Source organism: Photinus pyralis, unplaced genomic scaffold (assembly GCF_008802855.1).
Source record: "Photinus pyralis isolate 1611_PpyrPB1 unplaced genomic scaffold, Ppyr1.3 Ppyr1.4_LG4, whole genome shotgun sequence".
Lineage (NCBI taxonomy): Eukaryota > Metazoa > Arthropoda > Insecta > Coleoptera > Lampyridae > Photinus > Photinus pyralis.
This window is the reverse complement of record NW_022170511.1, coordinates 27,256,704-27,312,979: the sequence shown is the minus strand read 5'-3', so window position 1 is coordinate 27,312,979 and position 56,276 is coordinate 27,256,704. Positions and strand designations below refer to the sequence as shown.

General features: G+C 36.6%; 5 protein-coding genes across 6 annotated transcripts in view; 3 read left to right on the top strand and 2 right to left on the bottom strand.

The window, feature by feature from the left end:
* Positions 1-2,379: 2,379 nt before the first annotated feature.
* LOC116169792 lies at positions 2,380-3,915 on the bottom strand. Its single transcript, XM_031485965.1, has 6 exons — positions 3,756-3,915; positions 3,571-3,702; positions 3,217-3,341; positions 3,005-3,166; positions 2,784-2,949; positions 2,380-2,643 (listed from the first exon to the last, which is right to left on the bottom strand). Exons 1-6 carry the CDS (start codon positions 3,817-3,819, stop codon positions 2,468-2,470), a joined length of 825 nt encoding a protein of 274 aa, XP_031341825.1. The 5' UTR covers positions 3,820-3,915; the 3' UTR covers positions 2,380-2,467.
* Positions 3,916-7,806: 3,891 nt separating this feature from the next.
* Positions 7,807-11,913, top strand: LOC116167839 (vam6/Vps39-like protein). The gene is made up of 11 exons (XM_031483389.1): positions 7,807-7,989; positions 8,041-8,214; positions 8,261-8,361; positions 8,411-8,614; positions 8,973-9,203; positions 9,249-9,446; positions 10,062-10,364; positions 10,416-10,796; positions 10,837-11,274; positions 11,320-11,702; positions 11,751-11,913. Exons 1-11 carry the CDS (start codon positions 7,920-7,922, stop codon positions 11,812-11,814), a joined length of 2,547 nt encoding a protein of 848 aa, XP_031339249.1. The 5' UTR covers positions 7,807-7,919; the 3' UTR covers positions 11,815-11,913.
* A 574-nt stretch (positions 11,914-12,487) lies between these two features.
* On the top strand, positions 12,488-23,125 carry LOC116167838 (T-complex protein 11-like protein 1). 2 transcript variants are annotated; one of them, XM_031483387.1, is made up of 10 exons: positions 12,488-12,592; positions 12,751-12,920; positions 12,964-13,237; positions 13,288-13,434; positions 13,485-13,604; positions 13,656-13,779; positions 22,026-22,192; positions 22,240-22,424; positions 22,470-22,636; positions 22,686-23,125. In XM_031483387.1, the coding sequence occupies exons 2-10, from the start codon at positions 12,796-12,798 to the stop codon at positions 22,886-22,888; spliced, it is 1,512 nt and encodes a 503-aa protein (XP_031339247.1). In that variant the 5' UTR covers positions 12,488-12,592; positions 12,751-12,795; the 3' UTR covers positions 22,889-23,125. The 2 variants fall into 2 exon arrangements, with proteins under 2 accessions (XP_031339247.1, XP_031339246.1); XM_031483386.1 differs by having other exon boundaries at positions 12,958-13,237.
* A 1,390-nt stretch (positions 23,126-24,515) lies between these two features.
* Positions 24,516-42,715, top strand: LOC116168860. The gene is made up of 9 exons (XM_031484854.1): positions 24,516-24,754; positions 24,807-25,108; positions 31,920-33,716; positions 37,020-37,156; positions 37,207-37,424; positions 37,519-37,772; positions 41,941-42,140; positions 42,188-42,321; positions 42,375-42,715. The coding sequence occupies exons 2-9, from the start codon at positions 24,813-24,815 to the stop codon at positions 42,639-42,641; spliced, it is 3,303 nt and encodes a 1,100-aa protein (XP_031340714.1). The 5' UTR covers positions 24,516-24,754; positions 24,807-24,812; the 3' UTR covers positions 42,642-42,715.
* A 5,131-nt stretch (positions 42,716-47,846) lies between these two features.
* The window catches only part of LOC116169044 (cilia- and flagella-associated protein 44-like), a 15,184-nt gene continuing 6,754 nt past the window's right edge, over positions 47,847-56,276 (bottom strand). The window contains exons 12-25 of the mRNA XM_031485073.1: positions 54,244-55,005; positions 54,005-54,191; positions 53,770-53,958; positions 53,474-53,722; positions 53,225-53,421; positions 52,756-53,177; positions 52,540-52,705; positions 49,989-50,127; positions 49,747-49,943; positions 49,418-49,703; positions 49,136-49,369; positions 48,890-49,086; positions 48,586-48,838; positions 47,847-48,535 (exon numbers count right to left, since the gene is read on the bottom strand). Coding sequence (XP_031340933.1) covers positions 48,197-48,535; positions 48,586-48,838; positions 48,890-49,086; positions 49,136-49,369; positions 49,418-49,703; positions 49,747-49,943; positions 49,989-50,127; positions 52,540-52,705; positions 52,756-53,177; positions 53,225-53,421; positions 53,474-53,722; positions 53,770-53,958; positions 54,005-54,191; positions 54,244-55,005 — 3,817 coding nt within the window. The 3' untranslated portion in view covers positions 47,847-48,196. The remainder of the gene's footprint in view (positions 48,536-48,585; positions 48,839-48,889; positions 49,087-49,135; positions 49,370-49,417; positions 49,704-49,746; positions 49,944-49,988; positions 50,128-52,539; positions 52,706-52,755; positions 53,178-53,224; positions 53,422-53,473; positions 53,723-53,769; positions 53,959-54,004; positions 54,192-54,243; positions 55,006-56,276) is intronic.

The window sequence follows — 56,276 nt, the reverse complement described above, 5'->3', positions numbered from 1 at the left end:
GTTACGAAAACATTTTCCCTTTAAGCGTTGAGTTTTCACTCAACGCTTTAAGAGACTGCGTTTAAAAAATACACAAAAGAGGGCGCGGGACTAAAATTCATACTTGGAAACTTAAAAACTAGCGCACCAGCACCAGTCATAATTCCATTTGAATAAATTTGCCGGGAACCTAAATTCTTAGCACCTGGCTATTTGACGGCAATTCACTTCAATCGAAGGAACGAATTTCAACCCTTCTAGAAGTTGCAAAAAAATACCGATCGAAGTACGTAGGTACAGGTGGTTGGTTACAGACTAATTTTCCTTCGACGTCACAGGCGTCTATGGGCATAATACTGAAGCATTGAACTCATTGAGTTAGAAAACTAATTCTAACTCAATGATTGAACTATATACTCTGTAACTGGAACGGCATCGTCCGTAATAAGCCGTTGCCAGGGGCCGTGGCGAATTTTTGTGAGAGAGAGAGATGGGTAGAGGTAGGTATCCCTTACCTTGTTCCACTCATGTGGGCTTATGGGATGGTTTATACTACGTCTTACATTTTGCTTATTTTTGTCTAAAATAAGTTATTAAGAGATTTGCAAGAATGGTCGTGAATTATGTTGCATATACGTGCAATCATTTTTATAATAAAAATTCAAATATTCAATTTCATGGGTACGTTTTGATAACATTTTTCAACCTCGACGCGCCCATTTAATATTTTTGCGCATGACGGCATTTGCATCGCTCAGATTTCTTTACTAATGTATACCTCACACTCATTTATACTGTCCTTATGAATGATAATTCTTCTTTCCCACTGTTTAATACTAATTCAATGATTCCACTCGCTAGAGAGGATCATATGAAGAAAAGCGTTAAAGCCACCAAAACATATAAAGCCGTTTTGACTTACTAATTTGAATATGCTTTATTATTTAATTTTTTACTCAACATTATTACCTATTGATACTGCTCACTAATGGGGCGAAAAATACCTTTAAGGATTGATTTTTTTATTTATTACCGATTCCTTCGGCCTACAATGAACGTACATTAGGAGGCGTCAAAGTGTAAAGATAAAATATAAAAGCATAGGTACACATATCACACAGGTATATCACAAAAGTTAGAGTAGAAAATATCACGGTTTGCATTTTCTACATCCATATCCATCCACATATGCTTTAATGGTGTAGAAGCAGTTACAGTTGAAAAACTTTTTTATTTCCATACGAAATATTCCGAAGGATTTGCAGGTCTTGAGTTTTTTTGGGGTCATGTTATAAAAGTGAGTTCCGGAAAATATGGGAGACCTTTTGTAGAAGGTGTAATTCTGACCAAATATAACTCGGCGTACGTTTCATCTTGGAAGAAACTTGGGTTACATAAGTAGCGCAATTAACCCTCTGGTCCAATTACCGTGGTTAGATGCGCCAGAAACCTTTCGCTGCTCATCAACGAAATTTGCACTTATGCACTACTCAAGCCGCTAACTGTGGATGTTCCAATGGGTATTTGTCCTGAATTCTTCTATACTGTCGATGGCACCACCAACACTACAACTTGTGTTTTTTTTTATAGTTACGTTGGATGTGTCAAGGTATAGTTCCGAAAACAAAGGATCCATCGGGCTGCGCTGCGGTGACCACTACGAGTAAATTGAATTTTTGCTCTTAAAGTAACCATGATTCTTTAAACTCATTTTATTCTGAAAAAAAGTGCTTTTTTAGATTTACTTTTACCTCGACGCCAATTGTAATATATTAGGTACCTCCTTGCTAATATATTATGTAAAGGGTACGTTACAAACGAACACAACCAATGTTTATAACTTTATTTTACGTTAATAAGTAAATGGAATGCGTCGAGCCACCATGAATGACATTAATTGACATTATACTTGTAACTTCAAGAATCAAGTATGTGAGTGTGTGAGTGAGAAATGGCGCAGTTTACCACATTATTAAGTATATATTTTAAGATATTCCATTAACAAATCGATATTGGCTCTTATAAAAGCATCGGCAAGCATTTATCTTTATCTTTCTAAGGCCCCAACCTCCCAGTTTATGTACTTATCTGTATTTTTAACCAAATACGAGTGATCGGTCCTGCATATGCAATACAAAACAACGTGCCAGACAAGGATGAGAATACCTACGTTATGCTGGTTGCCTAAAATCATTGCGGCACGCGATTTTGGCGCTCGATGCCGTTCCAGTTACAGAGTACCTATATAGTTCAATGTACTGAAGTATCTTTTTCCCAGCCTGAAATACTACGGCAGTTAATATTTTCCAACATTACATCAAAATCAGACATGGATGGCCTCACGTTCGGTTGATATTGAAGGTGCAACTTTGTTTTTGAATTGTACTTAATTAATAAAAATCACTGTTTAACCAAGATTTATTTGCAGTATTTTCAACAATATACAGTACTAACTAGTATCACAATTTTTGAAATTCAAAACAGACTGTTATAGATCTAAATAAGCAGAGTTTGAAATCCAATTCATATGAGACCGCAGTTTTGTATATGTTACATAGATGCCTGAATCTCCAGAAGTAATTTCACTGGTTATCCCGATTAAATACCATCTATCGTCTGATAACGCAAAGAGGCCACTACCAACGATGGGTGTCATACTGGTATCTACAAATGAATAAAATAAATTCGCAAGATTAGTACCACTGACTTCATCAGTAATGACCATCATCAACTGATAGTACAATGGTGACATGGTACCTATCTGCAGTGATGCAGTTGAGGTACTGTTTGCAAACCCAAAGTACCTTTTAATTTAATGCAGTGTTTATCATAGGTCAAAAATGCGCGGACATTTTTGGACTTTAGAAAGTATTCGCATACGTCATGGTCTACATAGAGGGCTTCCAGGAGTTTCATCGCCGGATTTAATCCCGGTGGCCATACCCCAATCTTCAACACGAGACTATTTTCCTGTAACAGACATTTTTAATCAAAAAGTAATTGTCTACATTATAGTAATATCCACTTCTAACACCGCATCGGTAATTGCATTATCCCAATCCAAACATGCTAGCGGGTACTTTTTTAGTTTCTTGCCATCACCTAATTTGACAATAGCAATGTTATCGATATATCGTCCGACGAAACCGTTGTACTTTTTGGGCTTCACCACTTCGTTCCCAAAAATCTGGAAGAGGTGCTATAAAATAAAATTTTGCATGATTTGTATTTGGGTACCTGTCTCATTTCGATAGAATTGTTGGTCTGATGCGATGCCCATTGTTTGTATTTATGGCCTATAGTTAAAAACAATTTTTCTTTTCTAAATTCGAGTGTAGTGTCATCGTAAAAGCAACTTGCGGCTGTAATTTGCTAAAATCATTACATATATTTGGAAATATAAGGCAAACTTTGATGATTGATGTGTGCAGGTACTGGAGGACGATTTCTGACCTCCAGATTATCCTATTATCACTCCATGATACCTATATGATTTTGATAAAAGGGAAGTAATTTTCATATTGTGATACGTTGGACAAATTTGGGGCATATGAATGTCTAATGATAAGCTTTCCAAGAGCATATACTTACATGAAAGTACGAGACCTTCGGATATTAAAGTTCCGGAACAAATCAGTTTGGGTTCTCCTCCCGCTTTCGATTGATAAATATTGATTGTCCATGGAAAAACTTCCTCTCGCGAAGATTTAATCCTTCCGCATTCTAACAACGCATACTAATTTTAAGGTGTAAATCAAACGTACATGCGCGTTTACCTTTTGTTGACGACGATAATACGAGCAAATTTAAACAAATATAGCACCAGATAAACACAAACATCTCTAACAATTTAAGATGCGCTTGTCAATGAAGTTAAAATGTGTAAAGATTAAAACTTACTAACACCGTAACTGGTTTGGTTTTGTAGGTCTATTTATTAACTGGTTTTTCCAAGGAAAGTGAAGTCAATCTACCTAATTTGATATTTATGAAAGAAAACGGTCATTGGCGGTCAATAAATTATGGCAGGGGACTAATACTATAAGAAATAAAAAATAGGAGTAATCAGGGACAATTCTTATGAAGTGTAGGTACCTACACTGTAATATAAAATATGATTTAATTTTGGAACGCAATACAACATAATTAAGCATTCTTGAAGTACCACACCTTAGCTAGTGCAATGGCATTATTAATGTATCTATTTAATGAATTAAAAAATTTTTCCTTGAGGCTGGAAACGCACCGGATGCAACATTTTGTTTCGCAACATACCGCAACTTTGCGAGCGACGCGCTTCCTTCAAAATCAACCGCAACACGGGCTTGAAACGTTGCGAAACAAAAAGGTGATGTTGCAATAATTTGCCTACAACATTCGGTGCGGAAAGACAATTCTGTTAATTTTCTTCTTTTTTTCGTGAAGTGAAGTGAACAAATAGTTATACATTATGGGCAAAAAAGCAGAGTCAATCCTATGATGTTCCTCTTTGCGTTTATTGGGTCAACTCAACACCTATGGCCTTTTTCTCCATCTACCATTTTACCTTTTAGAGGAATAACCATATTATATTAATAATCGAAAATGTACATTCAAACACACGTCTGTCTGTTTCAAAGAAACGCATATTGCACTGACTTCACGCGCAACAATATATATCGCAACGTTGCGAAACAAACTGTTGCAGCCGGTGCGTTTCCGGTCTTAGGAGAGTTGTTCTAACATCGTGAATTTCCTTCTAATAGATATGAATTATTTATCTAGAATGGGTATCCGTATCGATGGTGTTGTTGCGAATATTCGCATCCGCATCCGCAATTGCGGAACTTCCGATATTGGACATTCGCATCCTCAGCCGCATTCGCAGTTGACATTGTGGATGTTCAAGTTCATGCATCAGACGCAGATGTAGCGGCAGCGCAGGGCGCGTCGCGACAATCAGTTAAAATATGTGAGTGGGGCCGGCGAGTGACGCACGCTTGTTTCTTGTAAGGTCAGGCCGTAACTCAATGATAGCGTGTCATATATAACCATAACTTGATTCATATTTCATAATACTCAGCCATATAAACTTAAGAAAATTCCGCGTTCACATCCGCTTCCGCGGATGTCAAAATATCTGCATCCGCAACATCCTTGGTACCGAACGTCGTCTACATTTTTGTTTTAAGAACAAAAAAATGGATGGTTTACTATTTTGCCCAACATTCTGGGCAGAGTAGGTGCGCGTGTACTTTTGCACCACTTTCCTTTGTGAGAATAGGATATCGACAACCCTTGGAAAAAGTACTAAAATTTTAGTCTTGAAAAAGGTTAGTGGGTGTAATTGTAAAAAAATACGCAGTTAAAAATAATGGCATTGAGGTTTGGAAGCATATTCGCAATATAACAATAGTTATTTATATAACAAGAGCGCGAAGTTTAATTTCGCGCATTGAGACTGAAGGTATTTTGACGAGGCGAAGCCGAGTTAAAATATCAGTCAAATGCGCGAAATAACTTCGCGCTAGCGTTATATGCAATATTTTTTCTACAACTGAACCGATTGTTAATTAAATTTGCTGTTTAAGTTCAACTTTGTCACGTGCGCGAAATACTTTTTTTTCACTGTTGACGATTTTGCGCACGTTGTCAAGAGCAACGTTACTTATTAATTAACCGTTTAAAAATCTAGTACTTCGCGTTTCGAAATCCGTCAGAAAATGACAGGTTTTTTTGACAGTTGTAGAAAAAATTATTTATTCTTACGCGATCATATTTTGCACATTCCTTTGTGACGTTTTGGTAAAATGGTAAAAAAAGCAAAATGTTGTAGTCCGCTTTTTAGGTGAATTTTTGACAGAAAAAATTCCCTTGCGTGATGGTTTTGTCCGTCCGTCTGTTTCTCTCGTCTAACTTGAGAACGGAAAGAGCCAGCGGTGTCAAACCTGCTCCAAATGAGTTCTACTGTGCACGCAGGTATAATTTGCCGTTTTCATGGCGGGCCATAGCAAAACTATTATTTGAAAATAAGTACAATGGATTTAGGTATCATTTTTAATTAGGCATTACCTTTAAATTTGCATCCAAATACCTGTAATTAGTAAAAATAAGTAAAAAGGTAAGTAAGTAACGATGGTTTTATTCAATTATGATATGAACCATGGAATACACGACAAAATTCCATACCCAATGCCACATTACATAATTAGTCAACTCATTACGCAAATTAGACCCGCTCTTGTTTTGCACGCAGACCAATGGCGTATCAAACAGTGCCAAGTCAATAAGTAATATTACGTATGGATGGTTATTTAGGAATTTAGAAATTTTAATCACTGATCATACCTACCTCTACGCGCTAGAATGTGCATAAGCGTATTTTTATTGAATAAGTACCTACTTTGGGCCTTTGGGGCGTTCACTATAAGTGTACTTGTAACTACCTACTTACATGTATAGACTGTTAATATGTAAAGTACTATACGATCAAAAAAGAGTTACTGTCGAGTCACCTTTAAAATTTTTGTTTACAAGGGAAATCATACTTAACTTGAATTTCCAACGGCGACTCCACGTCAATTCTTTTTTGTTCGCCCGTTATGTTCTAAAAGCGTTGACTCAAAACACAGAAAGAAATAGGTAGGTATTTCTTGTTAATGATTAGTAGGCATTTATGATATATTTGATACATATAAGGAGTGAGGGGGTGCCACTGAGTTTTTAGTGACCCAATTTGAAGTTACGCCACTGGTTTTAACTACCTGCTAAATCCAAATCATTAATTTCGTTTTTAAATTTTAATACATGATGTTGAATGAAAACATAATTATAGCTATAAATCATAAGTGGTCATTTGCATGTTAACAAAGGAAATAATGGCAATTTCTACTTCTGAGTAATTAAGTTTCCGCCAAGGTAACATTCTGTACGAGACCAGTGGCGGATCTCCTAAAAAGGGGAACTTTTACATTGAAAGGACGGTCATAATTCATAAATGAATATTTTAGACAATTCCCATCTTTAAGCATATTTTATCTCAATATTGTATTTAAATGCTTACTTCATCCTGAAGATTTAAAATTAAGAAATATTTTGCCTGATTTTTTTATACCGACTTTATCTGAAATTTTCATAAAATTGCTTATTGATCAGTGTGACATCCGCAACATCAGTGGCGTAGTATTCACAATTGACGCCTTTAAAATTGTGCCCATTCGTAAAGTTAAAAGCGACTGTTTCGGTGAAATTATGGTCACTTTTAACTTTTAACAAGAATAAATTGTATTAGGAAGGTTTAGAGTTTCATTACTACAATCACAGATATTACGTAACGTATATCCACAGCTTACTTAGTAAGTAAGCTGTGGTATATCTGTGTTACAATATTCCATTCAACCCCATTTTGAGAAACGATAGATAAGAAGGTACAGTAAAAAAACATTTATGCAATCTTTCAAAAGTATGTCACTATATACACACCAAAACCGAAACCTCGCTACTATTTGCATTTGTGTACCGCGAGACACGAAAAAGAGCGCCATCTATACGGCCCGCTGTGGAATGACGAAAAATAGTAAGGAGTAAATTAATTACATTACAAAGGCTATTTAATATCTAAGATAGGTATGTAAATGTAATATTACTAAATTTAACATTATCATTTATCCAGAACAATAACAATAACAAAGCACGTAAAACCATTAATAAATTCAGCATTCCAAAACAATATGCTAAGGAACATTATAATTTAAGCTTCTGAACTGCGGTTGTTGTGGTTACACGAGTCATGCAAAGAATGACGCATGCTGTATATCACTTTCTCAATAAACGACATGATTCAACTAAGTGACTCACTCTGTAGCTAAGTTAACCTATACAAGTTCAAGGTTTATTTTGGTTGTTTAAATAATTACTGTGGTTTGTTATGAAAACCTGATCATAATTTATATTAAAGTACAATGCATGAAGCGTATCAAGTCTCCCAATTACTCAAATTAACTGTCCAAATTGAGTCTATAACGGCCTACGGTTAATTAAATTCATTACTACGAACAGCCTTACATTATGCCATATTTTTAGATGAAAATTTGCTTGTTGGAACACGACAAGGGCACCTGTTTATGTATAGAGTTGTCTCTACCTCTGATGACAAATACGACGTAGAATTAATGAGGTATAATAAAACCTTCAGCAAAAAGCCAATACAGCAGCTCGATGTTATTCCTGAACAACATTTGCTAGTCAGTTTAATTGGTAAAACTGAAGGCCCTAACTGTCGAATATTAACATGTTCTTGTAGATAACGTTATACAGGTTCACGACATCAATGGAAGTCAATTTCCAATTGTGCACCAAGCGACTGGCACCAAGGGTGCTAATATTTTTACAATTGATTCACAGGTTTGTCTTTCTTAAATCATTACATTTGTGTCATACTTTTTTGGTGTAGATCAAGACGTCTATGACTGGCGAGAAAAGCTTGTTCGCACGATTGTGTGTTGCAGTGAAAAGGAAGTTGCAACTTTACTACTGGAAAAATAACGAATTTTTGAAATTAATTGATGACATTTCTTTAAATGATGTTCCCCGTGCGCTTGGATGGTGTCAAGAGACTTTGTGTGTGGGGTTTCGTGGGGAGTACTCTCTTTTTGAGGTAACATCTGATGGCACTTTGATGTGTAGCAAAGCTTTATTGTAATGTGTTGCCTAACATCAAAGTAGCTGTGCCTCAAAAAATGCACATTGTCTACTTAAAACATTTTCATTGTACATTGTTGTGGAAAATGAGATGAAGTTTGGCAACATTGCTATGACATCCGTTTTGCTTCATCCAATTAAGTGGTGCCCCCTGTGCGGATTATTGCACAATAATACAAGAGGGCTCAATCTCTTTACATACAAAATAAGTTTATTGTACTTTTCTTCCCTTGTCGTTTATGCTAAGCTTTGTCTTCCATTCCTTTCTTCTTTATCTTGGTTTATTTAGTTAATAATTATTATTCATATGACAGTTATCGGGAGAAAAACAAGATCTCTTTCCAACAAGCAGCAGTAAATCCATCGATCCGTGCATAATGAAAGTATCTGATACTATTTTTGCATTGGGCCGAGAAACACAGACGGTTCTTGTTAATGTTAAAGGTGATGCCGAAAAGACGAAAGCGTTACGTTGGTCTGACATACCGATCGCGATGTCGTGGGATGAACCGTACACGATCGGAGTACTTCCTGAATCCATTGAGGTAAGGCTGGTCAGTGAATGGAGACTGTTTGTAATGTTTTGTTAGGTCCAAACTTTTGAACCGGGTGGATTGGTGCAAATCTTGGATAATTTACCGAAAGCTCGACTGGTGTCGCATTGCAAACAGGGGTTGGTTTATATTGCTTCAGTTAGTCAAGTGTGGTGTCTTCATGGCGTTGATATATCGAAACAACGTGAAATGCTTCTGAAGGATAAACAGTTTCAGTTAGCACTCACACTAACGGTAGGTTTTTTTCAGGTTGATCCTTGCGGCAGTGTTTTTTATTTCCTTTTTTATATAAGATTTTTTTGTGTCTGCAAGTATTTTTTCCCGGAATGGGTTTCTATTTGATATCTACATCTGTACATTATTAATGGTTTCTTGAAATATCTCTTAGTTTTTCTATGTGTGATCAACGTATGCCGTCTTAACACTCCCCCCCCCTCCCCCTCCATTATAAGTCAATTTAAACAAATATGCATATTTTTTCTTTTGTGATGCCTATCCAGCTCCAAATGTCTCTGTTATAACAAACAAACAAACGCACCTTTTCATTTTGCGTCACAATTAATACAATAATTGTTGTACCCTTAGATCATACATATTAACTTATATGATCTAACAAGATACGAAGAATCGTATACGATTTTCAATAGGGGAATTTTTTGCCATTCTGCTCGCATTCAGAAACCAGACATTAAATTCGGCTCATGTTCAATATCACGAATCCTTGAACTTGTGAAAATAGATTGGGAAAAATTCCCCTAAAAACTGTCCTATAATCCCCCCTATATTACGCAAAAGACCCCTCTCCCCTCGTTTAATTTGACCCCAATTATTAAACCCTTGTCATTATAGAAAGTTTCTAATGAAACGGAAGAGGATAAATGCGAAAAAATTCACCAAATTCAAACACTGTTAGCTTACGACTTGTTCGCGAATAAAGAGTTTACGAAGAGCATGAAGGAATTTCTAAAGCTCGACACGGATCCGTATGATGTAATTCGTTTGTTCCCCGATTTGCTGCCCCAACAAACTGGCGTTCCGGAAACGCAGGATGTGTCCGAAAAACTTACCGAGCGCGAATTGGAAGACGGTCTTTTAGCTCTAATTGAATACTTGACGGAAGTGCGTCATAAATTGCAGAACGAACCCAAAGTAGTAGTAGTTAAACTGAAGCGTTGAACAAACATTTCTCTATCCGTTTTTTAGCCGAACGTTAACGCCAGCGGTAATTTAAACGAGAAAGCGAACTGTAGTAAATCGACTCAGCAGCTATTGCAAATAATAGACACCACCCTACTGAAGTGTTACCTCCAAACGAATGACGCCTTGGTGGCGCCCTTACTGAGATTAAATCATTGCCATCTTGCTGAGACTGAGCGCACTTTAAAGAAGCATGGAAAATTGAACGAATTAATCATCCTTTACCAAACGAAAGGGCAACATCGACGTGCGCTCGAGCTGCTGCAACGGGAAAAAACTGTCGACAAAACCGTTACATACCTACAGCAACTCGGCGCCGACAATATGGGCCTAATATTGGAGTTTTCAGATTGGGTACTCAAAGAATCTCCGGAGGATGGGCTCAAAGTGAGTGTTTTGGTTTACAAGCAATAAATATTCGCCTTAGATCTTTACAGAGGACTTGGTGGAGGTGGAGACTTTGCCTCGGCCGCGTGTTTTGGATTGCCTATTAAGATCGCATCCGTCGTTAGTCATTCCGTATTTGGAACACGTAGTTTTAACGTGGTGCGATAAGAATCCCTTATTTCACAATGCCCTCGTGCATCAGTATCGCGAGCAAGCTATGGCTGATGATCCCATAGCACTCCGTGTACAAAAGAAATTGCTGGATTTTCTCGAAACCTCCCAGTATTATACGCCTGATACTGTTTTAATACATTTTCCTTTGGATAAGTTGCTGGAAGAAAGAGCTGTGATTTTAGGGAGGCTCGGTAAGCACGAGCAAGCGTTGTTTATTTATGTGCGTGTTTTGGGAGATGTTACACGTGCCGTTTCTTACTGTGGCAAAGTGTTTGAATCGTCCGCAAAGAATGTGGGAGAGGAGGTAGTATTCGAAGGAAATCTACCATTTTATGATTTTTCATTCTAGGTGTATGTTTCTTTAATAAAATTGATACTCGATCCTAATTCGGCACCCAACTCATTCCCCCAGACCTGCCTTTCACCGGTTACGGCTCAACCTAACTTAGAACAAGCATTACAGTTGCTCGAGGAGTTTGGTTCCAGAGTCAATCCGTTATCAGTGTTAGCTGTAATTCCTGATTCTGTGCATATTTCCAGGATATACAAGTTCCTACAAATGGCACTTCATAAGGCAGTCGAGGATCGTAGACATGTGCAATTACTGAAGGGATTACTCTACGCCGAATATTTACAATGTCTTGAGGCCAGGTTACATTTGCAAAGTCAAAGTGTACACATCACCGACTTGAATGTATGCCCAGTTTGTAAAAAGAGATTTGGTAATCAAAGGTATAGAAATGTGCAAATCTAGATTAATTTTTAATGATTTTGTTTTAGTGCATTTGTTCGTTATCCTAATGGTGAAGTTGTTCATTATTCTTGTCAAGACCGAAAATTGTGATGTCATTTTTTACCAAATATATCAACGCTTTTATCTGTCTAGCTAGATAATACCTAATTGTTATTACATATATTATACTGAATAATAGGGTGTCATTGATTTTCATTTTCATTCTCAACATTGAAATACTGAGTCCGTAGCCCTTATTTAAACTCGGTTATAATATATGAGCCAACGAGATAGACCTGTAAGTTTCCAGAATTTAACAACTGATAATTAATTATTCCAGTATTGAAACTACTCGGAAAGATGCCTCATTCAACAATATAGTATATCCCTCAATTCACAATAGCATAATTGGAGAGATTAGATTTTTCCAGGCCTTCGTAAGTAGGAATCGTCTCGCCGCGTGGATTAGGTGCTGGTATTAGGACTCGTTCTGCAAGTTTTACCTGCACAGGCCTTTCGATTACAATGAATAAATTCTTCGGTCTGCCTTAAATCGACTCATTCACATTTTTGTGCTTGCTGGTTTCAATCAATACCTGATCATAAGCGTCCGCAAAATGGAAGACGTGATCCGATATATAATAGGATTGTATCTACGTTATAAATTTACTTAAAGATAATGCTTTTATAACTTTTTGATTTATTCAGTATTCCTTTTAAACAGATCACCCTGTATCTTTCAAACTATTTTTTTGTTTAGTGAAGTTACAAACTATATGGTTGGCAGCGATTTTTTTGTTGGTAAACAAAAATCAGCTGCAATTATTTTGATTCGACGTTCGTAAATGTTTAATAACAGGAAAAATTTCCGTATATTTTTCCATTTAAGGTAAGTACAACTTTTTTAATTTATAAAAAAACAGCAGGGACGCTTGGACATTACTCATTCCAAAGAAATTTCTTTGTTATAAAATCTTGGGAAAGTCCCCTTCCTGTTAACCTCAGCGTTATTTTAATACAGCTGACCTGTTTTCTGTTATATTTTAGTACGCTCAGGGTTGTAACACAAAACAGTAGACAAATTGCTTCACAATGAATTCCGATGACAATGGTAGCGAGAATCCTGTTCCCAACGAAAGTGGCACATCGAGAGTAAGAACGCAAAGCGAATGTTCGGCGGCAAGTGACGATGGGGCTAATGCACATTCCGGAAAAAGGTAAGCAATGCTTTGGCAAGCAAACTGTAAGAAGTAGTGGTAGGCAACGAACAACATCCCAACAATTCATGGTGGCTAGTGGTTTAACGGCTGCGTCTCCTCCAAAATTTGTCTCGTTAGAAGACATAATGAAAGCGGCAAACGGAATGAAAGATATGGCTCTTGTACATCAAATAGCAGTCGATAAAGATTTTCGATTGGAACGTGCCGAACCTCCACCGAATACTGTGGAAAAAGTTGTCAGGGACACGATGCATCGGGCGTTTTGGGATATATTAAAAGAGGAATTAGCCGAAGATCCCCCCAATTACACACGGGTAACTAACCATATTTCGGGACAGTTCAGAAATTATCACCAATTTTCTAGGCGTTTACTTTGTTGGAAAATATCAAAGATGGTTTGTATGGGGTGCTGCTGTTACCTCAGCATATAAAAATTAAGCAGCAAATTCAGGAGATTTTGGATTCTGATCTTATTAAGCAACAGGCGGAAAATGGTGCTTTAGACTTTAATGCAAGTCATCCCTGTGTTTTTGCGTGTTTCATAATTTTTTACACTTTTAGCATTACGCCCAGTATGTTATATCCATAATGGAAAAGCTTTGCGCGCCGATTCGTGATGAAAAAATTAAACAACTTAAAGAAACAGTTGACGTTATTGAAATCTTTAAAGGAATTTTGGAAGTATTTGCAATGTGGATTTAATTATCTCTCATTATATTCGAATGATTTTAGACTTTAGATTTAATGGCGCTGGATATGGCAAACTTCACAATTGAAATGGTGCGACCTGACATTATAGCTCATAGTGTTGAATTAGAACGAAAAAAGTTTGCTGATTACCTTGCTGTGCAACCAGGTGAGGCCATTTAATTAGTTGTTTCTATTTGAATTGTATGAATTGAATGCAACCTGTGTACTATACTGCATAGATGGCGCTGTGCTTGAAGACAAGCACACACAGGAAAATATAAAACGGCACCAAATTATTGTAAAGTAGAATTTTTTCATAAAACTTCGCAAACCTATTATTAGATTCTCGTCCTGAATTAGAAGGATCAATCCAATATTGCCGATATATCTGCTTTCGCAATAACCCCTCCGCCTCAAGCGCACAAACCATCTTTAACAATAATTGAGACATGACACTACTTAGACAGCCAAAATATAGCAAAAACGCATCCCGTTAGACCGGAATAGTGTGACAAGTAGATCTCATCCTGTCAAACCGCATCCGTTTTAGCGGGAGCGGTAAAAACGCATAGTGTGACACCACACTTAATTAACCATATTTAGAGGCTGTCCAGAAATTATCACCAATTTTCTAGGCGTTCACCTTGCTGGAAAATATCAAAAATGGTTTGTTTGGCATACTGTTGTATGTGGATGTGCAAACCATCGTTAACAGCCGAATTGCCTGCTTAATATAAAGTGTGTCCCTCAATTGTTTAGTTGTTTGTTCCAAGACAAAAAATTTTCTTAATTGATTTTTGAGCTTTTGGGATCAGCCTTGTTTGGTTGGAAACTAAACTGTTACATACTAATTGTAGTTTTGAAAAATCATGGGTACCTTTGAAATTTTCAAAAAAGGTTTTTTAAAAATTCCAGTAAAGTGCTCTTTGGGGACAAGATACGCACAAATGTTATTAAGAAAAGTTGTTCAGAATGAAAAACTGAGTAAAAGTGCCTATTTTGATTTTTTAACTGGATTTTTTGAGAATTTAAATATCAAAGTGTTACTATGGGTTTCAAATTTGCTACATGATAGATAGATAGATAGATAGATACAGTCAAGTCCGTCTATAACGAACCCGTTTATAGCGAACTCCCGGCTATAACGAACTTTTTTGAGGATTTGTACTTTGGCCATCGAATTTGCGTCTTTTCTTATATTGCGAACCTTGGATATAGCGAACCTGTTTCTAAGACAAGTAAGGGTTCGTTATAGCCGGACTTGATTGTACTTTTATTTCCACGTTCATCATTGTATACACAAAAACAGACAAAAAATAACAATATGTTCTAAAAAAAAATAATAATAAACTAAAACAAGTAAATAAGACTAGATGAATCGCAGATAGGTACCTCATTAAACAATTACTGTTGTGTTGAGGTTACCATCACTTAAAAAAACCAAGTTAATATTAATTCCAAATGCACTACATAAATTAAACGGAGAAAAAAGAACTTAAAAATTGCAGTATAATAATGATATCAGTGGCGAGAGATTTATAGACTACTGTAACGGTGTAATGAAAGTTAAACTTTAGATAAGAAAATGATACGCCTATTAACCTATCTTCTTGTTATCATAGTAAAAATCAAGCAAGATGGAGACAAAGGCAAAGAGTTATACCTACAAAGAATACACTATTTAAAGATTAACAAAAAAGAAAGAGAAAAATAAACAAATAAATAAATGGTGTACCTATTGTAAAAAAACTGTTACTAACCACGATTTTAAATTATTTGTAAATTTCGTACATATTCTTATACTAGATATGTGGCTTGGTAATTTATTAAATAAATATGGTGCACAGTATGTATAAAAATGCTTATAGGCCGCAATGTTTGGCTTAGGAGTCCACACAAGGTTCTTAGATTTTAATCTGTTTGAGTGAACGTTATAATTGCCCTCTATGTGACCACTCCTAAGGTAGAACATTCTTAAAACACGAAACACATACATGTATCTTAATGGCAGTATTTTTAATGAAACAAATAAGGGAAATGACGAATGTAACATTGACACACCAGAAATCATTTGAATTATTTTTTTCTGAGCAACAAGTAATGGTTTTATGGACGACAAATATGTACCGCCCCACACGCATATACCGTACTGCAACTTAGAGTTTATCAGTGAGTAATAAACGTTCCTCAAGATAGGTTGCGGACAGATAAATTTTAACAAATAGAATTTTCTCATTGCCATATACATATAACGCTTTAACGCATTGATGTGAGGTTTCCAATTGCAACAGTTATCCAGGGTAATACCAAGATATTTTATAGTTTCAACTTGTTCAATTTTTACACACCTTTCGCAGTATGGCTGCTCATAAGATAAACAATTTTGACATTTAAAATAAATATTAATACTACTTTTTGAGTGACGTCTTAGAGAAAACTGTAGAAGCTTGGTTTTGGTGCTTAACACCATTTTGTTGTAATTGAACCACAACCTTAACTTATCTAAATCGGCCTGCATCGAATGTTGCAACTGTTCCGGGGCTTGTGCCGAGTAACACAGAGCAGTATCATCTGCAAAGCAAGTTAAACTTCCGCGGAGGTGCACACAGGTCATTGATGTAAATAAGGAATAAAATTGGACCAAGAACTGATCCTTGAGGAACACCAGAAACATTCCGCAATGATTTACTTACTGCTCCCTTATAGCGTACAGATTGTGTCCGATTTTGTAGATAGCTCTTAAACCATTCTAACGAAATACCCCGAATACCTACAGTCCATAATTTATGTAACAAAATATCGTGATCCACAGAATCAAACGCTTAGTGATATCAATGACAATCCTGCTAACATATTGTCGCTTATTAAGTCCATCAAAAACCATTGAACAAAAATTTAATAACGCATCTTCAGTATGTTGATCTTCCCTCTCGAAAACCATATTGATTTCCGACTACTAGTTTTAAAAAGTTTAGCAAACGTTTTTTCATGAGTTTTTCAAAAATTTTAGCAAATACAGAAAGAAATGAAATTGGCCTATAATTATTCATGTTTGTAACATCGCCCTTTTTGTGCAGTGGGATCACTAGTGCTTTTTTGAGTGGATCCGGAAATTTACCAGTTTCTACACTAGAATTAAAAAAATCAGAAATGATTGGCGAAATGATATCGCTGACATTTTTCACAGTATTCACCGATATACCATCAATTCCCGGACTTTTATTACATTTTAGGGCTTTTATGACACTTTCTACCTCCTGTCTACAAGTGGAGCTACAGAAGAAAGATTTCTCAACCGATGTAGTTGGAAATAGATGGTAGTACTCGGCACTGTTTGTAAATGACAAGTTGGAGGATTCGCGGATTTTTTCAACTACAGAAACAAAAAACCATTGAAAGCTTCTGAAGCATCTTCAGGTTCGGTGACTACAAGGCCATCAGTAGATACAATGTATTCCGTTTCGCATTTTACTTTATTATCCCCCAAAACATCGTTAAGAACGACCCACTGCTTTCTTACATCATTTTTATATTTTTCAAACAGATTAAAATAGTACACTCTTTTTTGTAATGCCATATCTTGCTTGAGTTTATTTGAATAAGATGTAAAAAAACGAGCAAGTTGTTCGTCATTATTTCTCCTGTTAAATTTTTTGTATAATAAGTTTCTAAATTTTTGTCGCTTGCAAAGGTCTACCGTCATCCAGTCTTTAATAAGTGTATGTTTTGAAGTTATTGCGTAAGTATAACATGCCCTATCTATATTCGATTTTAAAATACCTAAGAATAAGTCAAACGCTACGGACACTTCACCCTGATCATATACACAGGACCAGTCAATGACATGCAGAAAATTTCTTAGCAGTGTTTTATCAGTTTTCACCTTGTACCTAAACATTTCTTTGAAACCTCAAGCATTAATTCACATATTACAATATCATGATCACTTCTACCGGAATGAATAACATAACTTCTGTATTTGATATTATCCCTACTTCTTAAATAAATATGATCTAAACAACTATCTCCCCTAGTGGGCAAATTTATCAACTGACTAAACCCATGACTAGCCATTGTACTTTGATACTGCTCAACCTGAGGGGATGTCTTTAATATACATAAATTCATATCACCAATGATCACCAAATTCCTGTCTTTATTTACATTTAATAGGATATTTAACTCATCTAAGAACAGCGCAACGGTGTGTCTATGCGGGCGATAAAGTGCGATAACAGAAAGTGATAAACCACATTCTGTGTCAATGGTAATTTTAAGAGCATCTGCAGAAAGGACATTGGTAATAAAATTAATCCTCGCTTTAAACATAGATAAAACGTAAACAATTACACCGCCTGCTCTTTCGATTTCATTACACTTACTAAACGTAGTGTATCCGTTTATATATTTATATATTGGTCCTCTGTATATCGAAGGAAATTTAACTGGAGATACTTACCTAACATGCTACAAAATACCGTCGAGCCTCTCATCACTCATGAAATAGAGAATCAAATAAATCCAATTGACGGAAACATGAATTTGATGGAAGATTTCATACATTTTCAACAAGATGGGGCTCCTCCTCATTACTCTATGGCTGTTCGTGAATTTTTAGATGAGAAATTTCCGGGACAGTGGATAGGACGAAGAGGTCCTATAGAATGGCCAGCACGATCTCCAGATCTGACACCATTGGATTTCTTTCTTTGGGGTCATTTAAAATCGGTTGTGTACAAAACTGAACCAGCTTCCATAAATGATCTTCGCTACCGGATAGTCAGGGAGTGCCGTTCACTTTCCAGGGAAGTGTTTAAAATGTTAGAAATGAATTTGAAAACCGTTTGTGGTATTGTTTAGAACAAAACGGTGAACATTTTATTAAATAAAAGTTGTTTATTTGCGGAATTCAAATTTTAGTGTAATAAATTGTGAATGGGCAGTTTAAATGTACCAGTGTATGGTATTTCTGAAAAGCATTTTTTAAGAGCTTTCCAATGGTGTATCACAAGCAGTGGCGGCTCGTGTGTTACAAATACAGAGGTTCTGCAATTCCCGGATTCACGGAGACGCTCGTCTCATCATGTCCTCGCAGTGCCAATTCAAACATTCCACAAATTTATATGTAGTCAATCACTTTAGTGAGACAAAACCATAGAGGAAACAAAACACACCGATTTTGCCATTTCTTCCTTAATTTTTTTAAATATTTACCCAATAGACAGAATCTAGTTGTTCTCTTATATTTACTGTGCCTAGTAAAGCGTGTTATCTGTTATGTAAATAGGGTCGGCATGTTTCCTTATTTTTTGACTCAAATGTGTTAATTATCGGTGACTCCAATTTGTGTACTGTACACGATTTATTTCCGCCAAAAAGTGCGCACGGGAAAGAGAAGAGTGCATTTTTCTTATGGCTCCCACATATCGATTCGTTTCTTAAGTACATACAATTCGCGATTAAATTGCCTTTTATATACTGTTTATCACTCGAGCCTTTCTTTTTCAATGAAAATATAGGGGAAATGGACGTCCGTCTTGTTTTAATTTATTTTTTTTCGTAGGTGTTGTTTATAAACTTTTTAACATTTAATAAACTAGGAATGACATCAAATTCTAAAGGTAAGTTCATAGCTCTCCGTTCATACGTTTCCGTTTGTCCGTTAGCCAATCAGAAGACAGCAAATTTTTAAATCGTACGTCGTCCGTTTACGACGGAAAAGTTGGTTGAAGTTGAACATTTACGTTTCCGTTGGTCCGTTTTTAACAAGAGTGAGGTTATGTTTGGTATGTTAACAGCGTTCGCCTATTCGTTCTTCACGGTAATAATCAGATAGCAATGTGTTCTTACTTTCGTACCATTTTCACATACTGAAAATCACGAAGGGTACAGTACAAAATAAAATTTAGGTTATGGTTATACTTGCAAATGTACAATGTGGACGGATTGCTATGAACCTTAACAAAACGTACTATCCGTTTGACGGATCAACGCAACGGATGAACGGAGAGCTATGAACCCACCTTAATGCGAATATTAAAATAAACAAAAAAAATAGGTAGGTATAAACAAGTATAACAGTACGCGAAAACTTTAAACTTGATCCGCAAGTAACAATTCTCACCGAGAACCGAGCTGGGGCTGCATCAGATGCAGTTCAAAATCTCGTTAAAGCTACACACTAAAAACAACCTCCGCGTGTGTCGCGAGGTGAGGGGAAACCTTGAATTTGGAGCGCAGCACCTTCTCGTATCGCACTGCTAAGTTTATATAGTCTAGTGCGCGAAGACTCATCGTTTACTGTGCTGGGAAACTATGCCACCTTTTAACTTCGGCGCTTGTCGCGCTTTGTTTGATTATTATAGGTTTAACTATAAAGCTTATTTTTTTAATTATTCTGGTGGTTCTGCAGCTCTGCAGCCCTTATACACCAGCCGCCACTGACACAAGTGATACGTCACAATTCAAAATTTAGGCATGGGGGTGGCGGGGGGTATGAGGTTGAAGTTGGTTCCTTCTTTATATGACCATTTTGGTTCCCCCTCGATTCTACTGAAACGGTTTTGGCCATTTTGTGATACCTCTAATATAAAAAACGATATCGCCTTGAAAGTTTTAAAAGTGTCACCCTGTATGATAAAAGTCCACTTCAGAACCAAATATCCAAATTTCTGACAAAATGATTACATCAGGTAACTTACGTAGTGAGTGTAAGTGAACAAGGAACGAATTGAAGTTTTCACTCAGACTTCGAATATTTTGGTGTAATAAAACAAAATTATTATTATTACAATTTGAATTGAATTCAACAAAAGAGTCATTCATTTTTTAAACAATAATTCCCAAATACGAAACACATCCATAATTAATTAAAAAACCACACAAATTATTACGTGAAAATAGAAAGAAAATAGTTTTTACTAATATTACCAATCACAATTTTTCAATAACGTCCAACGAGCAAATTTTTATAGCTGGATCGCCTTGCTGTTTTCTTATAAATATATTTCCATTTCGGACCCAAAGATAGTTATAGTTTTTGTCCTTTTGTATTTGACGAGCCAATGAGAACACCTTTCTTCTTGTAGGAGAGAGACTTTCATTAATATACATCGGAGAAGATGGATGTTGAAATCCTAGATGCTCGGTTGAAAAATTTCTTTTAGTTCTTCTCTTCTGTAGCAAGTTCAGCTTATCTTCTCTACGTACAAACTTGACGATGATGGATGCAGGTTGATTGGAATCCTTTTTTTTGCCTAATCTGTGGCATACATCTATGTCTCTGCGCGTCAACGGTAGGTCCAGAGCTGCCCCATCTTTTGTTACCAGTGCATAAACGTCTTCATTTTTCTCTTCCGGTAGACCTTGTATTTCCACCGTATTAGCTCGGGTATATTGTTCCGGTTCTTGTACTCTCGTTTCGAGGTCCATTACCCGTTGTTTTAAATTAACATTTTCTTGGCGAAGACTGTCTATTATCTCCATGTTTTTGATAAGATTGTCCAAGATACTTTTTTGATCATCAATCTTACTATGTACAAAGTCAAACGCCCTACTTATCTCCTGCTCCATTCGCTTCCTGTCATCTTTAGCTTCTTCCAACATCACTATAATTTGTGATAAATCCGGGGTGACCGATTCTGTTGAGGGAACAGTCATGATACTTATACGTCTAGTTCGAGCGCAAGGTGGACATCGCCATATAAGGTTATCCTCGAGAATACATTTTATATCCTCCTTTGTCAGATCTACGCAATTTCCATGGCAGCTTTTTTTTACATTCGCAACAAGTGATTTTGATTTTACTCTGCGTTGTTGGTTCTTGACACACCGTACAATCTGACATGATAATACCGCAAAAGAAACAAGTTTTGGGTATCAAGAAAATTCCGGCACCAGAGATAACTAAACTTTCACTTTCACTTTTATTAAAATTGTAGAAACTGTTATGAATCTTATCACATTTACTAGATAGGTAAAATATTAAACACCTTAAATAATAACCGATTAGGAACACCGCGGATGAAACTTAAACGATTCGCCACAAACGTCTACTTTCTGCGAAGGCCCGTGCATTTCTGGTCATTTTTGAACAGTTTTTTTAAGTAACATTTTTTTGAATTTCCTGAAAAAATGCACTGAAAAAATACAAATAAAAAATCAAAGTAGGCTTAGAACTTTGAAATTTTGCAGGTTGTGCATATCTTGTCCCCAAAGAGTATTGGTACGCTAAAAAACTTTTTTTAAAAAGTTTTTTAACAAGAGACGACCAGCATACCATTGATAGCAGATAATACAATTAAATTTGCATAGTTAATAATCTAAAGCAACGTGTAATGCAAAATGCAGTGACCTATCTTCTCTTTTGTTCCCAATTTTATTTTTTAAAATGACAAAAAATGAAACTTCCAGATGGTTTACAACATACACGTACATGGCTATTAAAGCACTTGGCCAACCATGATGGGAATCCGAACGATCGAGATCCTACCGCTTTTGTCCGTAATCTAACCAAGCAAGTGTTCGCCGAAGCCTGTATTGAACTTTTAGAATGGAACGGTTTGAACCCCTATCCTGAGGTGAGTTGTCAGTGCAAGCAAAATAGGTTTTGACTTTTAATTAACAGACGTTTTTATTGGACGAAGGACGACTATCGGTTTTGGAGTTATCTCTGAACCGAGTGATTCTAATCGGTACCATTTTATTAGTAAGCTGCAGCAATGTGAGTTCCGACCTGCAGTCCCTCGCCTCCTTTAAAGACAATATTAAGCAACACGCTTCGATTTTACTGCAGTCTGTTAGTTCGGAAAAGTAAGTTCTTTTGAGACGACACTTTAACTGAAGCTTTCCGTGCAGAGAACTACCCGAGGCGCTTTCGAACATCGCAGTTCAGGTTGTGACGGATATTAAACAAGCGCAGGAAGCTCACGGCTTACTGGAGTTAAGCGACGAGTCAGAAAAATTATTGAAAGACCAGTTACTCGCGATTGCGAACAGTGATCATAGGATCCGGCAGTTAGTTCGTAAGTGGTTTTCAACCTTTACTTACCATAAAAAATTGCTTTTTTTAAGGGCAAAGAGTGAAGGATTTTCTCCTGCAGATCATTTTATCGTCTACTGCGGCTCTTCAGAAAGTGCCTTCCGGTTTAGCGTCTTTACAAAAGGAGTTAACTAACATCGCAGGACAGTTCCTAAGAATTGTTTCCCATAATAGCACAGTTTTTTGCATTTATTATACCGATATTGTCGCTAACGCATTGTCTATCACTGTGTAATGAATTTTTGTAACCGGTGATTGATATAATTATTGAACACATTCACATTTTGATACTAATGGTACTGTTTATAACATTTTATATTGTGGTAGGTGTAAAATTGTATTTAATTGTGATACTAATTACCAAAAAGGAGAAGCTAGCAAAACTTGTTAATTTTGGAATAAAAATTCTTTATCTTTGTAACATCACCAGCTTGTTAGCTTGTAATAAAGTTTAGAAAGGGTGTGACTCATTTGTTAGTGTAAGTACTGCTATCAAAGTTATTGATAGAATGGCGAATTGCAATCGAAACTGGTATTTGTGGGTAGTTAAATCTGAATTTCTGAAGGAAAGTATGAGTATGTCAACATTAAGTTCGAGAGCGGCATATTTTCAAAAACACCGCCAATCACAATTAGACTTGATAGCGCCAACTACGGTACGAAGGAACGCGTCGCCACTTATGCCGAAATATCGCGCAATTCTTCGGAACTCCCTGCTAAACGATACGAACACGTGGGTTAATTAAATTTTGTCCGAAAGAAACTCCTTATCGCAAACGATCAGATGTACCTACATTTTAACGCGCTATGTCATGTTTTACAATTAAATACACAAACCTAATTAATAATTTATAAAAGCGATAACATTTAAACAAGAACATAATACGCAATTACGAACAATTCTAAAAGGAAAAATAGACACTGAGGAAACAAATTCAAGAACAATAAACCAAATTTGTGCTTATTCGTAAATAATCCCCCGGCGTTCTGGCGATATAATCAGAGCATTGAATAGTGAAGCTTATTCAATGGTCAAAAGGACCCAGTATACAATTCACAGCAATCAAAACATAATAAAGACGATAATTTTTTTTTTCTGAAATGAACAATTAATGGACCGAAGCAGGAGTATCATATACAGACTGTTCCCCTAACGAATGGTACGTGGTATTGAACTTTCATTCATTCATATTGAAAGGTTGTATGTGATTTGAAAACACACTGTGCGGATCTGCTGGAACGTCTATAGCGCCGGAAAGTCGCAAAACCAGAAAGCGCAGCTCCGGAAAAAGCGGCACAGGAACTTCACATACCGGTAATGTGTCCTTTATGATAAATTGTAACGTCCGATTTGTTGGTCGATTGAATCGGCAATTTTTTTAAATTTTACTTGCCGTACGACAGTAGCAGAAAAATTCCATTGAAATTGTAATTGCTCTATGCATGCGCGAGAGTAGGACAGTGATCCCCCTTGTGGAGCGCGCGTTCCAGTATAATTATAGTTCAGTGTTAGCAGTCAATAGACTTTCCAACTATATTATTTTGTTATGTACCTAGGCATCTTAATTGTGTCGAAATACTCGTGGGCGAATATTAGTTTTCAAAGCCCCACGCAGTTCCCCATTATTTTCTGATGGATGATATTGGTAAAATGTACGGGGTTTGGTTTTCAATTTTTCACTTTGATATTGAAAAAAGTTTCTTCATAAGGCATCAAACATAGTTTTGGAGGAGGATTCCGAACTTCCAACATCAAGAATTTTGCATTCATAAGACACGCTGTACTTTGCACGCACCCTGTAGGTATGGTACATTCCCTTCCGGATACTGTTTAAAGCTTTGTTTATCTTTTGATAATGAATAAACAAAGGTTAGCACTTAGTTAACAAAAAATAATGTTCCATGTTTTGCATAAATTTCATAATAATAAAATAATAAAGTTCCTTTAGTATCGAAATTTGAAAAACCGCGCTAGTGATCCCAAGTTGACAACTTTGACAACATAACCCCATTTTTTTATGTATTGTACATAGCCTTGTTATTAATAATTATTTATCTATGAAACTACCCTGATAAATGATATCAAACATAAATTATACGAGTAAGGAGCGCCTGAAAAACATTTTCCAATATTTACCAAATTCTTATTGCAGTTTAAAATGGACAGTGCCGTTTACGATACAGACAAAATTCTGACTTCTTTTGAAGATGGAACGTTTCGTAGAGTTTACGGATCTACCAGGACGATTTCGCTGACGGAAATAATAACGCAGTTGCACGAATTCGTATCGTGGCTTAATACGACCGTAATTCCATATTGTAATTTGGAAATTGAAAGCTTCGATGCCGAACAACGAGCACAATTCTTTCAAATCGCAGACTTTGCCAGGGATAGACTGGCTAGAGTTAAGGACGTGAGGGATCCTGCGAAAAGATGTAATCCTTACATGATTAGGTGCAGTATATTTATCATAGTACTCGAACGCTTTTTATCATAAGTGTAAGGTATAGATTGAGGGGTCAATCACCTAGGGAAAAAAGTTGAGGGATTGCCATATTTGGGAATACTTTCCATGTATTCGCAGTCCCACATTATTCCCCGATTATTAGGTATAAGTTTTCCTAGGTAGATACTATGCGATCAAAAATGAGTTGCTGTCGAGTCACCTTTGGAATTTTTGTTTTCATGGTAAATCGAACTTAACTTGAATTTCCAAAGGCGACTTGACAGCAACTCATTTTTGATCGCCCGTTATTTACATTGTGTTCTCCCAAGTATTTGTGTTGTATTCCCATGTTATTTCTTTTATTAAACGAACCGAAAAACTTTCTAGCAAGATAAAGGCGTTTAAGAAATAGTTAATTTGGAAAATCAATTTTTGCAATCTAGGTACACTGTCGCAATTTGTGTAATATTTTCATTTAGTCAGCATTTATTATCAGCAAAACGTATTGTCTTAATGGCCCTGAGGAAGATCTGAAATACTTTCTATATTTCTCTGATTGTGCACAATATATGCTGCACAATGTACTCTACTACTGTGTGAACCACATGGTCGCCCAGGCCCAGTGTGTGACCCACACAAAAATACAAGATACAGAAAAGTCAAGCAGGACTAACACTCAAAAAATAAATGAGATTCGTCCCACTATTTGTCACCCAAAATAACTTGTGTTTTCACAGATAATTTACACATTCGGCTTATCCAGATTACAGGAGACTCTAAATTTACTGAGTTCGTAAACACATGTGACAACATTTAGAAACTTACGTTTTATACACTTGTATGATCTTCATGTTGTGCAGTTTTGGGGATTTCTTTTTTTTTAAATTTTAATTGTAAATAGGTCGACCTTCAATTTTATAAGGACGAATTCGACTGATCATACCCCTACAACGCAAACACTTCTTCAATTCACAAAACTACGACAACGTACAAAAACTACATAATGAAAAATGCTTCATCGTTAGTAGCAGATGTGTATATAGACTTTGTTTTTTTATTTATAGAATAGTGAATATCGCTCGGAATATCGACAGAAAAAAAGACCAACATCGCAAACGCGCATGTAACTACAATTTCTATCTATATTTGCGACGCCGAAAACCCTGTGCTTGGAAAACCATGAAATTCTGGCACTTGTTTCATTTTTTTCAAACAAACTGCCTTAATGGTATTGGTATACATTTATATTTGACATTTATACTTATGTTGTGTATTTTATGTTTATGTTCCTTATTTATTATTCAAACTTGGCGGGATGGAGAAAAAAGTGCTTGACTTTGGGCAATGCAAATTTTCATATCGTCAATTATGACAAGCGTTGGTGCATATCTCTACCGAAAATTTGGTTTAAAACACCTGGCAGTTGTGCAGCTCTGGGTTTTTCGTGCAGCTATAGCAAGGCATTGAGGGAGGTTCAACATTTTTTGAGAGATTTTGTTATTAAAAAACGATAAAAAAATTTGAGGGCAAATTCGAGAGCAAAATATTGATATTTGCGTCAGCTGTGAGCAGCGTGAAGAAAAAAACGTATCTGTGAGCGAGACTAGGCCTCGTGACGTAAGTAGCAAACACATTTGCCGCCGCGCTAGCAGAGTATACGAATTCACGTAAACTGGGATCGATTTGTTTATTTTATTTATTGTCTGCACAATGGTGCAAGGTTATCAAAAAGCTGATTCGCGAAATTTTTTTTACTTGCATTGGTATACTCTACCAGCGCGACCGCAAATGTCTTGGCTACTGACGTCATGTGGTGTAGGCTCGCGCACGGGTGCATTTTCTTGCTTCGCGCCGACCCTTGATTTTAAAATGCTTACAGTGGACGTATAGGTAAAATAATAAGTTTTCCGTTGCACGTCATTAATTTTCTGACGTCGTTCTTATGCAGCGTTGACAAACATTTAGTATACTATAGAATTATTTTCAAATCATTGTATCTACTGCTAGCACATTTGACCTACTAAGCATGTAGTATCAACAATTTTAGAATCGCTTTTACGTGCCTTAAATTACCTTTAAATTGGCGCCATAAAACCACACTTTTTTTATAGTACCCCACCCAGTACCTACTCATAATTAATATATCCCTACAAACTTCAAAACTTGAATCAAATAAACATTAACACAAGAAAATTATACAAAAATAAACCCACCAGACAACCTATATAGGTTACAAATCTTAACTCTATATTCAGTTGTCATGAAGTACAAGATATCTACGTGTACAGGAATGTAACGATTATCAATTGCTTACAGGCGATCGACTTTTTAATGGTGGAGCTTTATGTAAGGATTAACACTTTGCAGTACATACTGGGAAGTTAAGTACCGACAGCAATTTCGATAAATTCATTAATTAACTTTTCTACATGGTTTAAAGGCTTCACAATTTACATGTCATACTTTACCATCAAAGCCAGGGGATAGTATTTTGCAGTAATAAGTCACTTTTATGTAATTATTTTATAATCTTACAATGTAAATAAGTACAAATTACTTAATTTGCAAATTAACAAGAATCTTCTGTGTCACTCTCACTATCTTCCCCTAAATTTATTATAATTGGCAGTATATCTTGCATATCTAACATTTTTTCTCTTTCATACCATTTCATTATTTCACCTTCAGTGTGTTTGATTGAATTTTTCCACATATCTGGTGTGACGACATTAATTGCTTCTTGCCACATATTTAAACAATCAGCCTCTGTTCTCCCATCTCTGCCAATATGTTTATTATAATAAGTTTTTGTTATACCCCATATTAACTCTATAGGGTTAAAAATACAATGGTAGGGTGGGAGGCGCAACACTTTATGACCATATTGTTCCGCTAATTGGTCCACAAAATATGTTTTTTCTGGTTTAATTCTGGAAATTAATGACAGAGAGTTCACTTAAATTTGGAAACAATTGATTTTGAAACCAATGTAAGAAATTCGTCTGGTTCATTTCCGTGATAATCACCACTTGAAGCTATGAATCCATTCTCATTTCCAGCATGCAGAATTATTTGTAACATATTTTTTGCTATAATTATTGTTACCACTATTAATAATAAACCAACCACTTTCCATCAGTTTTGATAGTTTTCACACTTCTTCCATTACTATCTTACCATGAGCGTTGTATAGTGCCATTTTGGAATATCCACGTTTCATCAAGAAAAACAAATTGGTACAAATCTTTTTAATTGAAATCTTTGTATTGGCGCAGAAAACGAATTCTTTTACTTGCCACATGGGGTAGTTCCATTAGACCTCGCCTGGGCTCGTTTTTTTCCATTTAAATTCAATTTCTTTTAGCACTGTTCGCAATGATGCCAATGAACCATGAAAAATAATAATAATAATAATAATGATTTATTGTCCAACAGATGTTTGTACATCCAATTACAGAACAATTACAGAAATTAAATATGGCATGATTGAAAAATAAACATAATATACTATAAATTGATTATCAAAAAAAATAAAAAAATAAAGATATTTAAATGTAAGGAGACATATATATCTACGAAATGACAAACCAATTAAAGAATAATGAAATAGATTAATTACATCTAATAATGAGCAGATATTTAAATCACATTGTGTGCAGTATTGATTACAATTTTGTGACATCAAACACATTGGCGATTTTAACAGCAAGTTCGTTTTGGGTGTCGGATTAAGAAAAACTAACGGATAGCGACTAGTACGAGGCGGAACATGAAAGTTAAATAGGGACAGGACGCTAGGACAATCAATACGGTTATGTAATAGACCATGGGTAAATTTAAGACTATTGCAAATACGTCTTTTCTCCAATGATTGCAGATTAAACCGGCTAAGCAGTTCATCATAGGGACAACCTCTAGCCGGATAGACACCATCTTGCTTAAACGAAACGTACTTCATAAATCTTCTTTGAATTTTCTCAATTGAGATAATGTGGGTCCAATAGATCGGATACCAGATAAGATCACAGTACTCCAATTTGGGCCTTATTAAAACACAATACAAGGACAACAACGTATCAGTATTTTTAAACGGTTTACTATTACGAATTATGAAACCCAATGTTTGTATAGCTGACGCAGAAAAAGAAAAAAAGAAAAGAAAAGAAAAATGACTTTTTCACGAAGCTGTTCATGCACAGATGCCAGTGTAACATGCACTTCTGCAACTCTGATTATACAAATTGTGAAACAAAGTGTGATCAACTTACTGTTTTCGTACATTTTATAAATTATGTTTCTAATACCATCGACGTTCAAATTAGATACATTTATCACAGGCGATGACGATTCTTTGAAGGCGATTTCAACACTTCATTCTTCTTCACTGCAGCTGATATGGTATTGACCGTGGAGATACTGATACTTAAAGCTTGTGCCACTCTCTACGATAATTACTTAGTAGAATAGGTACCTAATGTAAAAATTATGCTCTTGTTACCTCTCTTACTGACTGCAAAGGTAACCAGGGGCTACCATTTTTTTAGCAGTGCTATCCAAATTCTTCGTCATCGTAATAAATAACGCTTCACAGTACGACAAAAAGTTGCTCTGAAAAGAACAGTTTGGTTTGTGGAATTGAGAAGCTTGATAAAAAGGCACGAAACTACGATAAACTAGACGATTCGAAGCACACGCAAGGTGACAGAATGGGTGACAGATAGCAACATAACCTTAAATGCATAGTACAGAGTCGCGCCAACGTCGCATTTCTGTACCAACCGTATAATTTCAAATAAACTGTTTTTAACTTATAACAATACATCCCATTTAAATATTTAGGTTGGTATGTGAAATTATTCCAGTAATGACGTGCAACGGAAAACTTGTTATTTTACCTATAAGTATCAATATTTTGTGCCCAAATTTTTTTTGGTCGTTTTAAAAGAACAAAATCTCTCGATTACAGTTACAATAAAAAAATGTCAAACTTGCCTATTGCGCGAACAGACTAGGAATTGAAAAAGGCGCACTTATTCAGATTGTCTTTGACAACGCAGATGTTAATGTGAGCACTTTGGACTGAGAAAATACGTTCCATGAGATAGGAGGTATCATTCCATACTCTGCCATACTTCCTGGATAAAGAAATCCCTCGTCTGAAAACTTACATGCCTGCTGACACTGTCAGTTCTTCTGAAACCATGTATAGTGCACAAAAATCCTGGATTATATACAATACCAATAACTGAACTACTATAGGTGCTGCTCAGCTAGTCGGTGATGTACTGCCCTCAGCACCAGATCTCACGCATAAAATTTCCTATACTGGCAAATTTGTAAAATCAATACCAACATTTTTTAAGCCTAAAGCGACCACCTGTTACAAACTGCGGGCATCTGTACGTCGTCTAGTCTAGTATAAAAACAGGCGCAGGTAGCCGCCCACTTCAAAACTTTTCAGGGGCTAGATAGAGATGAAAATATGATACCCTAATTTGTGCACTCATGGCAGACGACCAGTTTTGCAGTAACATCATATCATTTGATCAACCCCTCTTTTGGAAAGCTCGAGATATTGTTGCTGTGACCAGCTCCCTCATTTGCAGAATGTATAGTGGTGAGACTTCACCAATAAATATGTCTCGTCCAGACGATTCTTTTTTCCTTTGTCAGGACTTTCTTCCGACAAACAGTTTTCAAGATATTCGCTCTTAAAGTATTGGCATTATAAATGGATATAATTATTCCAGGATTCCTTTCCTTGAGACCTTTAATTTACATAACCTTGAAAGGTAAAATTAATTTTTACCCCCCTCCCCCCAAAACGCTGATCTCAAAAAGGAGTTGCGTTATAAATGATTAAGGAGGGGAGGGGGCTTCCCTTAAGACAGCGAAATTTGATCGCCGTCTTGCACACACCTTCAAGGTTTATGTTACCTATTGCAAAAAAAATCCAGGACTAAGAAAATTCCCCTAAAAGTAGGTCAAAACCAATCCCTGCGCCTTCTTTCCAAACCAACATTTTGCTCTACCAACTTAACCTTCACCTTAACCAAAGAAAGGTGGCGTAATATTGATATCCTCGCCATGAAATTAAAGTGTTGTGTTGTTTTGCCGACGAAATTGGTGCATAAATGAGGATCCAAAGACCAAAGATGATACCAACTTAATCTCGAGATTAACCAAAGAGATAGCACAAAATGTTATTTCTTAGTTTATTGTTATTTATTCCATGTCCAGTATGGCAAATGTTTTAATTTACGCAGCGATAAATTGTGATAATGGTACATTTCATTTTTGGTTATGAAAGGACACCGTTCCGAAGGAATTCATGATGGAAGGCGCTATTATGGTCACTTTCTCCGTCCGCCCGTCCGAGGCCTTTACTACTGCTACAGTTTTCAATATATTCGTTCTTTTTGAATTCGGTAGCTTATAGCACTGGCACATGAACCAAGAAAAATCTTTACGATTAAGGTGCGCATGCGCAAACTGCGCAATGCCAACTTTAATGTTTTTTTTGAAATTTTAACCAACGATTCTTCTAGTAAAGGCAAACATATCGCATATTTTAAACATCATGTGTGCGCATGCGCAGACTAGGCAATGCTAAGATTCATATTTATGCCATAACTTATTTTCCTTTGTACACAAAGCACTATTCAATGCATGGAAAATGCACTAAGTTACTCGCCTCAAAGCGCTGTCCATTTTTTAATTTTTTGCCTGAATTCCTCTCATGTTTGTGCCATTGTATAGTTTATGTGTATATTGATTTCTTGTTTTGTCAGATCATTAACTATAAACATGTTTGATTAGGTGCAGTAAATGTGGCGAATTGGTGAAGATAGACTGTTGGGAGAGCATTCAACAACATGAACATTTTGAGCAGGTGTTATCCAATCAGAACAGTGTATTGGATCTCCAACCGCCGGTGCAAGTTGAAGGTGTAGGAACTGCAAGTGGCTGTACTTGTGCTGTTACGCTGCCCACCAAGTTTAAGTTTCGTTTTTCGGTTGGATATTTCCCAGAAGTTGTAAGGTTTTTTTACATCACCAGAGAATTTAAAAACGATACGGTTTATATAAACGGCGTCAGTTATTACACGTTACGAATTATAGATGACGATATGTGCAGCTGCTTAATATGTGATACTATTGTCGGCCGCAAATCTGTCGTATCGCACATTGAAGGGAAAAGGCATACTGCCAATAAAGTTTCAGCGTCTTTACCCAATGTAGAAGTCTTTCACAAGCAATGGATGAGTCAAGAGCTGGCATTTCAAGTGCATCAATTGTACTTTGTACCGTTTAATAAGTATTATACGTTATGTGAACTTTGCACTTGCTCCTATGTTGCATACACATCGCTTAAGGATCACCTTTTGGATAAGAGACACAAAAAACTGATTTTGGAACAGTTTAAAACGTACAGAAATGTAGCGATTTTGAAAATGCAGGCGCAACTGTATGGGGAAGAAGTGGAAGCAATCAAACCCGATGATGGACAAACTGATCAAATTGCATCTATCAGTCCAATAAAGTCTAGTATTGTAAATGGTTACATTAACGAAAATACTTGCAATAATTGTTTGACTTTCACGCCTCAATCGCCTATGCGCTTTGATTTCGTTATTCATTATCATTCGAATCTGGAACGTCTGCTGTACGGCAATCATCAGTTTTCCGGAAAAACAAAAATGAAAAACGGCAGCGAGCTGCATCTAATACTGTCACACAATGCCACCGACTGCGCTTGTCTTTTGTGTTGTTGCAAATTTGCCTTGAAACTCACGAAAGAACACTTGGAAGGCGCTAAGCACTTCAAAAAAGCGAACGACAGCCAATGCGTGGATAACTTGGAAGCTTATCACCGCTACTGGATCGGTCAAGAAGTCGAATACCAAGCTCATCAGGTCTACTTCCTTCCATCGTCTGCCAATTCGGCCACGTGTCAACTGTGTAAAAACTTGAACGTGTTTTACGATTTAATACACCATCATTTAAAGGACAAGTGTCATAAACAACAGGTACTTCAAGAGAATTCCCAGCAGTCCGATTTGCTTGTACTTCAGCGGAAAGTTTACCAAACAAATAGCAACAACTTCGATTTGCTAATTAATGATGTGGAACAACCCGATGCTGTAGTTCATGATTTAGTCGAAATACCTTCGACAAGCGCGAACGGTACTCGCAAACTATCTGAAAATAGTAATGAAAAGTCAGATTCGGAATCAGAAGATGAGCCGTCCGACACGGAGAATGACCAGCCGCAAACCGACGCAAAACCCGTTACTAAAGAAGACGTGGAGCATAAGATTGTGAAATCTTTCGATGGGAATAGTCAGAATGAGTTGCATAATTTAATCGAGCATCGGCATTGGGCCGATTTTGATAGAGGGATGAGAATTACACAGACTCACGTCGAGTGTTTGGTGTGCAAAGTGAAACTGGCTAAAGAACGTGAACAGATTTTGCTGCACGTCATGTTAACATCTCACAAGGTTAATGTTGGCAATAAGAAGAAGACTAAATTTTATTGCGAGATATGCAACACACACATTCATCGAGAGCCGACCTGGTTGTACCATATAAGGGCCGATCGTCACAAAGACAGGTAACTATCTTCTATGCACGAATCATATAAGTAGTAGGGGAGCCTAATAGTGGATTTTGGGATTTACTTGAGCGCGTCAGACTATAAAGTAAGGTGGGCTGCCTAGGTGTTCAAAAGTGTGCATTTTAATAATCTGACCGTTTGAACCCGACGTAAGGGCGTGGAGAAGTCAGAAACGCAAAAAAATATGTTACCTTGACATTCTCGAGCGCGTTGGAGTTTTTTTAATTTTGAAGGAAATTATTCAAAATTAACAGAAGTTATTTCCACATGCCAATGTGGAACAAAACGTCAATAAAGTTGAGTGCGTTCAGCAGTTGAAGCATAGGCGGTCGTGTTATAAATTATACGTACAACGCTCCAAATATCTGACACGCTTGAATAAATCCCGTTTTTTACCTTTCCGTACAACCTCCCCCACCATGTAAACTGGCAGATTAACATACCTTCAATATCAGAGACACGTGGGGCATATACACTATCAATGTCTGACGCGCTTGAGTATTTTCATGTGACTATTTTTTTGTACATTATTAAAAACGTGTAGCAGCGCCCCCCAGCGATGGAGGGATGTACCTCATATACTGGTACAAAGTTGATTCAAAGTAAATTTACACACCTCTGGATGCTAAATAAAATTCAACCCACATAAAAGAATGGTATTACTGAACTTAAAATTCACTTTCACAATTAATGAGAAAAAACAGTAAGTACCGATATTTTTAGATTGGGTTCCCTTATTCATAAAAAATACACAAATATGTTCACGAGATAAATCCCCTTAAATAGACCTTTTCAGGAATGTTAGGATGAGGAAGTGCAAAATCCTCAAAACCGGTCGATTCATATTTTGATGCAATTCAAATATCTTACACTTATCGATGAGTTGAAATATCCTCCCATTCACATCTGAGTTTCTCCTTTGGAAGGCAGCGCAATTAATAAACACGAATTTAATTCCCGCATAGAAGAAAGAGTGGGGATAGGTGCATACCTGATTATACTCCCATACGCGGCTCTGTTCTTCTCTCCCCTACACTCACAGTGTTCTCATTTGCAACAACGTGAATATTCCGGTTTTCCAACATTTACCTACAGATTGCCATGTACAGGGTGGCCAACTAAGAATGCGAGGTACTGTATCTGAGAACCTATCCATCGTAGAGGCTTGTGGTAAAAAAAATTATTACTAAAACGGCCACGAGAAAAACCTGGAAAATATTTTTAAGTTTCTGAAATGGCCGCTAGGGGGCGTAACTGCAATCTGGAATCTAAAAAAGTGATGTTTCTGTGAATTCCGCTATATTAACCTAACAAAAAAATGTCCGGTCTTTGAAGTCGACGATAATCTGAACCTTTTTGTTTGACAATTTTTCCTGTATCTCTAAAAATGAAGTGGTGGGGGGTATTCAAAGGTTTCCGTAAAGAACACCCTGTATCTTCGAAACGGCTGAGCCGATTTAAACAAACTTGGGTTAGTTCAAAAGAGCTATTCTTCAGCTCCAAATATTATTGAAGTTTTAATAGTTTCACATATCACCGCTTGAGGGCTTTTTTCGACATTCCGACAGATGGTTAATTTTCTCAAAAAAATTAAATGCATTGGTTCGATTTTTTTTCATGAAAAAGTAGCAAATGATGCCTAAACAAGCTCGCGAAAACAGCATCTCGATATCTTGAGATATATATGTATATGACATTGATAGATAGATATACAGGGTGAGTTTTTTTCATTTTAAGCATTAGGATCTCGGAAACCGTAAGACATAGAGATTCGGTTAAATGAGGAAAGAGTTGTCGTTTTAAGAGCTTATTCAAGATATGCTTTTGTTTTTTGAAAAAATCCACAGTTTACTAGATGTGGGCGAAAAACAGATTTAATGATTTTTCATTTAACTGTTGTAGAATAGTTAGTATTAGAAATACAGAAATATTCAAAGAACAAAAATTGTAGATTTTTTTCCGCTTGATAAGATACATTTATTAATATTTATTCTTTTTTTATAATTTTCGAGTTATAACGCAACTTAAATTTTTTTAAATGGTAATCATAGTTGACTGAGACAATTTTTTGTTTTCCGTGTTTGTTGTTTGGTGATGAGCTCGGTGATGAGGCATCATAATGGACAAAGAATGGCGTTACACACTTATTGCATTTATCTGAAAAAATTAAAAAATATTAATCTTGAAAGACATATATCTGCTAAATTGGGATTTAATTTATCAGGTAAGCAAGATATACGGCAACAGTTAAATAATGCATATCGTTTGAGTATCGAAAAACGTAATGAGGAAATAAAAAAGAACAGGTATGTTTTATCCAACATTATACACCGTATAAAATTTTGTTGTGCTTTCTCTCGCTCTCAGCAGCCATGACAAACGAGAAAATTCAATAAACCCTGGAATATTTAGAGGGCTTTTTATGCCATTTAATAGGCCCTTTTTTTAATTGTGCACCCCCAAGACACATCACTACGCGCCGCCACTGGTTATAGCATCAATTTAAATTCATCATAGACTACTTGATTAAAATATAAAAACCGTTGATATAATTGGTATGAAGCGTATCAAAGAGAGTAACTTTTATATAACACCTTTTTTTATATCTCTTATACTTTCGATGATGTAAGACATTAAAGGAAATGACCAATTTTAGTTTTTTTGAATTTACGTCGAACCTATTGGACATTTTGAATTTCCACAAGGAAATTTTAAATAAGCATCTAAAACTGCAAAACATTGTTTATTTAACCCATTCTCTATCTTTAATAATAAGAAAGTTACCCATGCTATCCCACGCGATATGGGACACACTGTATAATAATAATAATAATAAAATACAGATTAAGAAAATAAAGGAATAGTATGTAATTCATACTTACCAAAATTGATGGCCACAACAGCCAACGCTAACACACAAAAAAATAAAAAAATTTAGCTATTATTATTATTATTATCATTGATTTTAGAGAGGCGTTCGAATGCCCCCTCAACATTTAAGGCTTCCAATATAAAGCCTTTGAGACTATGTTTGTGAACTGCAGCCACTTCATAAAACTTTCCTGTTTGGTAGGCATATTGCTTCATGTTTAGAGGCCTCCTGACTAGCACATTACCCTAAGATGCCTTTTTTTTAGCGGCCAAACGAACCCAATAACTAAGCGAAATCAAAAAAACAGAATAGGGTAAATCAGATTATCGAAGTAAAAACTCTACTGTTAGTTAGAGTTAGACGATAGCTTACTCTTGTTTTACTGCGAAAAAGGTTTACCTTTAACTGAAACTAACATTTTTTTCTAGATGCCAAAAGTTAGGATCAAGTCGACAACTGAAGCTCACGGAATATGAGTGCACAACCTGCCAGTTGGTTATATTCGGTGATGATATGTCTATCATGCGACACCGCATGACCAGGCAAGGAAAGGGAAAACGTTCAAGTACGTATCCGTTATCGAAAAACGCAGTTTTATATTTTATTTCAATTTAGAAAAGATCACTTTGAACCAAAAGGTGAAAAATCTTCTTGTTAGCGAAAAGTTCATAACGCAGGAGGCTAATAGACTTGTAAAGGAAGCAAAAGAAGTTCTACAGAATCAGGCAAAGGTTAATGAATGCTGTTGCGCGATTAAAGCAGCTTTGACGGAACTCTATCCGCATTGCGCCGTTTATCCCTTCGGGTCACAGGTCTCTGGACTAGGAAATAAGGTAAATGCAAATCTTTCCGCTTTACTCGGCTAAAAGTCGAATGTAGGGAGAAATTAATTAGAACATTCTTCGACTAATAATTTTGTTTATGCAGCATAGTGATTTAGATTTATTTGTCGACTTGGACGACATGTATTTCGGCGAAAAAAACCAAGATTCACGTAATCAAGTTAGATACGTAACTGACGTAATGAAAGTATTTGTGAAGAAGCCAAAGCTTTTCCGTGATCTCAATCCGATCGCTAGCGCTAGAACGCCGATTGTACAAGTCTACCACGTTCCTACTCAATTAGATTGTGATTTATCATTTCGACACGGTTTAAGTGTGGAAAACACCAAATATTTACGGTGGGTGGACTTTTTATTTAGTGGACAAGTAAAAATTTGGACGTTTGTTTTGTTTTTCCGGCACTGCCTGTTATTGATCTTGAAGTTCTCATATTTTCAGAGACATTTTCTGAGTCAGTCAGAAAATTTCAGATTTTTATAAATTCACCCACATCGATCAAAGGGCTACAACACAGAATCTAATGCTCTTTTTTAATGGATTTTGTAGTTGTTGTGATAGGTTAAAATATCTGAACTGGGACAGTTGATACCGTGCATATTAGGAATATAGAAAGAAAACTGAACTGAAGTAACAGTTCGTATAGTTGGCGCTGTGTTTCCTGAAACCAGCCGTATAAACGGCCAACTAGGTGGGGGTTAAACAAGAAAATACAAGCTTGAGATCTGTCACAGTGGTAGTTGGTTCTGGGCATTTGATCTTCATCCTTTGTTGCACTTACCAATGGTTGAGCGCCACTCAATTTCTAACTTAACTCGCCCCGTATGAAATTGAGAAGATGTGAGGGTAGTAAAAACAGTACAAATCAATTTAGCTACCAAAAGAAATACTGGTTTATTTAAACAAATAGCACAAATGAAAATTCTCTCCACAATGGGATAGCGTAACACACTATCTAATAATTGCACCAACGTATGCCGCTACTCTGAAGAGAAAAAAGTTTGTACCAGTTACCATTTGTGTGGGGTGTTGAAAAAGGCAATGAACTATGAACTTTCTGAGGGTTTTGGGTTTTAGATTAATTGAATAAAAATTACACAGGAAATGTCTGGACTCCGTTTTGATTGCACATTTTAAAAAAAATGATACTGAATATTGCACTGGCAGATTTAATACTTACTGCGCTTGCAACCTTTACAAATATCTATTCACACATGGCTACTTCTTAAACTGCGCCGAACAAACAAATGACGAGGAGAGTTGCTAAATACGTCTACTCGTTACCAATGTTAAAACCTTCGGTTAAGTATTTAAACAATTCCGTGTTGTAAGATAGAGCGCTGCTAAGGTCAGATGTAACTACGTGGATTGTAAATACAAGTATAAATTGTCGGAAATTCATTCGTTAAGCGGCGTTACAAAGTGCAAAATCGTAATCGCAAAGTGTGCCGCGCAATTTTCAACCAATTGTTCGATTGGGTGGATCCCGAAGAAAAGATTAAGCCAAGAGCGAGCCATCGTCTACATCAAGTTGCCTTCGCAGCTTTTCCAAGGAAGAAAGCAAGAAAGTAAAAATTTCCGCGGCGGAGCACCCCAGAGAATTCTGTGGGCGGTCCGTGCAGAGTACAGCTGGAGGGTTAATTTCAATTTGACAGAAACAATCAGTGAGAAGTCTATAGCCGATCCGTGCAGATCACAGTAACAGTTTAAAAACATTTTGCGATATCCAACTGCATATTTATGTAAAGACGATTTAATCACGTACTTACATTAAGTGGTGTTTTTTGTGGACGCCATTTACTTATAAAGTTTTGGACTCACAGCTGAAAATTCTTAACGTATTTCAGTTCGATATATTTTATTGTACAGGGTGTTCATAAAATACAATTAATTTGCTTTCAGCATCTGACCGTGAGTTGTTATACATTGATTTTATTTCATTTATAAATAAAGTTGAATATTTCCTATCAATGCGAAGTGCGTTTGTGCGAATAAATGTCGTTTAACCATTTAAAAATAATTGACCAGTACTTTATACAAATCAAATATTTAAAATAACTTAATTGTTGATGTGACTGGGGTTTTCTTCAGGTTACGATTGACATTATTAATCAGCTTCAACTTAGAAATATGGAAACAGATCGCTTCGTGGCGGCGCAGCTGAACTTTTGCCACCGCTCGTAATATCAGCTTCTTGTTGAAAGGAAATGTTAGTACAAAGTTGTCCGTATGAATTGCAAATCCAAGCACACCTGCTTCAGGTTCTCGAAAGTATGGATCGATATTTTGTTCTGCATAGGAATAAAAAGCCAATTCCCCACTGTACTGAGTATTAATTTTGCCCATTTATTAATTGAGTTTTGCTGGGAGTAAATGCACAAATTAATTGTCTTTAAATTTTTACCACAAGTCGCTGATAACAGATATACAGATTTATTTATAGCACATTGCGTCTTGGAATTGATGTCAGTAAACTTCGCTGGACTTACTTTTTTAACTAGCCATTACATTCAATTTATTTTATACAAATACCTGCTATTTTACCTTTGGCATTTTAGCGGGGCAACTAGCCATTACAATCGAGATTAGAAAAACGTTCTTTATTTATAACATCTTTAATATCGTCCTGATGTGTCTAAAGTGGTGTGGAAACGAATGGTTATTCGCGTAAATTTTAATCACCAAATGCGAACGCCTATACTATAAATCAGGGGTCCTATTCTTGACCCTACGTATTTATCAAGGTTATTCGTTTTTTGAACCAAAACGATGCACTTTGGTCGAATGGTATTCTTGACCGTTCGAAAATATTTCGAATTCGTAAATGTCATTCGTTTTTACAACGAGCGGTATAAACCAGTCGAATTTATGACATGTGCCATTTTTTTTACCTTGACGTAACTTGTCGACCGTATTCAGAATATGTTTAAAAATCCATTTGAGGAATTGAGTGATGAACATATTTCATTTAACGAAACAACACACCAAGAGACATTGCACGTGAGTTAACGAACGCCTACAACAACGTCCATCTGTGGCTGAAACTCTCACATGCACGTTAATGTTAATTAACGCACTTGCATGTCTTAAGACAAGTCTCTTGGTCTGGTCTGGCTGGCCTTACAGCTACATACTTACGCATAGTCATTCTTGTGAAGGTTTTGGCGAGGGTTTTGGTTGCTGTACGATTTTTTGGAAGCGACCAAATTTCGTAGATATTACAAATTCCACTGTTCGCAACTCACTGTTAAGGGCCTCACAGAAGACCGACTTGTTCGTCCGATTTGCACGACGTGTAACTCAGTTGACACGATCGGACAAAGAAATCGGAAGTGCATGGGTAAAATCGGACGTCGTGTAAAATATCAACATCCGACTTTTTGCCTTCCGATCGAACAAACACGAGGTGTATGGAGTCTGTCGTACTTGTTCGACATAGGTACCAACAACCGACAACAGTCGGAAGTCTGTGGGGCCCATAAGCACTTTTTGTAATTTCCTCAGTTATAAGAAAGCAGTTGTGTATACAAACTGTTGTCAAGGAAACCTTTCGTATGAAGGTATTTACTGCTACCAAATTCTACGTTGCCAAACATATCATTCGAATTGAAATTACAAGCGTTACGAAGGGTACACATGAATAGTAAATGATAGTCGTATGCGAATTTTCATACTTCGTTTTAAAACGAATACGAACCAATTCGAGTGAGGTCAAGAATAGCACCCCAGGCCTTCGAACAACTTTATGTTGCCCTGCGATTTACGGCATAGGTGTTTCTTTGTATCACTGGAACCACCCCCCCCCCCCCCCCGAGAAATCCGAAACCGGCGAATTCGCGTGTTTTTCTAGATAGACTTCCATACGTTCTAAAATTCCTCCCGTGGCAACGGTTATTAGAACTGGCAACACGGTCGAGCTCGCACTTATCTACTCAACACAGATTGCGTGTTATTCTAAATGCTCTTATCTCCAGACATACTTTCGTTTACGCTACCTTTGAAGCGGTATATGTGTAAATTTGCCTATGTTGAAATTCAAATTTTTTAATCTTTGGGATGTTTACGGATTTTTGTCGCTTTGCAGTTTTAAAAATTATTTTTTCGATGTTGAAATTCAATATTTATTAATTTTCTCCAAGATGATGACCATATGTTGGTGTAAAAATCAAACACTTTATTAACTGTAATAACTTCCCCTTAAGTTTCTCTAAAAATCAGTTTATTCACAAATAATGACCGGTGTTAAGATCTATTATGTTTGCTTGTTTACAAAATGAATGACACCTACCATTTCAGTTCAGTTTTCTCAAGCCTCAAAAATTCTTGATGAGAGAAAAGGGCAATATAGTCGACTGATAAGAGCACTATATTCTGCATTAATTTTGCACTCTTCAGTAATTAAAAGAAATAATTAGATTGATCACCCTATTAATGATGTTAAATCTACAACTCAAATTTTTACCTGTCCGTGACTTATCTTAAAATGACCATAATTGATTTTGAATTTAGGCTGTGTATAGAATTGCAACCGACGATTCAGCAGTTAATTCTTATACTAAAGCAATGGCTGGTTTGCACTAAATTGACGGGCCATATCACAACGTACTCGCTTTCGATGATGGTAATCTTTTTTTATCAAAGTTTGGGATATTTAACCGCAGTTCACAAGCTTAAATATTTAGCACCGGGAGCCTCGCTTATTATTGATGGTAAGCCTGTCTAACATAAGTATTGCTCAAATTCATGTAATTTTCAGGCTGGGGCGTTATCAATTTCGATTCATTTACCCCAGAAGCGATTAGGCCACATATTAATTTATGTGAAAAATCTCTCAAGGAATTACTCGTGGATTTTTTTTTGTATTATAGCAAGTTTAATTATGAAAAAGATGTACGTATTCACTTTGTATTTGCAGTATGTGGTTTGCATGTGAACATTTATAGGTGATTTGTCCTCTCTTAGGACATACCATAATAAAATCTCTATTTTCCGAAGACGCACAGGTTACCGGTTTACCTCTGGAAATGTCAATATATGTTCGAAAAGTTTCTGAAAACACCACTGAGCATTTTAGGTCTGAATCGGCCATGTGTATTCAAGATCCGTTCGATTTGAGTCACAATTTAACGAAAGGCTGTTCTGCTGGTATTGTAAATAAATTAAAGCAATTATGTGGTTTGACGCATACATTTTTAACAACGGGAAAATAATGTTTATGGGGTTGAGTTTTTTATATGCTTTGTTTTATTGTACAATCTTTTAAATAAAAGTGCTTGAAAACCCTTGTTTTGTTTTTGTTGATCGCACAACCAAATTTTGTTCTATAGACCCATCAGCTTGTGTAGAAAACTAGTCTCCCTGTTTTAGATTAGGATGCGTTGCAGGTGCAATGGTAGGGGATAGAATGCAGCAGGAATGAAAAGTTACATTATTGAGGCAACCCCAAATCTCAGGCCTAGTCTTTGTCATATCTTAAATCAATTGACGCTTTATTCTAAAAAGTATAAACGGGAATAGCCATTTTAGAACAAGCAAAAACTTTTGCATTTTTCTGAAAAAGTAAATAATAAAAAAGTAAACGGTAGCTCCAAGAATTCTAAAGGGCAAGCGGTAAAATTCAAGCCCACAGCAATGTCCCTAAGGGGAAACAGTTAATAATCGGATTCGCTGGCGGTATCTACAGAAACGCAAATGTAGGGAAGGTAAACAATATACCCCCCTCCCACCCTATAATGAATGGAGCAAACAGGAACAAAAAACTTACCTTGCAATTAGACGGAGCGATAAAATTTACTGTGCAAGAAAAGCTGTAGATACAGTGCGGTAAACTTAACGTTTGTAAAAGCAAAAATTAAATGGTGTGAATGAAACATATTTGCGGAAAAGCTCAAAATTACAGTACTTCTGAAACTTGTGAAGATGCAAAAAGCAACTTACTATTCTGTTAAATGCCAAAAGCAAAAAAATCCCCTCTAATCAACTGCTTTACCATTTATAAAATTCGGCTAATTCATGGGGGAATCAACGGAACGGCTTTTTCAGTGAAACAGCGTATTCGATTATCTACACTCAAAAATTAAAACTTCCTGTTACATTATGGGGCCTGCGGGCGTCCTTAAATCTGTAATGGGTGTTAAAATTTAAATTAATAAGAGTGCTTCTTTTGAAACCACTCACGGCTTAATTGGATGTTGTTTACTGCAACACATTAAACTATTTACTCCTAATTTGCGCCTGCTAAAGGTATGGTTAATCTACGAGGCTGGCCCTGGTTGCAGGGTGACTACACGAATGTTTCAAATACATTTTAAAAATCAAATGGAAAGTTGATGCAAATTAAGAATTTAAAACAGAAATGCCATCGTTACACTGCTACCAATGTATAGGTATTTATAACAATTTGAAATTCATGCGTTTTAAATTATTCATTATCTCCTTACTCGGCGAGGGCGAGTGGAATGCATGGCTACTCAATTCGTAGCGGCGGCAGCACGATACAATCCCAATTTCGAGGGCGGTGGGGCAAGGAAAACTATTGAGGGCTAGTGCTACGGAACGCAATTTGTCGTCTCTTCCCTAATTTGTCACTCAACGCTTTTAGGCTAAAATTTCGTGAACATATCTTAGTAAATAACAAAGTTGAGATGTGCTTACACGCAGAAATGGAAGCTTATTCGACATTTCTTTTCTTTTCGCCTGCGTCTTGAAAACCATTAAAAAATCGCATCTTCAACCTTATGCAAAGGTCCAAGTGTTGAGATCTCAAACCATGGGACGGATGGAAATCACAAAAGTATGAGGTGTATTTTCATGAAAAATGTCTGTTTACTGTGCCGTGCTTTTTTAATGCGATCAATAATGACAAAATCGCATGTGAGTGTTCAAATAAAGCGTAAAACAATAGGTACGAGTGATTTACAATACAAGTGCCTTGTAATTTTCTTATGTTTGACATTGGATATCATATACTTATATGTAGCTATATACTCAATATACCCCATAATAAATGCTTATTTCCTCCCGATCAATATTCGATTTTGTACAAGCACGCTAGTGCATAACAACTTTACCTACTCATCGGTAGTGCAATGAAGGTGAGAAATGTTTTGTATTTTGTGCTGCTTGCGCGTGTTTCGCGTTCTACAGGCAACGTGCAAATGGCTTCAAATGAAACATCTTTATTAACATGTACTGAGAAGGCAATTGAGAAACTTTTTGGAGAAGAAACCCTTTATTACATTTTCAATAACAATACGAGCTACTTGTTACCGTTCTATACCAAGAATCCGAAAGTTATTATTAACGCCAAGGGTCGCTTACGAATCCTAAATAAAAAGAGTTCCCACAATGTTGTAATCCTAGTTGACCATTTCGAAGCTTTTAAAGGAGACATATACGAATTGCATCAGAGCTCTCGTTTCCCTACTAACGGAAGATTTCTAGTTATAACAGACAATTTTCAACTGGTAGAAAAGATCTTCGGTCTATTATGGCGGCAAAAGATTGTTTATGTCGCGGTGTTGGTAATTAATAGACGCGATCATAACAAATCGCGATTATTTACTGCAGATCCACATGACGCCTCAAACGATTGCGGAACCACGCCTAACGTAATTCACCACCAAAGTTGTAATAATTCACTGGTTGACACTCTTCCTAAACCTCTAAGGAACTATCATATGTGTCTCGCAGCATTCGGTATCTTCGCCCAACCGCTAGATCAATTGAGCCGAAGGAATTATACTCTTAGAGTCTTGGCCGAAGTATTAAACGTTTCTTTAATAGCTCTTGAGTACAGAGAATATCAGCATAATGACATCGAAATAATTGATATTGGTGAACGTTTCTTAACATACGAAAATTACCATACAAGTCGATTGAGCCATGTGTTTCAAAGAGACATCATTGTATGGATTGTTCCACCCCCCAATGCCATTTCGCGTTTAGAAATTCTATTTATTAGCTTCGAAAAGGAAGTTTGGTTATTAGTTGTTGGGGTATTCGTATTATTTTCATTAGCTTGGTATGTTCTCAACAGATTCAAAATAGGTATAGGCAGAATCATTATAAATGCAGTAAGTATAACTCTGTGTGGTAGCACCCATTGCATTCCGAAATCATCAACTTTAAGATTCTTAATCATGTGCTATATCATATACAGTATACATATACAAATTGCCTACGTTGCCAACTTGACTCGCTTAATGATGTCAGTACCGACGGGAAAACCCATTGGGAGCTTTCAGCAACTGGTAGAAGCAAATATCACAATTTCTATTGATCGAATAACTTTGCATATCTTAGCTGCTACTTGGAATGAGGATATGGTCAGTGCAAAATGGAACAACATTAATAGCGAAAAAGTAAAACTTCCAAAGCAACATCCACCTGAGTTACTCCACGAGTGGTACGCAAATCGAAATTTTTGTATGCCCATTATGCTAAACACATTGCATGATATGGAATTGATTTTAAGGGTACGCACTCCAGATTATTTTACTGATCAGGATCTATCACTTCCCACAATGAAAGTATTTGCAACCACCAGTAGTGGTTACTTTATAGACAGTGTAGATGAAGTCATTGACAGGTTGACAGAGAACGGATTCTACGATAAGCTGGATAAGGATAAGAAATTTTATGCTGATACTAAAAAGAGTGAATTTATAACTGAGGAGCAAGTGACTGCGCTATCTTTCGAGCAAGTTAGTGGTGTTTTGTTAATATATTGTTTTGGCTTGTTATTATCTTTAATGGTATTCATTGGAGAATTAATCGTGTATCACTGTAAAAAGTGACTTATTGTTTTAATTAATTCATAAATTATACACTCTTTTCACTGATTATACTGTTATATTTATTGGCACATAGCATTGTATAGTGATAATTGTAAACTCACATGTTGATGGCTTGTAATTTTCTTGTAAAAATAAAATCTTTCACGGGACCTAATATATGTAAAAGCTTTTAGGAAATTATTCAAAATCTTACTGCAGGTGAAAATTAAAGGTAGGTATGCACAACCTGCTGATGTTACATCTAGGTGATTGACCAATCCGCCCCAAAAACAACAGTTTTCTTGGCAAGCCTGAACTGGAAGCGCGTGAAATATGTCCGATACAATTTTGCGATCACATTGCACGTGCGTTAAGGAACGCGCCTGCAACAACGTCCATCTGTGGCGGAAACTCTCACACAAGTCTCTCGATCTGTCTGGTCTTCCAACTACATACGCATAGCTATATGTGGCTAGTGCTTGTGAAGGTTTTGGCGAGGCCTTTGGCTGTTGTACGATTTTTTGGAAGCGGCAGTTACCAAATAAGATGTTACTATAAAGTCACTGTAGACATTAATACAGAGAGACTTTAACTGCTGCCGCTGCCCTCTAGGAGTGATTCATTGAACTTTATGTACCTACTATAATGGAAAAATATATCTTATCATAATGCATATAGCACGGTATACCGTGGCATATAGATAACTGTTACAAATTCAATATTGTTGTGGAAAAGTGAGATGCTCATATTGCCTACTATGCTCATGATACCAGACTATATCATACTGTGACTATACCTTACTCACTTTTTTCCCCGGGGAAAAAAGTAATTTCATAAAGTGACAGTTTGTTACCTGTCAACAGAGATAAAATGTCCAATGTTTTCCCGTCTTATACCACCAATAGTAATTATAATTACAATGTGCTGAGGTCTCACTCTTAATGTGAATCGGGAATGATACTTCCTCCAAGGAATATAGTTGAACTGCCTGCGAGACCCCCTCCCCCGCTCCTCGTTCTTATTTGTTAAGGCACAAGAGCTGCAGTCTGTACAAGATGAAGGAGCAACATATGCAGCGGAGAATCTAACTGCTTGCAATGCTCTCTCCAACGAACAGTTAAATGGGAAAACGTTCTTTGGCAGCTGTGTAGAACGATTGCTTTGTATACAAAGCGTTTTGTATTTTTCGCATACTACCATATTCTTCTTTCAAATGTGAGGTGCATTCCTTAACCATAGAGGTATGTTACGACAGAGTTGGAGAAATAAGATCAATCATGGACACCATTTGTTGCGTCACGTGTTCAGAAAAACTGTTTGCTAAAGGGGTATTTACATGAGTCAATTTTCGCTGTGCGATTAATCACTTCACAAATTTCCTCACAAAGCCGCATCGCCACCCCATTTACACAGTTGACTAAATCGCAAGCGACTAGGCCAAAAATACAACTAGGTACATGCGGCGGGCGATCGTCTGCGACTGGCCATTTTCACGGTCGATTTTAGTCACCAGCCGCATGCTGTCCGTCCTCGCACGGCCAAAAGTCGGATACTAATCTACTTTGGAACAAGCGATTTTAGTCACTTGCGGCCTAGCCGAATTGGTATTTAGATAGTCGATTTTTGCCGTGCGGCGTGGTCGTGCAGCGAAAATCGACCTGTGTAAACCCCTTTTAAGTGACATGATGGAGTGGGTGCCAGGTGGGTACAATCAACAGGAAGGTACAAGACCAAACGGGGGGAGTAAGAGCTCTATGACATATGTGATGCAGACCCATATGTGAGTAAATGATAATAGATCAAGCTACATCCTGAGTATAAAGACAAAACTCGTGGGTGTTTTTATTTCTACATTAGATAGTAGAAAAAGTCGAATCTTCAACAGGAGCTTCTGCGCATAGGTAAAAGTACATACTTTATATAGTTTTTACAAAGGTTATTTTGTGAAAAAATATTTATAAATAGTTACATAAGAAGTAAAACTAGTCTTACTGCTCTACAAAATATAAATAATCAATCCCAGATCCATAAACCGCTTCTAAAATTTTATCCATTATTAATTGCATTTCCATTTTTCTGTCAGTTTTCGTATTTGAAATTGCGTGCACCAATTCTTCCTTATTAATTTCCTCGATGTGGCATTTGGATATAATCGTCGAAATGATACTCTTTATCGTCGTGAGCTTCAATAGGTAATCCAACGGTAGACTACTAACTAACTCTGATAGCACTTCGCTCACAACTTCCGCGGGGTTATCAATTGTTTGAATAATTTTCTCTATAACTTCCGCCACTATGCTTGAAGCAGACAATTTATCGCTGATCATCTACAAAAAGACCAAACAATTTTTATTTTAACGCTTTGGTTTGGGTGTACCTCAGGTTGTTGCAACAAAAAGATCTGCTCTGCCACGGTTTCTATGAGTTCTTGCTGGGCCTCCGTAGGTTCAATTGGTAGAAGCGCTTGGAGGTTTTCGGCCACTTCTTCAACGCTAGGCCGTTGTAGTATGTCCATTATCAAGTGATTAACCAGACTCTCTCTGATAAACTTTGTAAGACTATATGGGGCTATTGTGTCTATTAATTCCATCACCAGTGATTTTGCCATATTTAGTGTTGACATTGATAACCTGAAACGAGTACGTATGCTTAAAGTAATTGTTACATAGTTAAAGAAGTACAATGAAGAACTGGAACCGGCAATTTTTTGTTCTAGCGGTTCTTGAGCAAGTTCGGTCAAGTCAACCGTGCATTCCAATTCATCTTCTTTATCTTCCTTTTTAATTTCTGGATCTTCAATGGGAAGCTTCGCTGGCGCCTTTGCTTTATCAACCACAAATCCCTTGGTCTTCAAGCGAGCTATTTCGTTTTGTAACATCTGTAGGCCAATACACTAGTGCAATGACAGAAAAATCAATTCAGCTCACTTTCAGCTCCTTGCGTTGGTTTTTGACAATGTTTGATAATTGCTCCAAATCACTGCCATACAACTTAAGTATGTCCGACTCAGTTACAGTATCCTTCTCCCGTTTTTTTGCTTGGTAGTCGATCGTTCTAGCCAGTTCCGCCTTTTCCTTGTTAAGCAACCCTAACAAATCCAAACGGGCCGTATTGCCTTTAATGGTCTCGGCTAGTTCGACCTGAGTTTTCGCGTAAATTTGCTAAGAAAACGAAGATTAACGATTTTTTTTATTATGTGAAGGATGTACCGCCCACAACAATATTTCGTCTTTATATAACTTATCCACTTGCTCTTGAGACACCCGAAGCTCGAATACCATCTTTCTCAAAGCAGACTCCTCTAAATCGTCAATATTCGCCAACGGGCTACCGAACATCATTGCTTTGATTGAGGTTTCTTCGACATCCTCCACATCTACGACTTGTCCAAACTTTATAATCATCAACTCCTTGATTTGGGCTTTTAATTCGGCAATGTGCTTGTTCATGTGTTTGCAATCGGTCCGCATGCGCGTCATGTGGGTGATGTTTCCTCTGTGAACACGATTAGTATGGGATATTTTTAGAAATGGCTTACTTGTGTTTTGACTTTTGCTTCATGGTCTCGTTATGTAATTGACCTACTCGATCGTACAGATTACTTAGGGTGTCCTTGGAGAAGAGCAATACATCACCCACTTTACTAGATTGATTTGAAGAGACCAAATGTTGCAGTTGATTGAGTTTCAGCACTACTGTCGTCGCAACTAAGTTGATTTTCTGTTGCTTCTCCCTCTAAGATACGTTCGTAGACTAGGGGCAAATATTTAACAACGTTACCTGGTAGGCTTCTAAATCCTTTTCACTTTCCTTTAAAGTTTTGTCAATCATTTTAAGTTTTTTAGTTTTTGTTGCTATTTCTTTTGCTATAGAGTCTATATCTGCTCTCAGGTCTTTTATTTGCAATTCCACACCATGTCTATAACAAACTTATAAGTTTGTATTGTTGTATTGTAAATTAAAATATTATCGTCAAATGGGGTAAATTGGGATTTTTTCAGTTATATTAATTTGTTGTTCAGTAGCTAATTGTATCAAATAAAACACTATGAGTAGGTATAAGGAAAATTTATTTGAGATACCCCCGACCGAGTGAAATTTAGCAAGCAATTTCAAATTAAACTAATGAATAAAGTTAGTGTTAAACTGTCGACCGTAACACAACATTCAATAAGATATTTATCGCAATGCTGGTTTTAATAAACAAAGTCTACTAAAGTGGTCTACCTTTCGGGATACCTGTTTTGGTTCTTGAAGCCGTGCTCCAGCTCCCTGTATTTCACTTTTCAAGTCTTCAGTCCTGAGCCTCAAATTGTAACGGTTTTAGACCTTTGGACAGTCTCTCCTTGAAAAATTCCACATTTTGCCCATTTTATTAATTAGGTTTTGTTGCGGGCAAATACATCAATTAATTAATAAAAATTTATTTAACGCACAAGGCGCTCTCCAATGACGTCACTCAACGTTGAGGCACTTGCTTTTAACCAGTCGTTATTTGGCGATCCGAAAGAAAAGTTATAGTTTGTACAAACCATTTCATTACGATGAGACCTTTCATCAGAATGCCATAAAGGGTAGAACGTGTATGCACCTCCCTCTCCTCTTCATTTTCAACATTTGCTGGCACCACTGAAGCCCCTCCCCCCTTAAGACATCAAAATCGAATTTTGACGGCCGTCTGGCACACCTTCAATGTATCTAGGCTACCTATTGCAAAAATTCCAAGACTCGAGAACTTCTTTAATTCTTAAACCAGGTGTCAAATTCTTGACAGAATAGCTTCCTAGCTGAAACCAAAAATTGCCAACATATGTACGCACTGCTTTTATTAGAGGGACCTACCATCCAAATTTCGTTAAAATTGCTCCTTAAATAAGAAAGTTGGATGTTGCACATGCGCAACACTATTTTTTGCGCATGCATTTTGTTAGCTTTTATTAAAAGGACCTACCATCTAAATTTCGTTAAAATTGTTCCATAAATAAGAAAGTTGCATTTCTGCGCATGCGCAACACGATTTTTGCGCATGAATTTTGTTTGCTTTTATTAAAGGGACTTACCATAGAAATTTCGTTTAAATTGCTTCAGAAACAAGATCGTTGCGTTTTGCACATATGCAACACAATTTTTTGACTTTGACAATTTTTTTCTCCGTTTTTTGATAATATAACCCGGCCCAATTTTTTGTAGGTTGTACACAGGAAAATAAGGTCTTCCAAATAATAGAATAAAAATTTTAGGTTGCTATTTGAAAAAAAAAGTTCGATGCCGTTACGGCGCTCCAAAATTTTTTTTCAAAAATCCGGCCCGTTATTTTTCTGTTCGGTATGCCTAAAACATATATACAAAATTTCAACAAAATCCGTCGAGCCGTTTTCTCAGAAAATTGCCAACAAACGTACGTACGTATATACAGACGGAAAAAAATTTATTCTTTAAAAGTTGCTTAAAATGGTCTAAAACGTCGACATTTGATGAAATTTTGAAATGTTCAAAAAACGGCTATCGCAATAGCTACCTAGCACATGCTAGGAAGCTAAAAATGTGCTCACAAAATAATTATAATTTTTCTCGGTCACGACGAAAATCTCGATATTGACGTAACTTTTATTAAATTAAAAAAAATCAGCAGCCTTCATAGCCCCCGAATTTCAAAGAAGTAATTAACAGATTTTTAATTAACACCTCATCATTTAGAAATGAAACCAATTATTTGACATAAAACAATCAAGCTCAAAGAAAAACAGTCACTCAGGGCCAACAAACATGTACCACGCAAACAAGCGATCGATAGACAAATCTTAATTACTTACCTTAAAGTGTCAATAATCCAAAATCTCTGGCCAATTGCGATTTTTTGTATCAGACGCACAATAACAATCAACTCAAACACCAAACTAACGCTGCTTCACAAACTCTACTTCTTTCCCTTCCCTTGCTTAAATGATGATTTTAACGAACTTTTCTTGTCATTTGAGTTGTAAATGTGGTTTTTAGCTATAGTAATCGTGAAAAAAAACTGCATTTTTGGATAGAAGCAAGCCAGACATCGCTACTGTCGTTCGGCAATATTACTATTGTCGCTATTAGCAGGACTATTAGTAAGTAAGATAAAACAGCTATGAATGTCACAAATTTGGTTCAAAAGTAAGAAGGGGGTATTGTAATGGGACTAATGGCCACTCAAAAATAAAACACAAAGGTATCATTAGGTACTCCTTTTTGAAAGTACAACATTTGGATAGCTTGTAGCCAGTAACCAAACTTTGAGAATTATAAATGGAAAGGCTTTTCGAACTGTGGGTAATGGATTGAATTAAGTTGTACACACCTTTTAGTTCGTAATTCGAACGTCTTTGCATAAAGCGCCGGATCGCACCCCTTCGGGCAAACATTCTCGTCGAGCCTGACGACGGTAAAATCACGAGAATCGATACTTCCGGCATCCAACTGCTCCGACTCCGAACTATCGGAACTTTCAGACGACGATGACGACTCTGAAATTAACAATTTTTACAAACGGCGCAAGCGACGTCCAGATGCTCACCATCTGGATTGTACACTCTAGGTGGCTTGTACTTTTTCTTGAAGATTCGACGAAGAAAGTCGTAGAACTTGCTATCGGCGGCGGCCCCGAGAAATTGTTGCTGTATCGTCTTTTCCTCCTCTTGCCGGTTTTCAATTTGTCGTTTATTTGATTCGATATTTCCATTTAAGGAGGAGATTAGGTCTTGCATGTCGAGCATTTCTTGCATGTTAGAGTAGACTGTAGCTTGCAATTTATTCTCAATCGCTTCGAAGTTGTTGAGGATTAATAATTCTTGATTCAAAGAGATGATGTGGAGATCGAGTAGGTCTCCGTCACGTCTCACTTCAATCTTCTTTTGCGATACGCTAATAACATCGTCATCAAATTTGTTTGTTGCTGTATTCATTTTGTCAAGAATTCGTTGTTGTTCAAAAAGATACCTAATTTGTACAGATTAACTAGTGTAACAGTATTAAATGAGACATACCGCGATAAACGGTAGTTGCGGATTTCCGCCTCCCATGGAGTGTCAGTGTCAACACACAATGCAGCTACAGCTGGGTTAATAAACGGCTCGACAGTTTTCTTCGTTCTTCCTTTTTCAACTCGAGGCTGAGGATACAGCGTTGAAAGTGGTTTTTTCATTAGCAACACCTCCCTTTCAAGCAAATCTCCTTTAGGAATCTAGAAATTGCAATACATTAACGCTGAGTGGTACAACTTTTTTTAAAAATACAGGAACGATTTTTGCTTGGACCGTCTGTGGTACTTCGGCTAACTTTACATTAATGTCCAAATTCGTTTCCGGAAAATCTTCAGGTAACATTTCTGGCATGGGTGGCGATAGTTCTATCAGATCTTCGCCGATTTCTTGTTGTATAACATTCAACCTTTCTTTCATTTCCTTCAGATAATCAATCAAATTTACTCTATCATCTCGTAGTTTAACAATGGACATGTTTAGATTGTGTCTTAAATTGTATTGCTGCAATATTGAGTTTGTGAAATGTATTTGTGCAAATTGCCGTTTACGTTTAAACGAGCGTGTAGCAGTTGTTTATATTTCTTCACGGTCGATTGGCGTAAGTGCTTCGGTACCGTATAATCAGGGGCAGTTTTTAATTTAAAATTCCCAATAGTCTCGATGGCTTCTGCCAAGGCGGCTTCGTCATCTGGATTGTTAACTCCCTTGACTGGTTTTCTTGCATTAAACATGATCCACTGAAATTTTGTCATCGAAGAAGTTTTGTTAAAAAACTGTACCCACCTCTCTGCGTCGCTCTTCCATGCGTTCCTTCCGTTGCCTATACTTACGCAGAAATCTTGCTAATTTCGGCCCCAAACCCTTTTCAATGGTAGACGGCGATAAGCCCATAAGAAAGTATTCGAGACGTTTTGCGGCTCTTTCTGGTATCTTGAATGTTTCTTGTGCCACTTGAATTCGTTCTGGGGGCCTATATATGTACATAAAAATTAATTTAATTATTAGCACAAATAGGCGCTTACTTTCTATTTCGCTCATCATCTAAAATTTTCTGCTCTATAACTTCCAGCATATCGGAGAAAGCGCTTGATAGTTTTTGCTGCCTTTCTGTTTTCACAGACACTTGCTTTGTAACGCATTTAACAGCGATTGGAAATACATCCAAGTCATCGGCGAAACGATTCTTCAACTTGACCATGCCGACTTTGGACTTTTCCACGTTATACTCCAACTTCCTTTTAACCAAAGCCAAGTCGGCCGCAAACCGTTCGGCCAAATGCTGACTGATTCTCTCATCAATTTCAAATCTATTTCTTGGTATAACCTGGGTCGACATCAACTTATCGTTACGCTTTAATACGTTCTGAAAGCGTTCGCGCAGCACGCGAATTTTTTGCAAATAATCCCGCCTGCGCTCGCTAGCGATCCGATCGATTCTGTCTTGTTCGGCTTTAATCAAAAATTCATCCAGACTTAGATTTGTATAACCATCTACATCTTCAACTTCAAACGCAGATCTTAACACTGGGGTGCATTTAAATGGAGTTTTTTCCGGTGGCTCTATGTCGGGCTTGTAACGATACGAGAATATATTTCCATCATATCCGCAAGTGAAGAAAAAGGTTTCGTCATAGCTGAAGCACATCCTGGAAATGAATCCGTTGAAGTTGTCATGCATTGATAGTTGCCAATAGTCGGATAAATCTCGCCAGTCTGTTGGATTAGTCTTCACTACTCGTAGAGCGCCGTCTTCCATTGCAAGAATTAGATAGTTTTTGTCACTGCTAAAATGTAAAATACTTTAAATTAATGTAGTTCAGCAAACCTCCGAACACTGAAATTAGGATATTCGTACCAAAGCAGCCCATGTGGCTCCCATGTTTCCTCTAAGAACCGCGGGACTAACTATGTAACATTATGTAAACTCCTTCAGACACCTGATGCTCAAATTTCTTAAATTCGATTGACCAAGAGCTCGGTACAATCCATATTGAATTGATCCAGCGTATATTAAAAATAAAGTTGCAAAACCGAATACAACTGTAACGAAGTATCTACTCATTTTCCGCCTTAAAGTTTCATACCCAAAGTTATAACCACACCGATAGTCCAGGAAATCATGGTTTTGTCCAGGAAATTTTTTCAAAATGAATCGATTAACTTGAAATTTTGGCGGTAGGTAGGGAATAGCCTAAGGATCAAAATGTAGGTATATGATGCCAAAGGGCGTTCACGCTGGGGTGTGGCCATTTTTTAGTGTAATCTTAACACAGGAACAGATACAAAAATTAATTCTAAGCAAAAAGTGTTCTATACATTTTTTGGGAAAGTTAATACTTACCCAGTTATTCGAGACGGGGATCTTTGCCAAAACGTAGAACTACTTAAAATAGTGATTCACTCCCATTATATTCCACATATTATGTATATATTTTATACATTATATAATATTTTTTTATATTTTTTTTATTATATATATGGTGAAAAAAAGTATAGTGGGTGTTTGGCCGTTGGTAAATGTGTTTTGCCACCATGGACGTAGAGAGTCGAGTCTAAAGGGGGGCCAGAGTTATGCCGAACTCGACCGTTGGTAAATGTGGTTTGCCACCGTGGACGTAGAGTCGAGTCTAAGGGAGTTTTAATATTAAAATTTAAATAATTTAAAATAAATAAATTTAAATAACATAATTTAAGGAGTGTGAATTTTTCATAGAAAAGATCACTGTTTTTAATTGGTTATCCGCGAAAAACTTGAAAAGTATGCATTTTATAAAAACAAGTTGTAAATCAGCATATATGCATGATTAAAGCGCATTTTTGGTAATGCAGGTCAGTATTTTATTAGCGAAGTTTAAAATTATCGATTTCACGAGTAATTTTGGCTGCGTTAAATAATTAATTTTATTTAATTTTAATTGAGGGTACGTCTTCATTTTGTAAAACAAATCACAAAGTAAATAATAAGTTTTTATACTGGTAGCGCTATCTAACGATAAAATTATAGCACCTCATCGAAATTATTTTCTTCAATTATCGATCTCACAAGTAATCTAAC

Coding starts and splice junctions, on each gene's coding strand:
- LOC116167838 (XM_031483386.1), top strand. CDS start 12,796: ATGAATTCCGATGACAATGGTAGCGAGAATCCTGTTCCCAACGAAAGT. Junction 13,605..13,655: donor TCTTTAAAGGAATTTTGGAA/GTATTTGCAATG, acceptor GAATGATTTTAG/ACTTTAGATTTAATGGCGCT. Junction 22,193..22,239: donor GTTTGAACCCCTATCCTGAG/GTGAGTTGTCAG, acceptor TTTAATTAACAG/ACGTTTTTATTGGACGAAGG.
- LOC116168860 (XM_031484854.1), top strand. CDS start 24,813: ATGGACAGTGCCGTTTACGATACAGACAAAATTCTGACTTCTTTTGAA. Junction 37,157..37,206: donor AGGAAAGGGAAAACGTTCAA/GTACGTATCCGT, acceptor ATTTCAATTTAG/AAAAGATCACTTTGAACCAA. Junction 37,773..41,940: donor GAAAACACCAAATATTTACG/GTGGGTGGACTT, acceptor TTTTGAATTTAG/GCTGTGTATAGAATTGCAAC.
- LOC116169792 (XM_031485965.1), bottom strand. CDS start 3,819: ATGTTTGTGTTTATCTGGTGCTATATTTGTTTAAATTTGCTCGTATTA. Junction 3,703..3,755: donor ATTATCGTCGTCAACAAAAG/GTAAACGCGCAT, acceptor ATGCGTTGTTAG/AATGCGGAAGGATTAAATCT. Junction 3,167..3,216: donor ATTCTATCGAAATGAGACAG/GTACCCAAATAC, acceptor CACCTCTTCCAG/ATTTTTGGGAACGAAGTGGT.
- LOC116167839 (XM_031483389.1), top strand. CDS start 7,920: ATGCATGAAGCGTATCAAGTCTCCCAATTACTCAAATTAACTGTCCAA. Junction 10,365..10,415: donor TGCAGAACGAACCCAAAGTA/GTAGTAGTTAAA, acceptor TCCGTTTTTTAG/CCGAACGTTAACGCCAGCGG. Junction 11,275..11,319: donor CAAAGAATGTGGGAGAGGAG/GTAGTATTCGAA, acceptor TTTTCATTCTAG/GTGTATGTTTCTTTAATAAA.